This window comes from Rutidosis leptorrhynchoides, chromosome 9, assembly GCF_046630445.1.
Source record: "Rutidosis leptorrhynchoides isolate AG116_Rl617_1_P2 chromosome 9, CSIRO_AGI_Rlap_v1, whole genome shotgun sequence".
Lineage (NCBI taxonomy): Eukaryota > Viridiplantae > Streptophyta > Magnoliopsida > Asterales > Asteraceae > Rutidosis > Rutidosis leptorrhynchoides.
This window is the reverse complement of record NC_092341.1, coordinates 18,269,491-18,341,579: the sequence shown is the minus strand read 5'-3', so window position 1 is coordinate 18,341,579 and position 72,089 is coordinate 18,269,491. Positions and strand designations below refer to the sequence as shown.

The 72,089-nt window shown below is 32.1% G+C and overlaps 6 protein-coding genes across 6 annotated transcripts; 3 read left to right on the top strand and 3 right to left on the bottom strand.

Annotated features, from left to right (window-relative positions):
• Positions 1 to 17,054: 17,054 nt before the first annotated feature.
• LOC139867578 (F-box/FBD/LRR-repeat protein At1g13570-like) lies at positions 17,055 to 19,354 on the bottom strand. The gene is made up of 4 exons (XM_071855944.1): positions 19,216 to 19,354; positions 17,909 to 18,704; positions 17,642 to 17,800; positions 17,055 to 17,528 (listed from the first exon to the last, which is right to left on the bottom strand). The coding sequence occupies exons 2-4, from the start codon at positions 18,698 to 18,700 to the stop codon at positions 17,223 to 17,225; spliced, it is 1,257 nt and encodes a 418-aa protein (XP_071712045.1). The 5' UTR covers positions 18,701 to 18,704; positions 19,216 to 19,354; the 3' UTR covers positions 17,055 to 17,222.
• Positions 19,355 to 23,901: 4,547 nt separating this feature from the next.
• Positions 23,902 to 25,579, top strand: LOC139867279 (mitochondrial arginine transporter BAC2-like). The gene is made up of 2 exons (XM_071855621.1): positions 23,902 to 24,451; positions 24,808 to 25,579. The coding sequence occupies exons 1-2, from the start codon at positions 24,218 to 24,220 to the stop codon at positions 25,486 to 25,488; spliced, it is 915 nt and encodes a 304-aa protein (XP_071711722.1). The 5' UTR covers positions 23,902 to 24,217; the 3' UTR covers positions 25,489 to 25,579.
• A 7,865-nt stretch (positions 25,580 to 33,444) lies between these two features.
• Positions 33,445 to 35,744, bottom strand: LOC139867550 (F-box/FBD/LRR-repeat protein At1g13570-like). The gene is made up of 4 exons (XM_071855915.1): positions 35,606 to 35,744; positions 34,299 to 35,094; positions 34,032 to 34,190; positions 33,445 to 33,918 (listed from the first exon to the last, which is right to left on the bottom strand). The coding sequence occupies exons 2-4, from the start codon at positions 35,088 to 35,090 to the stop codon at positions 33,613 to 33,615; spliced, it is 1,257 nt and encodes a 418-aa protein (XP_071712016.1). The 5' UTR covers positions 35,091 to 35,094; positions 35,606 to 35,744; the 3' UTR covers positions 33,445 to 33,612.
• Positions 35,745 to 40,291: 4,547 nt separating this feature from the next.
• LOC139867272 (mitochondrial arginine transporter BAC2-like) lies at positions 40,292 to 41,969 on the top strand. The gene is made up of 2 exons (XM_071855615.1): positions 40,292 to 40,841; positions 41,198 to 41,969. Exons 1-2 carry the CDS (start codon positions 40,608 to 40,610, stop codon positions 41,876 to 41,878), a joined length of 915 nt encoding a protein of 304 aa, XP_071711716.1. The 5' UTR covers positions 40,292 to 40,607; the 3' UTR covers positions 41,879 to 41,969.
• A 16,599-nt stretch (positions 41,970 to 58,568) lies between these two features.
• LOC139867796 (uncharacterized) lies at positions 58,569 to 59,222 on the top strand. Its single transcript, XM_071856148.1, has one exon. The coding sequence runs from the start codon at positions 58,569 to 58,571 to the stop codon at positions 59,220 to 59,222; it is 654 nt and encodes a 217-aa protein (XP_071712249.1).
• Positions 59,223 to 60,036: 814 nt separating this feature from the next.
• LOC139867795 (uncharacterized) lies at positions 60,037 to 60,600 on the bottom strand. Its single transcript, XM_071856147.1, has one exon. It carries the CDS (start codon positions 60,598 to 60,600, stop codon positions 60,037 to 60,039), a length of 564 nt encoding a protein of 187 aa, XP_071712248.1.
• Positions 60,601 to 72,089: the final 11,489 nt, after the last annotated feature.

Genomic DNA, 72,089 nt, shown 5'->3' with positions numbered 1-72,089 from the left:
TTAAGTATGTAAAATAAGATACAAAATAATTAAGTGTATTTTAAAATAAATCATATATATATATATATATATATATATATATATATATATATATATATATGATTTCCATAGATAATTATTATTATATGTATATTGTAAAAATATATAAAATTTATAAATAATAAATTATTATATGATTATTAAATATTACATAATTAATATATGATAGAAGTTAAAACAGAATTGTCATATAAATATTATTACTCTCATAAATATTATTAATATCAGTATTATTAATATTATATATATGTAATTTAGTACAATTAAATTGTTATATTATTATTATTAATATCATTTTTAGTATTATTTGATAAAACTAATATTATTATTATTAAATCTATTCTTAATATTATTAAAATTTTAATTAATTATAATTAATAAATATTATTTATATAAAAATTATGCGTACAAATTACAGAATCAATATTTGATTTGTATCTCAATAGGACTATAGATAATTTCTGACTTCAGTCTCTTAAATCATTATCCATCTTAATCGATCGTATCAATTAGAGGATAAATCATAAGCATAATTCCAAAATCAGTTGAATATATCTTTCACCTTTATCTTATTTAATTGTATTTATGTCCTTCTGATTTTGCTGTGAGATATTGTCGACTACAATAGCTTTAATATACACGAATTATACAATGCTTTTGATTAAGTCCTTTCCTTATCCATTATCATTATAAAATACAACTGTCATTTAATCATCGCCTTAGTTGCTGTTTTTCAACCACCAAACAAAACACCTTCACCATCTTAAACCGTACCATTTCACCACTCTCTTTCTAATCCTTCTTGAACGTGAACTAAACCAAACAACTATGAACTTTCACCCCACAAGCTGCTACTCATTTCTGTTTGCTACGGGAAGAACCAACAAACCATTAAACAACTATCACCATCCTTGGTTTATTAAAGGAACGAAATCCATCACCTTTCTTATCTGTTCCTTTCTACAGTCTCAAATTACCTCACCAAACCCAACCCGTTTACTCTTGAATCTGCGTATTTTTTTTCCTTCCAAACGTTTACAGGGAAATAAATATAAAGATAATGTTGAAAACATAGTAAAGGCAAGGTGAATGTGTGATGACCCGTCCTAATCCACCTGGACGAATACATCAACATCTGGTCCAATTGCGAGGTTTTTGACCTCTATATGATACGTTTTGTAACATTGCATTCGTTTGAAAAGGTATTTCATAAATGAATATATAAATTCCAGGTTTTTTTACATCTGATGATTCCTACGTATAGACAATCACCATTTAAATGGTTTACAATAATACATCTATTGACAATACAGTCAAAATAAGATACATGGTAATGGTTTGATGAATGCAAGTTTCTTGTATATAGCATGTATGACTCCAAGCACATAACTTGTATCACGTATGAGCAAACAGCGGAAGACTTCTAGAAACCTGAGAATAAACATGCTTCAAGTGTCAACACAAAGGTTGGTGAGTTCATAGTTTTAATATTACACATAATCCGTATATCAATGTGGATTACAAAAGTTCAGTTGTTTTATTCAAAACGTTTATCATTATGTTTTAAATAAAAGGTGGATCACAAGATTTCAGTTGTTTCATCCGAAACGTTTATCAATCGGTTCTACAAAGTTGAGAACCCTGGTAACTAAACTTTAACGTTTATAATAAGTACCCCTCGTTTAACATGCAACCAACATGTACAATACACGCAATCCAACGTGTACTAACTTCAAATAGCATACGTCTGTTTTATAGTTCAGGCTAGAGTTTCTTTCTATACCTGGAACAGACGGGGATGTCAAGCCCTATGGATCCATATACTACTACTCGCGCCCACCAGTTCTTATAACTGGCAGTTACTAGTTACCAAAGCTAAGGGATTTTCGGTTCAAACTCGGTGTAGAATTTAGTATGTACTTGTATCCATTGCGTTTAAAATAAAGTGCATGTATTCTCAGCCCAAAAATATAGATTGCAAAAGCAATTAAAAAGGGAGCAAATGAAACTCACGCATATAAATATTGTATATCGGTTAATAAAGCATTTGCATGTATTCTCAGCCCAAAAATGTAGAGAGTAAAAGGGATCTTATGAAACTCACTCAAATCAGTTTTAGTTTTTGTATTCATTTTATAAAACAGCGCATGTATTCTCAGCCCAAAAATATGTATAAAAAGGGATCAATGAACTCACACAAAATCAGTTTTAGTATTTGTATCCATTTAGTAAAACAGTTTATAAAACTGCGCATGTATTCTTAGCCCAAAAATATATATTGCAAAAGCAATTAAAATGGGAGCAAATGAAACTCACTGTTTAATATTGATATACAATATTGCAGGAAAGCACGTAGACGCATCGGAGATGATAAACACGAGGTTTGATTCACAAAAATATACCCCCGAACATTACCCATAACCTCCTTGGCAATAACCCATAATTTTCTTAGCTCTAGCTTGCTCGAAAACTCATTTTGAAAATTACTTGGACAGCACTCCGTCGTAATATTTGATGTACATTATTATTTTTGTATCGCAAAAATAATAACACTAATAATAAAAAAAAAATAATAAGATTAATAATAATCTTATTAATAATAATAATAATAATAATAATAATAATATAAATAATAAATAAAATAAATACGGAGTAATATGTATGTGTGTATTTTTTTTTTCTTTACTCGGCAGAAAATGTTGCAATTTATAGAACCTGGCCTGAAATCTGGAGTCATGCGACTCGCATGGAAATGGCCTTCTGGCCATGCGACTCGCATGAGGACCAGGGACAGCTCACATTGTTTTGGCTCCTAGCTTGTCGACATAATATAAAATAAATATAAATATATAAATAATTAATATAATTATTTATATATTATATTTTATTCTTGTGCATAGTAGACTAGATATTTTTGGTCCGTTGCGTCGGGCGTTTCTTCTTGACTCGGGTCCCGGTTCCGGATTTTCAGACGTCCTTGCGTACTATTTTATATCATGTACTTTGCGTTCCGCAACTTGTACTCTTGTCATTTTTAGACGTTCTTCATCAATAATTTGAACCTTTTTAATTGTATCTTGTACATTTGAGCATTTTGGACCTTTCCGTCTTCAATTCTTCGTTTTCACCTTTTGTCTTCGCACTTATTAAATATAAACGAATATTACTTGAATATGGAACAATTACAACTAAAATCCTGTCTTTCTTGGGGGATAATGCTATGAAATATATGTTCGTTTTTAGCCTTATCAATAGCCTTAAATTATCCCTTAATTATATCACTCAAAGTGTATCTTAAACTTTCGAGTGTTTTGGTCATTTACTTCTATAAATCATCGTCTCGCTATTTGTTAAAATACATTTTTATAATAGCGTTTTACTGTAGCAAAGTTACTGTAGCAAAGTCAATTTCACTGTAGAAAATAGTGATTTTCGAAAACACTGTAGCATTTTGAGTAATGTGGCAATTTGAAAACACTGTAACAAATTAGTGTTTAACTGGTTCATCTTAAACGCTTTAGTTAACTTATCTAAATATCAATTGAATCAATAAACGAATGTTACTATCGTTTATTATATATATGTATATATCTTTTTAGTATACATAAATCAGTTTTTAAACACACATTGGAAGTTATTTATAAATAAATTTTAATAATAAATATTTCAACTTATCATATACATTCAAATAGATATTTAAACTAATAAGTTTAATGTACGGTATCAAACAATTAATACAATGTTACCTTTTCATGTTATAGTATATATGTATCTATTTACATATTATTGTTCGCAAATCGTCGAAAACAACCGAAGGGTATTTAAATATATAAAAGTAATTCAAAAATTTTGAGATTCAGTTTTACAGACTTTGCTTATCGTGTCGGAAATGTTAATCATACAAAGATTAAGTTTAAATTTAGTCGAAATTTCTGGGTCATCACAGTACCTACCCGTTAAAGAAATTTCGTCCCGAAATTTGAGTGAGGTCGTCATGGCTAACAATAAAAATGTTTTCATGACGAATATGAGTTGATAAATAGAATTTTATTACCGTTGAGTAATATGGATAAAACAATCCAATTACTCAGAGCTTATAAGAGAAGTTATCGTAATAGAGTGAAATGGAGAATAGAGATGCGTCTTATCTCTTGGTGTAGTAACGATTGATTTCCGGAATTTAAGGAATAGAAAATCTTCATTATCTAAATAAGATTTGATTCTTCGGGAATTAAGGAAATTATGATTTCCTTTGATTAAATGCGTAATCTACCTCGATTGCTATGTCTGATATTTCGCTATAAATTGACCTCTTCCGTTTCATTTATTTTCACCACTCCTACTTTCTTTCCCAATTAATACATTCAAAAGATTGTGAAAATGTTTAATCCAGTTCTGGTTCTTGACCTAATATTGACGTTTGCCACACTCATCCTTCTTTTCCAGCTCCCACCAGAAGAATCTGTTTATTTCTATTATGCTCTAGGGATTGTTGTATTTATCATTCTCCCGTGTCTTTATATTGCTATACGCATTGATATACACGGTTTGTAAAATTATTTGTTTTTATAGGCTTTTTATTCTTTGTTCTATTTCAATGTCCCTTCTTCTGTCTTCTATAATCATTGTCATTCACAGTTAATACTCCCTCCTATTTGCTGCGATTTATACTCCAATTTCTATTTCTGAGCTTTGTCCCTTCGTTTCTTCTTCTTGCGATTAGGCATCTCTTGTAATGGTCCAGAATTCGTAGGTATGGAGTTTTGGATGAACATAGTTAATGTTCCGAGAAGGTAATCGTAATGGCACGATCTTGATTTATCAAATTACCAGAATATCCGGAAAAGACCGAATCATCAAGAAATATATTTTCTTGATATATTTAGAGATTATATAGAATGAAAGAGTTATGTAACATGGTTCATTATGAGGGTGGGATCTGTGAACCTTTATCACGTTCCATTAGAAACTCAGCATGACTTACTGTAATATAATCACGTTGATCAAGTGTCATTATATTATACTAACTCATGCTTCAGTTCCCAACACTACTTCAAAAACATCCGTTTTTCAAAATTTTCAGAAATTAGAAACTAAAATAGTTTCTTTTATGATGTAACACAGATAGCGTGAAGAGATAAATAATTTCGGATGATAATAGTTATGAAGATATCTTCAAAAATATCGAAGATATTTATAATGAAAGATATGATAATATCTTAGAATTTCTAATATCGAAGGATGATGAAGAATATTGTCCGAGGGGTTTAGTATCAGGAGCAAGGTATTCGTTAATGACTTCAGCAGATACTGAATCATTTGTATTCTTTGAAGGCAGGTTTAGTCTTTGTGATTTATCCACAACCCTCCTTCATACTTTGCTCAATCCGTTTTCCAGTTTCAAACCTTCTCTTTTTCTCAGCTTTACCACCATATTATTCTTTATCATCAAACTTTTGACTGTTAAGGTCGTTTACAGTTTTTTCTGCTTCATCAGCATTGTTCCAATTTCAGAGAACTAGTTTCATAGTTTGGGGTGTTTTTCAAAAACTTCACATTCGAAGTATGTAATTCGAGGAGGTAGACGTTATATGTACACATATAACTGTTGGCGTAGACGTGCTGCAAGATTTCAAAATACTGATTGCAAATTCCCGATAGTTGGAATGCCAACTATTGTTACAAGATGTGGATGAGTACATGATAGGGTTTCAATGTATATATAGTGATTTCCGGAGAGTTTCAAATAGCAGAGTGACGGAGTCGCTGGTACATTTACTGCTAATATGGTGGAACATAAAAGGTTCCCCAGTAACAAAAATGTATATGCCAAAGTTATAAGTCTGAAAGGTCGTCGTTGACTAGTTGAATGGGTGATAATACTGGATACTTTTAAAAAGGAATTGCAAGGTTACTTTCAGTAATAATAATGCCGAAGGATTTATCACAGATACGTGTTAAAGTTTTACTTAGGTTTCGAGAGCTTTCCAGATATATGATTATAAGTACAAATCTTTCTTCTCGTAGATATCGTGTAGTTGGTTTGTCTTCTCGTTTGTTCATTAGTTGAAGTGTTTCTAAGAATTTCGATGGGTTTGAACGCAAAATATAATCATATGATGTTCTAGTACTGTTCTGAATTCAAAGCATGGGTTTCGAAGCATGGTTTTGAAAGATGTAGGAATCTAAGAGTGATGTTTTTCGTTTAATCTTGACTTGGATTCTGATCTATCGAAATCAGAATATGAAATTGAATGAAAATGGTTATTCTGCGATGAACAGATACGTATATCTATAGGTTTGAGCAGTATAGTTAATGATTGCTGAATCAGAATTGAAGAATGTATAGTGTAACATATTAATGTGGAATTTATATATTTCTAGGGTATTACCTACCCGTTAAAATATTCTCATCATTAACAGTTTGTACAAAAGGATTTTCAATTACAATCTTTATGAAAATATATGTATGTATATTTCCTTCAGATGTAATATAGATTTAATGAGTTATTAAACTCATTTGATTTTCGGTTGGAACTAGAAACGAATAATCTCTTCTATATTAAAGATTACATAATCGTCGCAGGATATTTCTCCAATGAAGTTATGAATTAATACTTCATCGTTTATGGTTATTAGTATTCTTCGGTGCCTACGGTGCGTATGAGGTTGATACTCGTGGGACAGATTATGAGGTTAAGGTTTACGGTGCGGATGTTGTTGTTGGTGGTACTGGTACTGTTGTTGGTTGTGCTGCTGGTTCTGGTGGTGCTACCGGTGCTGCCTGTGATGCCTGCAAATTGTGCATCATATTCTCCAAAGCCACAACTCGAGCGCGAAGCTCGTTAACTTCTTTTACTGTAGCAATTCACTGTAGCAAAGTCAATTTCACTGTAGCAAATAGTGATTTTCGAAAACACTGTAGCATTTTGAGTAATGTGGCAATTTGAAAACACTGTAACAAATTAGTGTTTAACTGGTTCATCTTAAACGCTTTAGTTAACTTATCTAAATATCAATTGAATCAATAAACGAATGTTACTATCGTTTATTATATATATGTATATATCTTTTTAATATACATAAATCAGTTTTTAAACACACATTGGAAGTTATTTATAAATAAATTTTAATAATAAATATTTCAACTTATCATATACATTCAAATAGATATTTAAACCAATAAGTTTAATGTACAGTATCAAACAATTAATACATTGTTACCTTTTCATGTTATAGTATATATGTATCTATTTACATATTATTGTTCGCGAATCGTCGAAAACAACCGAAGGGTATTTAAATATATAAAAGTAATTCAAAAATTTTGAGATTCAGTTTTATAGACTTTGCTTATCGTGTCGGAAATGTTAATCATACAAAGATTAAGTTTAAATTTAGTCGAAATTTCTGGGTCATCACAGAATGCTTTACTCTCTTGTGGCCGATAACTCCACCTCCTCTACTCGAATTTTTTTGTTAAAAGTCTATGTTACGGTGCATTATATAATTCAGTAATATGGGAACCGAAATTCTAGCAATTATGATTGTGGATTATGGGGTACATAATGATGATAATAAAGACAATTAGATAGGGACGGTTCTGCTTTCTGTTTCGAATCCTATGATTCAAATTCGTGAACGATAGTTCAGTTCCTGCTTTGGGCCGTTTGTTTACTACTCGCTGCTAAAAAAATTGTTTTCTGTTACAGCTAATAACCGACATCATAACTGCAACTCCCATCTGTTTGAGTTTCAAGTCGATAATTTTTTTTTTTTAGTTATATTCGAATACGTATAACCACTACCACCATTTTCTTTGTTCCGTTTTATTGTTTTGACAAGACCCAAGTTCCATAAACCCACCTATATTACTCGAGTGTTACTACTTTAGTTATTTTCTGGGCCGACAATTATAGAGTGGACAACCCCACAAATTTGTTAAAGGAAAAAGAAGCCGACTAAAATTCTTCTTGGGTCACCATTTTCCCTTCTCTCCAATTTAATCTGTGATTTGTTAAGCACTGATTTGATGCCTTGATTCATTTTTTTTTTTTTTTTTTGCCGAACACTATATTAATTAGGATAATCAAGTTTGTGATTTTATGATGAAACCAAGATCGTTTATGATAATGGCGAGTAATGAATTCGAAATGTTATGATGATAAACATGATAATGATAATAGACGTTTTGATTAAATTGATAATGATGAGAAGCGTTGATGAGAACAATAAAGATGATCAAAGTGATGATGAGAAGTAAACGAAACCGATAATTGTGATTTTATGTGTTAAAGATAATGGATGATGATAATATTAAAGATTATGATTATGATCATAAAGTGATGATGATTAAGATGGTTTAGGCCTGTGTAAATTTACGAAGAACAAGAAGGATAGAAATAATACGGTTAAACATTTTGGGTCTGGAGTTTAAACATAAAAATCGAATGGTTCAGCTGGTTCGAATGTTTGTTGGGTGAACGAGAGGTCTTGGGTTCGAGCCCGGTCTGTGGCATTTTTTTTTAGAAGCTTTTTAAGGTAGTATTTCATTTCCTATTTTTATTATTATTATTATTATTATTATTATTATTATTATTATTATTATTATTATTATTATTATTATTACTATTACTATTAGTAAAATTAATATTATTATCATTAATATTATTATTATCACAACTATTATTATTATTATTATATAAAACTTTATTTATTTTTATTATCATTATTATTATATATATCATTATTATTACTATTTTTAACATTATTATTAATACTTTTATCAGTATTATTATTATTATATAGGTATTATAATAATTATTTAACTAATAAGAGATATTTATATAAAAATATAACTATTACATGTATATCTAATTTTCCAGGTTAATAAAAAATAACATATAGATATATATAACATTTGACATAATAAATACATTACTGTTTAAAACTAAGTAAGAATATTATATAAGTAGTATATATAAACTTATCTGAATATTATTATATGTTTTAATATATATAACTGATATAGGTTCGTAAATCCGAGATCAACCCTGCGTTGTTCAACATAGTCGTATGTATTTTTACTACAAAATACATTAGGTGAGTTTCATTTGCCTTTTTACCCTTTATATTTTTGGGCTGAGAATACATGCGCAATTTTTATAACTGTTTTACGAAATAGACACGAGTAAATGAAACTACATTCTATGGCTGGATTATTAAATCGAATATGCCCCTTTTTAGTCTGGTAATCTAAGAATTAGGGAACAGACACCCTAATTGACGCGAGTCCTAAAGATAGATCTATAGGGCCCAACAAGCCCCATCCAAAGTACCGGATGATTTAGTACTTCGAAATTTATATCATGTCCGAAGGAGGATCCCGAAATGATGGGGATATTCTTATATGCATATTGTGAATGTCGGTTACCAGGTGTTCAATCCATATGAATGATATTTTTGTCTCTATGTATGAGACGTATATTTATGAGAAATGGAAATATGAAATCTTGTGGTCTATTAAAATGATGGAAATGATTATTTATGTTAAACTAATGAACTCACCAACCTTTTGGTTGACACTTTAAAGCATGTTTATTCTCAGGTATGAAAGAAATCTTCCGCTGTGCATTTGTTCATATTAGAGACATTACTTGGAGTCATTCATGACATATTTCAAAAGACGTTGCATTCGAGTCGTCGAGTTCATCAAGATTATTATTAAGTCAATTATAGATGGATATATTATGAATGGGTATGCATGTCGTCAACTTTCGATGTAAATGAAAGTTTGTCTTTTAAAAACGAATGAAATGTTTGTAAAATGTATCATATAGAGGTCAAGTACCTCGCGATGAAATCAACTAATGTGAATCGTTTATAATCGATGTGGACTTTGTCCGGATGGATTAGGACGGGTCCCTACAATTTCATTACACTGACTTGATAGGCCGTTACAAACTCATAAGTTCAGTCACAGGTACATTTTGTTTTTCTTGTGCAAAATGGTTTGGTCAGACGGGTGGATGAGTAATAGGCTAAAACAACTTGTCATAGCAAGTAATTAAATTTTGTTTGCATGGGGTTAACATGAAACATATTTTGCCTCAGCCATTTTAATTTGTCAAATATGTGTCATCATATCCCGACTATTATTTTAACAAAATGATTTAGGATTTTTATGCATCAAAATCACAACTTATTCAAGTAGTTTCTTCTCTGGTAAATGTTTTCTATTTACTTTTAGAGCTGTTAGTGATCAAGCATAACCCTAATGGACCCATTTTTAAGCAAATTGGTTACACACCCATTCTTTTTTGCTAAATTTTTTAAACTTTCTTGATAATAACCGAATTTTTATTTTTTTAGATATTGTTTGTGCCTGGATCTATCATCAGAAAATACAAATACAAATACAGTTTACAACATCATATAATCAAGAGTACAAAGACCACACAATAACAGTAGTAAAAAAAAAAAATAGCATTCTAAATGGTCTATACCTGCACATTGTATCTTAAACTGACAACAACAAATCCCTACTGAAAAACCTTGATCTTGAACATTGCCCATTACTACCATTTACTACTTGACCCACAAATTTATTACCCGATTTCTGTAAACCACCATTTCCATGGGTCGAAACCACCATCGATTCCAGCTGCTTATTATTATGCCCCGTTTCAAAATGCTGCGACAAAACAGATAATAACCGTTTTTTGAACTATTTAAAATAGGCTCGATCAATACCTGAAGCAGCGAGAGCGAAACTTGCACAAGAAGTATCTAAGGAGCAAAACTCAGCAGCTATAAAGTGAAAAAACACGTTCTCGGGACAAGAAGCGTGCCGGAGAACAGAATGAACGGCTGCGATTGAGCCACGTAAGTATTCCAAGTCAATCGTCATTGCCACGTGAATACTGAAACACAAAATCGGCAATGATAAAATCAACACAACGATAATGACATTCATTATTGATTGACTTCGATTCATTCATCTTCAATTTATGTGTCAGATCGATTTTAAGAAATCGTGAAGTGAATGAGCCGTAAAACAGTGACAGATTTATGTGTTCAGTTTGTTTGTTTGTGAGGATAGACCCTACACTTTTACTGTATTATACTAGTAGTCCTTGTGCTTTTATGATATATAATGTGAGGGGATAACCATTAAATTTTGACGGCAGTTAGGTTGGGGTGCTTTCACGACCCGTCCTAATCCATCTAGACGAATACATTACATTTGGTTACATCGCGAGGTACTTGACCTCTATATGATACATTTTTCAAACATTGCATTCGTTTCTAAAAAAAAAAAAAAAACTTTTATTTCATCGAAAGTTCACGGCATGCATACTATTTCGTAATATATCCAACTATAATTGACTTAATAATAATCTTGATGAACTCAATGACTCGAATGCAACGTCTTTAGAAATATGTCATGAATGACTCCAAGTAATATCTCTAAAATGAGCAAATGCACAGCGGAAGATTTCTTTCATACCTGAGAATAAACATGCTTTTAAGTGTCAACCAAAAGGTTGATGAGTTCATTAGTTTATCATAAACAATCATTTCCATTAATTTAATAGACCACAAGATTTCGGATGTTTTATTGTACACGTAACCCGAGTACAAAATAGTACGCATAACCTGCGAATTAAAAATCATTCATATGGATTGAACACCTGGTAACCGATGTTAACTTTAATGCATAGAATATCCCCAAATAGAACCTCTCGTCTGTATAATAATAATCTCGAAGTACTAAAGCTATCGTACCCCGAATGGGACTTGTCAAGGTCCATAGATCTATCTTTAGGATTCGCGTCAATCAGGGGTCATTTCCCTAAATTCATAGGTTACCAGACTTGAAGGGCGATACTCGATTTAATAATCCAACCATATAATGTAGTTTTCGATTACTTGATCTATTTCGTAAAACATTTATAAAAGCGCATGTATTCTCAGTCCCAAAAATATATATTGCAAAAGCATTTAAAAAGGGAGCAAATGAAATTCACGATACTGTATTTTATAGTAAAAATACATATGACGGCATTGAACAACTGAACAATGCAGGGTTGGCCTCAGATTCACGAACCGATATCATTTGTATATCTATTAAAACATATAATGGAAATCACATAGTATCATTAATATATATTAAGACATATAACAAGTTCATATATTAATAATATTAATCTACTTGTTATATCTAATAATTCATATGTCATGTTTAATAAATAACTTAAATATATTTATTTTATATATCTTGAATAATTAATTAATACTAAAAAAATATAATAGTAGAGTTGGGTTATCCGTTTTAAATATGATTTTATATATCTAATAGTTATTTTAATGGTAATAATGATACTTAGTAACAATAATAAAAATGATAATAATAATGATAATACTAATTATTATTAATGGTTGTTTTAATAATAATATTGATAATAATGATATTAATAATTAATAGCTCACTTAAATCATAATTTTATCTATAGTTTTTAAATCCATAAATTTATATATACACTTAATATTATTTTCATATTCGAAGTTTCAAACAACATTTGTAACAATACTTTTTAAATCATGACTTTTACTTAAGCTTAAATTACATGACTTCAATCACAACTTAATTATAATACTTTTATTGATAATGATAATAATGTTATTAGTAATAATAATATTTATCTTGATAGTAATAATGATATGATAATAATAATAATAACAAAAATAATAATAATGATAATAATGATAATAATACTTATATAAAAATAATAATAATATTGATTCTAATAATATCAATAATAATAACAATAATCATATTAACAACATTAATAATTATAATCATAATAATAACATTAATAACAATAATCATAGTAATAACAATAATAATAATAATAATAATAATAATAATAATAATAATAATAATAATAATAATAATAATAATAATAATAATAATAATAATAATAATATTAATGATAATAATAATAATAATTTTTAGTAAAGAAAACTACCTTCCAAAGCTTTTCTAAAAAGAAATGCCCCAAACAGGGCTCGAACCCGCGACCTCCCGCTCACCCGCAAACACTCCTAAACATCCCTCCATCTCTGCTTTTCTATTTAATTCATCATTTTATCCTTACTAACCCGTAATTATCATAATCATATTCTTACTCCTAATTAATCATAATCATTTATTATTAATGAAACTGTATCTTCACCATATTGTTATTATTAGTAGTCCATAAGCCCAGCTCTCCACGGCCCAACAGAATCAGCAACCCAATATCCTTTCACCCATTATTATTTATAGCAACCCAACATAAATTATCAAGCTTAGTGGGTCTTACAAGCCTAATTATGATAGCCCATTCCACTTACAGTTTAATTGACCCAAGAAGCAATTTATCAAGCCCAGTGGACCTGACTTGAGTAACAGCCTGTTTAAATAAATGAAGAAAAAAAACGCAGCATGTGAGAATCGAACATAAGACCTCTTGTTAAACACCCAAACACTTAGGGCCTGTTTATTTATGGATTAATGGGCTGAGGTGCATGAGGGCCTTTTTCGATCAGCCACAATTGTTGTTTACCTGGGCTTTGAATTAATGAGATTCCTGAATATAAGCATTAATCGGTAATTTCAAAATACACACTTGTCCTCATGTAGACTTTCTTTTCCATCTTTTTGTCTTTACTACCCTTCCCTTATCTTCTTCTTTCAAATTTTAGTGATTATTAAAACCAGTTTTGCACGCCGTACTGTTCACTTCACCATCTCCATTTTTCTAGTATCCATTCATCTATATATTTCCAGGATTCACCATTCCCATTTTTTTAACTAGTAAGCGATATCTACCTTTTTATATGAACGTACATAGATCCCTTTTTATTTGATCGTCGATAGATCCCATTTAATATGATCATACAAGATCTTCAGTTAAAAAAAATGAGGTTTTTAATTTGAATATTTATAGATATAGGAACTATGAAACAGGGGAAGGTAAGGAAAGTAATTAAAATTAGGGTTTGCCTCTACTCACATAAATCATCTAAATACGTACCTACAATTTCGATGTCCAGATTGTAATCTAAATATTATTTGTATATAATCTCATTTTATAAATTATTTCACTTATAAATTAATCACAGCTTTCATTCATAGTAGATTAGTCACGGAGTAGATAATTACAGTGTTGTGTTAGATAAAAATTATTATTACTCCATAATTTAGTTTAAGGGTAAAATCGTCAATATAATTATCAAGACATTTTATTCAGTTAAAAAAGTAAACAACATTATTCATTCAATGATTACTGCATATAGTCATCCATATCCATACTGTCATCTATATCCATATGGAACTTAATGGAAAAAAGGTAAACAGGCCCATCCTTCTGTCTATACATTTCTGTTTTAACTTCCGATTTAATTCCATACATCCCATTTCTCTGTCTCTTTTTCCTTCTTCTTCTAAATTAAAACCCAGAACTATTTATAACCCTCAAAATTATCATCTTAATTATTTCATCTCATCATCTCCGTCATTAAATCATACGTCATTATCAACTTATCATCTCGGCTTCATCATCATTTATCATAATCGCTCATCTTCATCATAATACTTCATCCTACATTTCATCACCTTACACGATTACGTGTATCATCATGATAATCTTAACCATACTGTAAATCATCATCATTAATCCTTCATCATTGTCGTCTTTATAATAGAAAGAGAAACAGAAAAAATGAGAGTAGCAGCGAACTGCAACAGTGTCGAAGTATGAATAGTAAATGTGGCAGTTTGAGTTAGTGATTTATTTTCGTTTGATGTTTGACATAAACGGAAGCCTATAGCATCAGATACAATAATATGACGTGGGTATTGGACTGAAAAACAGGAAGAATAGGTGATGGTTCGTTTAAAAAAAATGAAATTGTAGTTATCTTATTTGAGCATATCTGTTCCGGCACTGTGATGTGGTGGTGGTAACAAGTGGACATGGTTTATAATCAAAATAGAAAGAAGAACTCATAGCAGTAGTTAAAACAGAAGAAACGGAAAAGAAAAAAAAATGAATTGGTGGCGATGGAAGTTGCTCGTGGTGGATGGTGGTGGGTTGTAATGGTTTCACGAGAGAGAGAGAGAGATGTAGAGAGATAGAAACGTGTTGTTTGATGGTGGCCGGTGGAGGATGAGTTAGTGGCGGGGGTGAAGGTGGTAGACGGCCGAAGCAAGATGGTGGCGATGTGGTTGTGGTGAAGCTCAAAAATGGTGTTAAGATGGAAGGTTGTGAACTCTAAAATATAAGTATCCAGTTTGTGAGTTGAGTACATATATAATTGTATAATATTAATAATAATTAATACTAATATTTAATAATAATAATTACTTTAATATCAATCATCAACTTTAATCTCAATCAGTGCACGAGAAACAGAATTTTCAAATAGTATGGCAGCCTACATTTTGATTGTTTCTGACGACAGTTTTTACGAACCGTGTATCGGGCGAAATTAGTGGCGGATAAAAGTGTTCAGAAAAATCTCATATTTTTAAATTAACTATATTTATTTATTTTAGTCATTATGGTATAAAATTTAATCATTAACTATTAAATAAAAATTACATTAATTATTCATTCCCAATCCCAAGTAAAATATAAAAAGTTTTAAAATTTAATAAATAGCTCGTAAATACATTTTTACTAAGCCTATAATTTATAAAACTCATTTTCGGATCACCGTTTATTTTAAAATTACATAAGTTCCTTTTTAACTCGTTTACTATCTATCGAATGACAATTGAGCGTCACCGTCGTTTATTAAATAACTTCGAAATCGCAAAATATATATTCTATATATATATATACTCTTTAAATAATAATTATTATATATTATTATTATTTTTCAACATTGATTATAACAATTACAATATATAATATTTTTTTTATAGTATACTTATATATATATATATATATATATATATATATATATATATATATATATATATATATATATATATATATATATATATATATATATATATATATATATATATATATAATTATATGCATATCTATATATTATATATTAAATTAATAATATTAAATATACTGATATTATTTTATATATTTATTTCCAACAATTAAATCATGTATTATTTCAAATAATATTTCAAATAAAATTATATATATGTATTTACAAATTAGTTGTTCGTGAATCGTTCGGAAGTAGTCAAAGGTCAAATGATATTATGAATATAGTTTACAAACTTTGTTACTCAACATTACAGACTTTGCTCATCGTGTCGAAATCAAATACGAATTAAGTTTAAATTTGGTCGAAAATTTTCGGGTCGTCACAGGTGCCAACCACGATACTTAAGCAAAACTGAGGTACCAACTACGCGAAAAAAAAAGTTTAGTTGTTATGATGCAAATGTGAACAAAGCACAGGTACCAACAGCGTAATTTTTTCTTTTTACTTTTTACCCATTATTCTCTTATTTTATTAAATTTTTCATAATGCATCCCTTTGACATTTTTTTTTTGCTAATTCAGTCCTCTCACTCTCATTCTATTATTTTTAAATTCTTTTTTCAATATAACTTTTCTTATAATTTGTACATGACTTCATTTTTTTTATTTACCACTTTTTTAATATATATATTTTTTAAATCTTTAACTTTACTTCCTTTTTTTCTTTACGATATTCTTTTCTACTCTCACACTTTACTACTCCAATAACAATAATATTCAGATTATGTTGAATTTTACTATTTTAGTTATTTATTTGAAACATACTCTCTCTTTGATTTTTTTATAGTTATTAATATTTAAGTACTTAATTTGAAAAATAGGTTGTTTACAACGAAAAGCTGGCTAATTATTTTAAATAAGGAGTTTGTCGCCGCAACGGGCGCGTACAAAAAACTTGTTACATTCAATAAAACTTGAGAAAAAATTACTCCGTATATGAATTGATAGATAAATAACTTCATATTTTCATACAAGCCAATAATTTCAGTATAATCCTATTCCAAAACAGACTACATAACAAGAGCCATAACCACGTGTCTGACCAATACCAAAAGATGAACCAAATTCACACAAAACAAGATGATATAAGTGCATAATAATACTATCGCCGGCTGATACTAATCAGTAATCAAATTTGGTCCAAATGATATTCACCTCGGCCGCGGAGGAGCCTAGCTGGAGTTTTAACAGCTTTTTAGCATCCATTAACTTTTCATGACTACTAAAAATCGTGCAATCATTGGGATGTATAACAATCTCCTTTAGCAAGGGTGAACACGCAAGTAAATTCTTTATCAAATATATCGCATTCTCTGAACCTCTAAAATAGTAGAATTTCATAAACCGTAGCTGCAATTGCGCCGTTGAGATGCGATTAAACACTGAAGCACAAAGTGCAGGTTGCGAGACGGAGTCAATGTATGCACCCTGCACAATTTTAAAAGCATTTAGATGCCCACCTATGAGATTTAATAATAATAATTATAATTATATTATTATCATGATGTATATGTATATTAAATATTAATTAATTAACATACTATGATCTCAAGTGTCTCCAGTTCTGGTGAACCCCAAATCATATCAATGACAAATGATAACATAGTATCACTGCCAAAATCTATAGGGTTTATTCCTAGAGTCTTGAGGCGGCTAAGAGAGGTGCGAACCCAGTTTTCGGTACCTGAATCTCGTATGAACTATAAGAATAGTGGTACATAAAAAGCCAAGTCAATTAGCAATAGTTCATAAAATCATTTGTTACAATATAATGTGAAGATAATTTAAAATATCCAACTTAAGCATACCTTGCAGTTACAAATATCCAAATAAAGCGTTTGAAGTTTTGAGAGATGGCCCAAAACGTGAAAGACTAATGAACTTGTGAGCTCTGTAGTGTCAAGCATACACAATGGGAAGAAAAAACATTTGAGATTTTTAAGTTTGGCTATCTCAACCGATTTTAATTTTTGAATAGAATCATAATCAAACGAGTGAACATCCAAAAACTCAAATAATGGACATTGAGAGATAAATTCTCCAAAACTTCCATTGACAAATGCTACGTCATAAAAGCTCACGTACAAAAGATACGGGAAACCACAAAAACTGGGTGTGGGGTTAAGAGAACAGTTCGAAAGATTCAAGTGTTCCAAATTCACACAAGAGAAAAAATTGGAAGACAATGTAATAGGTTCTATCCGCCTATTAATGAGGATAAACTCTTTGATTCCCTTTCTGGACAGTAACATCACCCAATGATCAATCTCTGTAACATCCAAAACCGTGCCACGTGGTATATAGAGTTTAAACTTTGTAATGGAACCTTTAAGGTGAAGAAGAATTCTACTTATATTCACTTCGTCACACCAATTTTCACCTTTTAGTTCTAGCAAATTCTTAGTAAAGTTACTGTCAAATACGACATGGCTGAGCAAAGTCCACTTGAACCTCCAATTTCTTGACAAAATAGAAGTCATGACCGCATATTGAATTGGCAAACGATCCAGAATATGACTTATCACATCCTCCGGCATTCGGCTAATAATATCTTCACATGCTGATTTGGATTCATTATGTTTCCCGGGAGCTGGTTCCATAATTCTACAATAAATACAGAATAGGCTATAAACATAAATCGATGGAATGATAAATTAATATAGACTGATGTGACGACGCATTTAAAAGTAAGAAGGATTGGTTCAAATTGCAAAATTGATGTAATTTTGCACTTAGATGGTCAATGTTTTTGACCAATGCATCAGAATCTAAGATATAATGATACATCAGTACATTTTAATAGATGTAATCATCCTTAAGCTTGTTTCATTTAAAAGCCCCTTTCCCAATTAAAACCTAATAAATGTCTCAAACCCTAGTTTCATAACCTAACAGAGTATCATCAGTTCCAAATCAAGTAAAAAAATTTGAATCAAAATAAAAAAAATTCAGTGAAAAATTAGTAATCTAGGCGTAAAAATCTCAGTAGTTTCGTAGCCTACTTGTTACGTAAAAGCAAGACATCGCAAGATTAAATTGCTTCTTATTATCATTGTAATTGTAAAATTGTAAATAAATAAAAAGTAGAATGCTAAAATTTAGAAGAAACCCTAACCTTGATCTTAGGGTGAGTGACTTCAAGCAGTTGATGGATGATTACTTCCCAACATGAAAAAGAAATGAAAGATTTAGCAAGAGCTTTGTGAATTTGAGGTATCCAGCTTATATAGTGTGTAGAGATTTATATCAAGGGCATGTTCGCTGTCCAGCTTATATTTCATCCTTCCTATGTTTATATTGTGAATGTGAATGTGAATTTTATTTTTGAGTTAATTACACCGATGGTCCCTGTGATCTTGGTCAAATTACGTCGCTAGTTCCTAACTCTTAAAAATTATATGTTTCGTCCCTGTGGTTCTAAGTCCGAACGGCGGTGGTCCCTGTGGTCTTGATTAAACTACGTCGCTAGTCCCTAACTCTTAAAAATTATATGTTGCGTCCCTGTCGTTTTAAGTCCAAACGGCGATGGTGCATGTGGTCTTGCTCTAATTTTTTAAATCGTGCATGCTTATTTGCGTTATATATCATTTAGTTTTCTAAATTTTTCTTTCGGTTTGAATCTAGATATATGTGCTAGTGTGTGATAAATAGTGTTGGAAACTTAAAAACAACAATTTTTAGTCTACAATTTTTTTTACCTAGTAATTTCACACATTAAGGATCTATATTGAGAATCTACTGTTTTTTAGTGGTTATACAATTCTTTTGTATATTTATTAGTTATATTACAGTCGTTTTGTTTTTATTATCTTATGATGAAACAAAGCATGAGTGGATCAAGTAAGAGTGGGCATATGGGCTAGTTGAATAATGGTGGAAGCTCTTCGATTGGTTTGAATATTTCCGATGGTAAAGGGAGTTATTTGATATTTAATGTAGGAGATACTTTATATATTACAGAGCTCCATTCAGAAGAAGAAAAGGTAATCTTTATTCCTTTAAGATTGGAATGCTACTTTGATGGGTGATGATTTACTAAAAAATAGTTTGTTTTTCAGGATCCAATAAAATCAGTTAGTTTTGGTAACTCAAACCCTTTCTGTCATGCATTTGATTAGAAAGCCAAAGATTGACATGACCTTCTGATTGGCTTGAACTCGGGAGATGGTAACGTTTTTTTTTTTCAACTTATTAGTTGCAATTGGATTTCATATAGTTGCATATATTAGAAGCATAAATAAAGCTTCTACACTTATTTTGCACTTTTCTTTTGTAGTATACTTGATATCCTTGAGACTAGCGACATAATTTAACCAAGACCACAAGGACTACCGCCGTTTGGACTTAAAACTACAGGGACGAAGCATATAATTTTCAAGAGTTAGGGATTAGCGACGTAATTTAACCAAGACCACAGGGACCACCGCCGTTTAGACTTAAAACCACAGGGACGAAGCATATAATTTTTGAGAGTTAGGGACTAGCGACGTAATTTAATCAAGACCACCGGGACCATCAGCGTAATTAACTCTTTATTTTTTTAAATGTTTTTACTACTATAGATAATAAAAATAATAAATTAGCCTATTTGTATAAACTTACTTTATACATATATATATGACAAAAAATAGATAAAAAATAAGAAGTAAAATTAAAAAGTTAATAAAAAATATATATGACAATCACTTTTTCTAAAATCGTTTGTTTTTTATTTAAGAAGATTTAATATGGGACATAGAGAGTACTAGTTTATAAGCTGCAAATTCACGGGGCTATAAGAATAAAATTTATGTTATACATGATGGATACAAAATGTGTATACTATAAAAGACATTCAATGAACAACTTTCTTTGAGAAATATTTAATTGAATATGTCGAATATGAAATCATTAATAGTTTTAAGTGATTACTTGTAATATTGCCTCGGTAAAAAAATATCGATGATAACTGAAAATTGAATGTAATACTAATATTTATATAAGCAAAAAAATGTCATAATGATTGTAACATTGAAAAAAGGAATAGTTAACGATAAACATATCTTCTTTGACCTAACGTGATATCAATTATGTTGAGGACGAGCTTTCCAATTTTGCGAGTTTATTGAAGTATTTACTGATTGAAACCAACAATTGCGCTGTCTTGTAATTAATACGTTATCAAACATGTCGAAATACACACTTTATCCGCCTGCAAAAAAGAATAAGATAAAGTTAGATGATTATTTATTATACAATGATTGGTAATCATTTGAACGTTATTTATTTCTTTAATAACATATAAGTATTGCAGTAAATAAACATGAGTTTACATCTGACATACTTGATTCATAAGGAAATTCATAAAGCTAAAATTCACGAAAGCCAATGTCATTTGAGTAATCTAATTTGGCAAAGCTGAAGAATCTCCGTTATCAATGAATCATTCACCTTGAAATGTAGCAGCTAAATTCGCTTATAATTTGTCAAGCTTATTCAATATGAAGAATCTCCGTTATCAATGAATCATTCACCTTGAAATGTAGCAGCTAAATTCGCTTATAATTTGTCAAGCTTATTCAATATATCGGTTTATTCTTTTAATATAGAAGTCAATAAAGAATGAAACTTCTTAAAAAAATAAAAAGATTTTAAATGTAGTTGAACAAAGTATTTGTTCACCCACATTTAATATATATTTTTGTCTTTTTAAATTGAATTTGAACTATTAGTATATTAATTTATTTTTAATATACTATACTCATCAGTTGCCATCTATGTATGAATCTTCTATAAATCCACATTAAAAGACAAACTAAATTATTTATTGAGTTAAAATTAAAAATAAGTCATATACTTTCACTTTTATTTCATTGTAGGATATATTCCCTCCTAAAATACTAATGTATGTCATGAACTTTAAAATCGCATGTTAATGTAAACAAACAAAAGCTTTTTAACCGGAACAAAAATATGTGCTCACGTGTCATTGGATGTGTTGTTGACAATGTATTTTTTTGAGATATATAACCTATAGTGAAGTGAAATTACAATAAATGTATATAGCATATTTTTAGATTTAACATTTAATTAATTAACCGAAAGTAGAAGTATAGATGTGAAATGTACTTTAAAAATTGACAAATGTGAAAATGATGATGTGTAGTTCTTAAAGTCGTCTTTACTAGCGTAAAATGAAGAAGGATGTTAGAGAAGTTGTTCTCATTATATCATGATCGGAATGTCCATATATTATGTCCGACATCATTGGTCTAACATCACACACATCGTAATTGTTTCCACTGTAAAATGAAATGCTTATTAACCTATCAATGAATCCTAATTATTTATCTACTCGTATTAATTTATTTTTTCTAAAATACAGTGTTTTGTAACCTATCAAAATGTGTGAAAAAACATTAGCCTCGTGATTCAAAATTCATGGTCCACACGACATAACAGCCAACTTCATTTTTATCATAAATTTTTTTGGTTGCGTTCTAAAAAAAAAAATAAGACACGTATAATATAAGACCACTCACATCGGAGGCGCGGTTGGGCCGCCGTAGCCCCCGCCTTTGAAGGATTCCGATGCTACAAAGCGTGGTAGGGGCGCGGTTGTCTTGGCCGTGGTTCAATATGTCGTGTATCGACATTTTGGACGACGAAGTGGGGCCCGAATTTAAGTAAAAAAAACATTTAATTTCATGTTTTCTAGCCGTTTGAAACATCAACGGATACTTTTTTTTTTCTTTTTTTTTTTAACTTACAAACACTTCTATATATACACACATACAAACACTTCAAACCATACTACACCCACAACAATTTAAACACTTCAAACACTAAAACATTATCCTCATCAAAATGTCTTCATCAAAAAAAACTTCCAAACAAAAATAAAAACAAACCACGGAACAACATCATCGGGTGTCATGAAATATCGAAGCCAGCTCACCAAAAAAGTACTTAGCGGAGTACAAGTCCGACGATGAAGAGTAAATTATGTATTGTTTTTTAATTATGTCTTTTTAATTTTTAGCTTTTAATTTGTATTGTTTTTTATTTTTAATTGTACCTTTTTTAATGTAATGTGTGTTTTTTTTAATGATAATTTCTATTTTATTAAATTTGTTAAAACAAATAATAGTAATAAAATAATACTACATCCGTCCCACTACAAGTGTCCACTTACTTTTTGCACACAGTTTTAGGAAATCCCACTAACTCCATTCTCAACCAATCAGAAATCTTCTCTCTCCGGAATAACCTCTTCTCATTGGTTGAAAAACAAAGTGGACACTTGAAATGGGACATCCCAAAATGGAAATGTGGACACTTGTGGTGGGACGGAGGGAGTAATAAATAAGAATAATAAAATAATTAATATTGTAAGTGGGATCAATGTGATGAGTGAGATGAATGTTAGTGAATGTGGTTGGGAATGTGATTAAAAGAAGCTGCTGAGGTAACGCTAATGTACAATATTGTAGTTTTATGACAAGTGTCATGGATAAGAGTGTTCTAGATAACCAACAAAATAGCTTAGGTGCTAACTAATCTGTATCCACATCCGAAAACACTCGACACCACCACCCTACTTTTACTAATCTTCTCACTTTCTTTCTTTTTAATCCAAAATTAAAATTAAAAATAATTAAATTAAAAGAGTTAAATATAAGCAACTGAAATATATACTTCAAATATAATCATCACTTTCTTCTTTCTATTACTTCAATCACATGAACTCTTGAACAAAAACACGTCATTTTAACTTATTCTTGTTTTCTAATTTTATTTTGAAAACAAATATAGATAACAAATAAAGAAAACAGATTACATATTAGGAATTCCGTGAAGAGTGTAAGTAACATAAAAAAGAATTAAAATTTGTTTCTGATATGGGTATCTTTTTTTTTTAATTCAAAGAAAACAAGCATCCCATTATTATTGAGTTTGTGGCCTATCTGCACCTGAGTGGATATCCTATAAATCCATCTAAAATTCGCTAAAAAGGGTGGGATCTTTCATGATTCCAAAAGGGTGTCCTTGATTTGATTCTTTTTATTCTTTTGTTCATCAAGTTTGAATCTTTATCATATTTACCAAGAAAAAAGAAAGAAAATTCATTAGAAAACATGGATTTCTGGCCAGAGTTTCTTGCAAGCAGTTGGGGTAAAGAATTTGCGGCCGGAGGATTTGGTGGCATAGCCGGAATCATGGCCGGATATCCACTTGATAGTGTTCGAGTCCGGCAACAAAGCTCACAAAGCGGTTCGGCTTTTAGTATACTAAAGAGTGTTGCTACTAAAGAAGGACCACTTGCTCTTTATAGAGGCATGGGTGCACCTCTTGCTTCTGTTACTTTCCAGGTTATCATTCTTGTTTTTGGTTCATATTGTTATAAATTATTGTTTGTTTACAAGTTTTTTATGTATCTCATGTTTAAGGTCTTATTTGGTGTTATTGTAACAAATTTGATATGTATCTCATGTTTAATATTAGTGTGCTAACTCCTTTGTTGCAATGAGTGATAACTGCAAAGTACTAGATGTTCACTTTCAAGATGCACTTTTGAAGCTAACTTTTAACACCCCAACCCCATTTGATCACAAATTGTATGACCCCAGCCAATCAGATCATATATAAATATAAATTTTGTGATATCTATATGAAAAGTGATTGATTAAGAGATCATATAACATAAGTTCACAAATTGTTAGTGCAGAATGCGATGGTTTTTCAAATATACGCAATCTTGTCAAGAGCATTCGATTCATCTTGTTGTTCAAACGAACCACCGTCTTACAAAGGTGTTGCTTTAGGAGGTGTAGGAGCCGGTGCTATACAAAGCTTAATGCTTTCCCCTATTGAACTAATCAAGATTCGACTACAATTACAGACACAACATACAGAAAAAGGTCCCTTAAATGTAGCCAAAAACATACTAAAAATAGAAGGTTGGCGAGGACTCTATAGAGGCTTAACTATCACTGCTTTAAGAGACGCACCTTCACACGGTTTCTATTTTTGGACGTACGAATTCGTGAGAGAAAAACTTCATCCGGGGTGTAGAAAAAGTGGTCAAGAAAGCTTTAACACAATGCTTGTTGCGGGTGGTCTTGCAGGTGTCGCGAGTTGGGTTTGTTGTTACCCTTTAGACGTTGTTAAAACAAGACTTCAAGCGCAAACACCTAATTCTACAATAAAGTATAATGGGATTGTTGATTGTTTATGTAAAAGTGTGAAAAATGATGGATATGGTGTGTTGTTTAGAGGACTGGGGACCGCGGTTTCTAGAGCTTTTGTGGTTAATGGAGCGATTTTTACAGCGTATGAAACTGCGTTACGTGTGTTTTTCAACAATAATGGTAACCATGAAAAGATTCAAACAGACAGTGCGATATAAACGTAGTAAAAGAAACAAATTATTGGAATCCTAAAGTATGAATCTTGAAAAAGTTCATAAATTTAAATTTTCTTGTGTCAATTCATAGTTGTAGTCCTGTAAAAAGTTCAAGGAAGGTTGCTTCAGTTCAATCATCATTGGAATCATATTTTATACATGAATTTACCATTTCAATGTAACTTTTTGTGGTATGTTCGCAACAGAATTCTGTTATCTAACAGAAAACAGATGATATTTGCATCAATCAATGATTATAAATCTTGAAACTGTTTTCTGTTAATTCATAGTTGAAGTCGTGTAAAGAAGTTAAGAAATCATGGAATCACATTTCAAACAATACAACACATTTCTGTTTGCATTTTCGTTTAATATCACAACAAAACAAATTAAATCAATAAAAACAAGTGCATCTGAAATACACATAAGATTTCAAGAGGCGAAACACCATGAAGAGTGTGAGAGAGAGTGAGTGGAGAGAAAAAGAGAGAGATGAGGTAATCATTAGTGATTTTGAAAAAACAACAAAGAAGCGTGTGAGAGAGAGTGAGTGGAGAGAGAAAGGGAGAGATGAGGGAATTGCAGATAACGGTGGCACGGCAAGACGACGGGATAGGTACAACGGTGGCTTCCAAGATCGATTAGCAAAACTTTTCGGAATCCATTTGACATCGTTTATGTTTTTCAACTTCCCCGAATGTTGGAACGTAACCGACTTATGGAGATGCTTCAAACCAGTCGGTGATATTAGGGACATATATGTCGCCGGTAAAAGGTTAAAAAATGGTAGCAGATTCGCATTCGCTAGATTCGCTAACGTAGACAATGAAGATCAATTACTGACCGCACTTGAGAAAATCAGATTCAAAGAGAATCCAATAAGAATTTTCAAGGCTAAGGAAAGGGATGATTCTGCTACTTTTCGAGACAGACAAACACACAGAAGCCGAAACGAGGAAACACAACAGTTCACAAATGCCTTTAGAGATCATCGCAATTTTAGAGAGGTGGTTAAGAATCCAGAAAATGACTTGAGGTTTAAACTAAACAAACTTCATGAAGGAAAAGAAGATCTTAGAGACAAACTTAACTCGTCGAAGATAGAAAAGAATGATAGATCAAACAAGGTTGGGGGTATCGTCACCGAAAGCAGAACCCTAAACCTAAAAGGCATTGAACCTAAAGTAGATCTACTGGGAAGGACTATGTTATGCGAGTTAAAGAGTCTTGAGTTGCTGTATCAGTTTGTTGATCTATGCAAAGCAGAGGGTATGCTAGAAGTATCTATAAAATACTTGGGGGGTTTGAGCATCATGGTTATATGTGGTTCGTCAAGCGAAGCTACATCTATCTTCAATAATAAATACCACGCTATACATAAGTGGTGTGAGTCAGTCCGTATGCTAGATAAGTTACATCGTTTCCCAGGAAGACTAGTGTGGTTAGACATCAAAGGTGTTCCGATTACAAGATGGTATGAAGACACCTTCAGAACCATTGCATGTTGGTGGGGTAGAATATTATAGATGGAGAATTGTTGCATTGAGGAGGGTAACCAAGATCTCACATCTGGAAAGGTGCTTATTCTCACTCGAAACAACACTAATTTAATTAGTGGAGAGGTTAATTTGATCGATGATAGTGAGATGATATATGTAAGTGTCAAAGAGGATACTAGCAGAGCCATAACACTGAATTTTGTTCAAGAAGAAATTCAAGAAGAGAACATGTCGACTAGGTCGAATCATGATGATGATGCAGAGGATGATAGTGAGTTCATTAACGACACCCTAGGAGATTCTGATGATGGGGACAGTTTGTTTGAGTTTGATCCAAAAGATGAGAGACCAGGAATTCATAATTCGCCAAAAAATAATCAAGTTCATAGTCATGGTAATATACCGGAAAAGAATTCCGGTAGAAGCAATCGGAACCCTAGAGTAACACCTGCCGAAGATGAAGAGTCTTGTTGTTGGAATCTAGGTAACCTTTTTCAAAATAATCATGATGACAGCTGTATAGAGACTCCAAACGAGTCTGTTCCCAAGACCAATTTTAACTCGGAGGATAATGTGAATGGTAAAAATAGTGTTCCAGCCCAAGCTAGCCCAATACATAACGAAACTAGTTGGGCCAACTACAGTCCAAATACTTCAAGTCCAAAATCAAGGAAAAATCCTACTGATTGGGCCAAAGCAACTAGTGATGGGATTAATTCAAAAGAGCCCAACTCAAATTCTGAAGATGGAGAATCTATTATACCTGATCGATTGAATATTCAAGAAAAGGCATCCAAAAGGGATAAAATTACAAGTGCAAAGAGAAATGATTGTTGCTGATCAAATATTTGCAGATGGAAGACTTCATCCAGAATGATTCACGTGAAGAATGCTGCTAGAAAAGAAAAAGTTAGCAGTCAGCCTCTTCGATCTAGATGCACTATGTGTGTTGAATCTGAGCAAAAGTCGAAGTCAATTCCGAAAAGCAACCCTAAAAGACAAGAATCGATGAAAGCTGGACCGAATAAAAGCAAAGATAAAGACAAGAATGTTCCAGCTAGCTCTTATGCCTCTATCAACACAGAAGGGGTAAAGGATTTTGGGGGAAGACTAGGTTTGAAGTGGCAGGCGAAACCACCTGCTCTGTAAGTTTATCTTTCTGTATCGCAATTTTAATTGTCATTATGAAGCTTCTGTCATATAATGTTAGAGGATTTGGTGTCGGGAAGGAAAACAAATTTGGTTCAACCAAAAAATTGCTTTTGAGAGTGAAACCTTCTTTCGTTGCAATCCAAGAAACAAAATTGCATTCTGTAAAATTTTCATGGATACAATCTTTGTGGAGATCATCGGAGTGCGATTTCATTCAACAAGAAATGGTAGGTAAATCCGGGGGGCAATTATTAATATGGGATACAAATGTGTTTGATGCTATTGATGTCATTAAGATTGATCGGGTTATTGGAATTCGAGGTAAATGGAAAGCTAATGAAACCATTCTCAACGTTCTTAATGTATATGGACCGCATGAGGATGATAAAAAAACAAAAGTTATGGGATTCAATTGCAAGTTTGATTTCGGGGAGTAATGAGGCTTGGGCAATTTGCGGTGATTTTAATGAAGTTCGTGTAGAAGCGGAAAGATTTAATTGTGAGTTCATAGCATACAGGGCAAAAAGATTCAATGAGTTCATAGAAAACAATGCTCTGCTAGATATTCCTCTCGGAGGTAGGGCGTACACCCGTGTAAGTGATGATGGCATTAAGTTTAGTAAACTTGATCGTTTTTTGTTATCGGAAAATTTCTATACACTGTGGGAAAACATCTCGGCTGTGGTGCTAGATAGGTTGGAATCGGATCATTGCCCGATTGTGTTAATGGATGACGACAAAAATTTCGGGCCAAAACCTTGCAAAGTCTTCGATGTTTGGTTAGAAGGTGCTGAGGCAGAGCAAATCGTAAAAGATGCATGGAATGAAAAAATGGCAGGCTCACGTAAGGATAGATGCTTGATGAAAAAACTAAAAAAGGTGAAACTTGCTCTTAAATCTTGGAGTACACAACAATTTGGACAAATTGATGGGGAAATAGAAATGTATAAGAGCACAGCTAATTCGCTGGAACTTAAGGCAGAATCAATCAAGCTTAATACACAAGAGATGGACCTTTGGAAAAACTCGAGGAAAAAATGGTTAGAAAAAGAAAGAATCAAAATAAGTATGCTCAAACAAAAGGCACGGGTAAAATGGGTTTTGGAGGGTGATGAAAATTCAAGATTTTTTCACTCGATTATTCGTAATAAAAATAATAGGTGCAATATTCGTGGCGTGTTAATCCATGGAATTTGGAATGATAGTCCAGAAGCGATAAAAAATGAAGCTTTCAAACATTTTAGTCGTCAATTCGAAGAGCCTGCCATTGAAAGACCATCTATGGATGATTTGAGCTACCCTAGTATCAACAGCGAAGATTCTATGTTGCTGGAAAATCCTTTTTTAGAAGATGAGATTTTAGAGGCCATTCAAGATTGTGGGAGCACTAAAGCTCCAGGACCGGACGGGTTTAATATGCGATTTTTTAAAAAAATTTGGGGTGTTATCAAAGATGATCTAGTTGATGCAATGTCATGGTTTTGGGAGAATGGTGAAATTTCTAAAGGTTGTAACGCATCCTTCGTCACGCTCATTCCGAAAAAAGTAGATCCGTTGGGGTTTGGTGATTACCGGCCAATAAGTCTTATCGGGAGTTACTACAAGATCGTCTCTAAAATCCTCTCCAACCGTATTCGAAGAGTTCTACCATCCCTTGTTGGCTTGGAGCAAAGCGCGTTCCTAAAGGGGAGATTCATTCTTGACGGTGTGTTGATCGCAAACGAGACGATTGATTATGTTAAGGCTAGCAAGAAAAAAGGTTTCATTTTCAAAGTTGACTTTGAAAAAGCTTTTGATAGTTTGAATTGGAACATTCTTTTAGAGGTCATGAAAAGTATGGGTTTTGGAAATAGATGGGCTGAGGTGCATGAGGGCCTTTTTCGATCAGCCACAATTGTTGTTTACCTGGGCTTTGAATTAATGAGATTCCTGAATATAAGCATTAATCGGTAATTTCAAAATACACACTTGTCCTCATGTAGACTTTCTTTTCCATCTTTTTGTCTTTACTACCCTTCCCTTATCTTCTTCTTTCAAATTTTAGTGATTATTAAAACCAGTTTTGCACGCCGTACTGTTCACTTCACCATCTCCATTTTTCTAGTATCCATTCATCTATATATTTCCAGGATTCACCATTCCCATTTTTTTAACTAGTAAGCGATATCTACCTTTTTATATGAACGTACATAGATCCCTTTTTATTTGATCGTCGATAGATCCCATTTAATATGATCATACAAGATCTTCAGTTAAAAAAAATGAGGTTTTTAATTTGAATATTTATAGATATAGGAACTATGAAACAGGGGAAGGTAAGGAAAGTAATTAAAATTAGGGTTTGCCTCTACTCACATAAATCATCTAAATACGTACCTACAATTTCGATGTCCAGATTGTAATCTAAATATTATTTGTATATAATCTCATTTTATAAATTATTTCACTTATAAATTAATCACAGCTTTCATTCATAGTAGATTAGTCACGGAGTAGATAATTACAGTGTTGTGTTAGATAAAAATTATTATTACTCCATAATTTAGTTTAAGGGTAAAATCGTCAATATAATTATCAAGACATTTTATTCAGTTAAAAAAGTAAACAACATTATTCATTCAATGATTACTGCATATAGTCATCCATATCCATACTGTCATCTATATCCATATGGAACTTAATGGAAAAAAGGTAAACAGGCCCATCCTTCTGTCTATACATTTCTGTTTTAACTTCCGATTTAATTCCATACATCCCATTTCTCTGTCTCTTTTTCCTTCTTCTTCTAAATTAAAACCCAGAACTATTTATAACCCTCAAAATTATCATCTTAATTATTTCATCTCATCATCTCCGTCATTAAATCATACGTCATTATCAACTTATCATCTCGGCTTCATCATCATTTATCATAATCGCTCATCTTCATCATAATACTTCATCCTACATTTCATCACCTTACACGATTACGTGTATCATCATGATAATCTTAACCATACTGTAAATCATCATCATTAATCCTTCATCATTGTCGTCTTTATAATAGAAAGAGAAACAGAAAAAATGAGAGTAGCAGCGAACTGCAACAGTGTCGAAGTATGAATAGTAAATGTGGCAGTTTGAGTTAGTGATTTATTTTCGTTTGATGTTTGACATAAACGGAAGCCTATAGCATCAGATACAATAATATGACGTGGGTATTGGACTGAAAAACAGGAAGAATAGGTGATGGTTCGTTTAAAAAAAATGAAATTGTAGTTATCTTATTTGAGCATATCTGTTCCGGCACTGTGATGTGGTGGTGGTAACAAGTGGACATGGTTTATAATCAAAATAGAAAGAAGAACTCATAGCAGTAGTTAAAACAGAAGAAACGGAAAAGAAAAAAAAATGAATTGGTGGCGATGGAAGTTGCTCGTGGTGGATGGTGGTGGGTTGTAATGGTTTCACGAGAGAGAGAGAGAGATGTAGAGAGATAGAAACGTGTTGTTTGATGGTGGCCGGTGGAGGATGAGTTAGTGGCGGGGGTGAAGGTGGTAGACGGCCGAAGCAAGATGGTGGCGATGTGGTTGTGGTGAAGCTCAAAAATGGTGTTAAGATGGAAGGTTGTGAACTCTAAAATATAAGTATCCAGTTTGTGAGTTGAGTACATATATAATTGTATAATATTAATAATAATTAATACTAATATTTAATAATAATAATTACTTTAATATCAATCATCAACTTTAATCTCAATCAGTGCACGAGAAACAGAATTTTCAAATAGTATGGCAGCCTACATTTTGATTGTTTCTGACGACAGTTTTTACGAACCGTGTATCGGGCGAAATTAGTGGCGGATAAAAGTGTTCAGAAAAATCTCATATTTTTAAATTAACTATATTTATTTATTTTAGTCATTATGGTATAAAATTTAATCATTAACTATTAAATAAAAATTACATTAATTATTCATTCCCAATCCCAAGTAAAATATAAAAAGTTTTAAAATTTAATAAATAGCTCGTAAATACATTTTTACTAAGCCTATAATTTATAAAACTCATTTTCGGATCACCGTTTATTTTAAAATTACATAAGTTCCTTTTTAACTCGTTTACTATCTATCGAATGACAATTGAGCGTCACCGTCGTTTATTAAATAACTTCGAAATCGCAAAATATATATTCTATATATATATATACTCTTTAAATAATAATTATTATATATTATTATTATTTTTCAACATTGATTATAACAATTACAATATATAATATTTTTTTTATAGTATACTTATATATATATATATATATATATATATATATATATATATATATATATATATATATATATATATATATATATATATATATATATATATATATATATATATATAATTATATGCATATCTATATATTATATATTAAATTAATAATATTAAATATACTGATATTATTTTATATATTTATTTCCAACAATTAAATCATGTATTATTTCAAATAATATTTCAAATAAAATTATATATATGTATTTACAAATTAGTTGTTCGTGAATCGTTCGGAAGTAGTCAAAGGTCAAATGATATTATGAATATAGTTTACAAACTTTGTTACTCAACATTACAGACTTTGCTCATCGTGTCGAAATCAAATACGAATTAAGTTTAAATTTGGTCGAAAATTTTCGGGTCGTCACAGGTGCCAACCACGATACTTAAGCAAAACTGAGGTACCAACTACGCGAAAAAAAAAGTTTAGTTGTTATGATGCAAATGTGAACAAAGCACAGGTACCAACAGCGTAATTTTTTCTTTTTACTTTTTACCCATTATTCTCTTATTTTATTAAATTTTTCATAATGCATCCCTTTGACATTTTTTTTTTGCTAATTCAGTCCTCTCACTCTCATTCTATTATTTTTAAATTCTTTTTTCAATATAACTTTTCTTATAATTTGTACATGACTTCATTTTTTTTATTTACCACTTTTTTAATATATATATTTTTTAAATCTTTAACTTTACTTCCTTTTTTTCTTTACGATATTCTTTTCTACTCTCACACTTTACTACTCCAATAACAATAATATTCAGATTATGTTGAATTTTACTATTTTAGTTATTTATTTGAAACATACTCTCTCTTTGATTTTTTTATAGTTATTAATATTTAAGTACTTAATTTGAAAAATAGGTTGTTTACAACGAAAAGCTGGCTAATTATTTTAAATAAGGAGTTTGTCGCCGCAACGGGCGCGTACAAAAAACTTGTTACATTCAATAAAACTTGAGAAAAAATTACTCCGTATATGAATTGATAGATAAATAACTTCATATTTTCATACAAGCCAATAATTTCAGTATAATCCTATTCCAAAACAGACTACATAACAAGAGCCATAACCACGTGTCTGACCAATACCAAAAGATGAACCAAATTCACACAAAACAAGATGATATAAGTGCATAATAATACTATCGCCGGCTGATACTAATCAGTAATCAAATTTGGTCCAAATGATATTCACCTCGGCCGCGGAGGAGCCTAGCTGGAGTTTTAACAGCTTTTTAGCATCCATTAACTTTTCATGACTACTAAAAATCGTGCAATCATTGGGATGTATAACAATCTCCTTTAGCAAGGGTGAACACGCAAGTAAATTCTTTATCAAATATATCGCATTCTCTGAACCTCTAAAATAGTAGAATTTCATAAACCGTAGCTGCAATTGCGCCGTTGAGATGCGATTAAACACTGAAGCACAAAGTGCAGGTTGCGAGACGGAGTCAATGTATGCACCCTGCACAATTTTAAAAGCATTTAGATGCCCACCTATGAGATTTAATAATAATAATTATAATTATATTATTATCATGATGTATATGTATATTAAATATTAATTAATTAACATACTATGATCTCAAGTGTCTCCAGTTCTGGTGAACCCCAAATCATATCAATGACAAATGATAACATAGTATCACTGCCAAAATCTATAGGGTTTATTCCTAGAGTCTTGAGGCGGCTAAGAGAGGTGCGAACCCAGTTTTCGGTACCTGAATCTCGTATGAACTATAAGAATAGTGGTACATAAAAAGCCAAGTCAATTAGCAATAGTTCATAAAATCATTTGTTACAATATAATGTGAAGATAATTTAAAATATCCAACTTAAGCATACCTTGCAGTTACAAATATCCAAATAAAGCGTTTGAAGTTTTGAGAGATGGCCCAAAACGTGAAAGACTAATGAACTTGTGAGCTCTGTAGTGTCAAGCATACACAATGGGAAGAAAAAACATTTGAGATTTTTAAGTTTGGCTATCTCAACCGATTTTAATTTTTGAATAGAATCATAATCAAACGAGTGAACATCCAAAAACTCAAATAATGGACATTGAGAGATAAATTCTCCAAAACTTCCATTGACAAATGCTACGTCATAAAAGCTCACGTACAAAAGATACGGGAAACCACAAAAACTGGGTGTGGGGTTAAGAGAACAGTTCGAAAGATTCAAGTGTTCCAAATTCACACAAGAGAAAAAATTGGAAGACAATGTAATAGGTTCTATCCGCCTATTAATGAGGATAAACTCTTTGATTCCCTTTCTGGACAGTAACATCACCCAATGATCAATCTCTGTAACATCCAAAACCGTGCCACGTGGTATATAGAGTTTAAACTTTGTAATGGAACCTTTAAGGTGAAGAAGAATTCTACTTATATTCACTTCGTCACACCAATTTTCACCTTTTAGTTCTAGCAAATTCTTAGTAAAGTTACTGTCAAATACGACATGGCTGAGCAAAGTCCACTTGAACCTCCAATTTCTTGACAAAATAGAAGTCATGACCGCATATTGAATTGGCAAACGATCCAGAATATGACTTATCACATCCTCCGGCATTCGGCTAATAATATCTTCACATGCTGATTTGGATTCATTATGTTTCCCGGGAGCTGGTTCCATAATTCTACAATAAATACAGAATAGGCTATAAACATAAATCGATGGAATGATAAATTAATATAGACTGATGTGACGACGCATTTAAAAGTAAGAAGGATTGGTTCAAATTGCAAAATTGATGTAATTTTGCACTTAGATGGTCAATGTTTTTGACCAATGCATCAGAATCTAAGATATAATGATACATCAGTACATTTTAATAGATGTAATCATCCTTAAGCTTGTTTCATTTAAAAGCCCCTTTCCCAATTAAAACCTAATAAATGTCTCAAACCCTAGTTTCATAACCTAACAGAGTATCATCAGTTCCAAATCAAGTAAAAAAATTTGAATCAAAATAAAAAAAATTCAGTGAAAAATTAGTAATCTAGGCGTAAAAATCTCAGTAGTTTCGTAGCCTACTTGTTACGTAAAAGCAAGACATCGCAAGATTAAATTGCTTCTTATTATCATTGTAATTGTAAAATTGTAAATAAATAAAAAGTAGAATGCTAAAATTTAGAAGAAACCCTAACCTTGATCTTAGGGTGAGTGACTTCAAGCAGTTGATGGATGATTACTTCCCAACATGAAAAAGAAATGAAAGATTTAGCAAGAGCTTTGTGAATTTGAGGTATCCAGCTTATATAGTGTGTAGAGATTTATATCAAGGGCATGTTCGCTGTCCAGCTTATATTTCATCCTTCCTATGTTTATATTGTGAATGTGAATGTGAATTTTATTTTTGAGTTAATTACACCGATGGTCCCTGTGATCTTGGTCAAATTACGTCGCTAGTTCCTAACTCTTAAAAATTATATGTTTCGTCCCTGTGGTTCTAAGTCCGAACGGCGGTGGTCCCTGTGGTCTTGATTAAACTACGTCGCTAGTCCCTAACTCTTAAAAATTATATGTTGCGTCCCTGTCGTTTTAAGTCCAAACGGCGATGGTGCATGTGGTCTTGCTCTAATTTTTTAAATCGTGCATGCTTATTTGCGTTATATATCATTTAGTTTTCTAAATTTTTCTTTCGGTTTGAATCTAGATATATGTGCTAGTGTGTGATAAATAGTGTTGGAAACTTAAAAACAACAATTTTTAGTCTACAATTTTTTTTACCTAGTAATTTCACACATTAAGGATCTATATTGAGAATCTACTGTTTTTTAGTGGTTATACAATTCTTTTGTATATTTATTAGTTATATTACAGTCGTTTTGTTTTTATTATCTTATGATGAAACAAAGCATGAGTGGATCAAGTAAGAGTGGGCATATGGGCTAGTTGAATAATGGTGGAAGCTCTTCGATTGGTTTGAATATTTCCGATGGTAAAGGGAGTTATTTGATATTTAATGTAGGAGATACTTTATATATTACAGAGCTCCATTCAGAAGAAGAAAAGGTAATCTTTATTCCTTTAAGATTGGAATGCTACTTTGATGGGTGATGATTTACTAAAAAATAGTTTGTTTTTCAGGATCCAATAAAATCAGTTAGTTTTGGTAACTCAAACCCTTTCTGTCATGCATTTGATTAGAAAGCCAAAGATTGACATGACCTTCTGATTGGCTTGAACTCGGGAGATGGTAACGTTTTTTTTTTTCAACTTATTAGTTGCAATTGGATTTCATATAGTTGCATATATTAGAAGCATAAATAAAGCTTCTACACTTATTTTGCACTTTTCTTTTGTAGTATACTTGATATCCTTGAGACTAGCGACATAATTTAACCAAGACCACAAGGACTACCGCCGTTTGGACTTAAAACTACAGGGACGAAGCATATAATTTTCAAGAGTTAGGGATTAGCGACGTAATTTAACCAAGACCACAGGGACCACCGCCGTTTAGACTTAAAACCACAGGGACGAAGCATATAATTTTTGAGAGTTAGGGACTAGCGACGTAATTTAATCAAGACCACCGGGACCATCAGCGTAATTAACTCTTTATTTTTTTAAATGTTTTTACTACTATAGATAATAAAAATAATAAATTAGCCTATTTGTATAAACTTACTTTATACATATATATATGACAAAAAATAGATAAAAAATAAGAAGTAAAATTAAAAAGTTAATAAAAAATATATATGACAATCACTTTTTCTAAAATCGTTTGTTTTTTATTTAAGAAGATTTAATATGGGACATAGAGAGTACTAGTTTATAAGCTGCAAATTCACGGGGCTATAAGAATAAAATTTATGTTATACATGATGGATACAAAATGTGTATACTATAAAAGACATTCAATGAACAACTTTCTTTGAGAAATATTTAATTGAATATGTCGAATATGAAATCATTAATAGTTTTAAGTGATTACTTGTAATATTGCCTCGGTAAAAAAATATCGATGATAACTGAAAATTGAATGTAATACTAATATTTATATAAGCAAAAAAATGTCATAATGATTGTAACATTGAAAAAAGGAATAGTTAACGATAAACATATCTTCTTTGACCTAACGTGATATCAATTATGTTGAGGACGAGCTTTCCAATTTTGCGAGTTTATTGAAGTATTTACTGATTGAAACCAACAATTGCGCTGTCTTGTAATTAATACGTTATCAAACATGTCGAAATACACACTTTATCCGCCTGCAAAAAAGAATAAGATAAAGTTAGATGATTATTTATTATACAATGATTGGTAATCATTTGAACGTTATTTATTTCTTTAATAACATATAAGTATTGCAGTAAATAAACATGAGTTTACATCTGACATACTTGATTCATAAGGAAATTCATAAAGCTAAAATTCACGAAAGCCAATGTCATTTGAGTAATCTAATTTGGCAAAGCTGAAGAATCTCCGTTATCAATGAATCATTCACCTTGAAATGTAGCAGCTAAATTCGCTTATAATTTGTCAAGCTTATTCAATATGAAGAATCTCCGTTATCAATGAATCATTCACCTTGAAATGTAGCAGCTAAATTCGCTTATAATTTGTCAAGCTTATTCAATATATCGGTTTATTCTTTTAATATAGAAGTCAATAAAGAATGAAACTTCTTAAAAAAATAAAAAGATTTTAAATGTAGTTGAACAAAGTATTTGTTCACCCACATTTAATATATATTTTTGTCTTTTTAAATTGAATTTGAACTATTAGTATATTAATTTATTTTTAATATACTATACTCATCAGTTGCCATCTATGTATGAATCTTCTATAAATCCACATTAAAAGACAAACTAAATTATTTATTGAGTTAAAATTAAAAATAAGTCATATACTTTCACTTTTATTTCATTGTAGGATATATTCCCTCCTAAAATACTAATGTATGTCATGAACTTTAAAATCGCATGTTAATGTAAACAAACAAAAGCTTTTTAACCGGAACAAAAATATGTGCTCACGTGTCATTGGATGTGTTGTTGACAATGTATTTTTTTGAGATATATAACCTATAGTGAAGTGAAATTACAATAAATGTATATAGCATATTTTTAGATTTAACATTTAATTAATTAACCGAAAGTAGAAGTATAGATGTGAAATGTACTTTAAAAATTGACAAATGTGAAAATGATGATGTGTAGTTCTTAAAGTCGTCTTTACTAGCGTAAAATGAAGAAGGATGTTAGAGAAGTTGTTCTCATTATATCATGATCGGAATGTCCATATATTATGTCCGACATCATTGGTCTAACATCACACACATCGTAATTGTTTCCACTGTAAAATGAAATGCTTATTAACCTATCAATGAATCCTAATTATTTATCTACTCGTATTAATTTATTTTTTCTAAAATACAGTGTTTTGTAACCTATCAAAATGTGTGAAAAAACATTAGCCTCGTGATTCAAAATTCATGGTCCACACGACATAACAGCCAACTTCATTTTTATCATAAATTTTTTTGGTTGCGTTCTAAAAAAAAAAATAAGACACGTATAATATAAGACCACTCACATCGGAGGCGCGGTTGGGCCGCCGTAGCCCCCGCCTTTGAAGGATTCCGATGCTACAAAGCGTGGTAGGGGCGCGGTTGTCTTGGCCGTGGTTCAATATGTCGTGTATCGACATTTTGGACGACGAAGTGGGGCCCGAATTTAAGTAAAAAAAACATTTAATTTCATGTTTTCTAGCCGTTTGAAACATCAACGGATACTTTTTTTTTTCTTTTTTTTTTTAACTTACAAACACTTCTATATATACACACATACAAACACTTCAAACCATACTACACCCACAACAATTTAAACACTTCAAACACTAAAACATTATCCTCATCAAAATGTCTTCATCAAAAAAAACTTCCAAACAAAAATAAAAACAAACCACGGAACAACATCATCGGGTGTCATGAAATATCGAAGCCAGCTCACCAAAAAAGTACTTAGCGGAGTACAAGTCCGACGATGAAGAGTAAATTATGTATTGTTTTTTAATTATGTCTTTTTAATTTTTAGCTTTTAATTTGTATTGTTTTTTATTTTTAATTGTACCTTTTTTAATGTAATGTGTGTTTTTTTTAATGATAATTTCTATTTTATTAAATTTGTTAAAACAAATAATAGTAATAAAATAATACTACATCCGTCCCACTACAAGTGTCCACTTACTTTTTGCACACAGTTTTAGGAAATCCCACTAACTCCATTCTCAACCAATCAGAAATCTTCTCTCTCCGGAATAACCTCTTCTCATTGGTTGAAAAACAAAGTGGACACTTGAAATGGGACATCCCAAAATGGAAATGTGGACACTTGTGGTGGGACGGAGGGAGTAATAAATAAGAATAATAAAATAATTAATATTGTAAGTGGGATCAATGTGATGAGTGAGATGAATGTTAGTGAATGTGGTTGGGAATGTGATTAAAAGAAGCTGCTGAGGTAACGCTAATGTACAATATTGTAGTTTTATGACAAGTGTCATGGATAAGATTGTTCTAGATAACCAACAAAATAGCTTAGGTGCTAACTAATCTGTATCCACATCCGAAAACACTCGACACCACCACCCTACTTTTACTAATCTTCTCACTTTCTTTCTTTTTAATCCAAAATTAAAATTAAAAATAATTAAATTAAAAGAGTTAAATATAAGCAACTGAAATATATACTTCAAATATAATCATCACTTTCTTCTTTCTATTACTTCAATCACATGAACTCTTGAACAAAAACACGTCATTTTAACTTATTCTTGTTTTCTAATTTTATTTTGAAAACAAATATAGATAACAAATAAAGAAAACAGATTACATATTAGGAATTCCGTGAAGAGTGTAAGTAACATAAAAAAGAATTAAAATTTGTTTCTGATATGGGTATCTTTTTTTTTTAATTCAAAGAAAACAAGCATCCCATTATTATTGAGTTTGTGGCCTATCTGCACCTGAGTGGATATCCTATAAATCCATCTAAAATTCGCTAAAAAGGGTGGGATCTTTCATGATTCCAAAAGGGTGTCCTTGATTTGATTCTTTTTATTCTTTTGTTCATCAAGTTTGAATCTTTATCATATTTACCAAGAAAAAAGAAAGAAAATTCATTAGAAAACATGGATTTCTGGCCAGAGTTTCTTGCAAGCAGTTGGGGTAAAGAATTTGCGGCCGGAGGATTTGGTGGCATAGCCGGAATCATGGCCGGATATCCACTTGATAGTGTTCGAGTCCGGCAACAAAGCTCACAAAGCGGTTCGGCTTTTAGTATACTAAAGAGTGTTGCTACTAAAGAAGGACCACTTGCTCTTTATAGAGGCATGGGTGCACCTCTTGCTTCTGTTACTTTCCAGGTTATCATTCTTGTTTTTGGTTCATATTGTTATAAATTATTGTTTGTTTACAAGTTTTTTATGTATCTCATGTTTAAGGTCTTATTTGGTGTTATTGTAACAAATTTGATATGTATCTCATGTTTAATATTAGTGTGCTAACTCCTTTGTTGCAATGAGTGATAACTGCAAAGTACTAGATGTTCACTTTCAAGATGCACTTTTGAAGCTAACTTTTAACACCCCAACCCCATTTGATCACAAATTGTATGACCCCAGCCAATCAGATCATATATAAATATAAATTTTGTGATATCTATATGAAAAGTGATTGATTAAGAGATCATATAACATAAGTTCACAAATTGTTAGTGCAGAATGCGATGGTTTTTCAAATATACGCAATCTTGTCAAGAGCATTCGATTCATCTTGTTGTTCAAACGAACCACCGTCTTACAAAGGTGTTGCTTTAGGAGGTGTAGGAGCCGGTGCTATACAAAGCTTAATGCTTTCCCCTATTGAACTAATCAAGATTCGACTACAATTACAGACACAACATACAGAAAAAGGTCCCTTAAATGTAGCCAAAAACATACTAAAAATAGAAGGTTGGCGAGGACTCTATAGAGGCTTAACTATCACTGCTTTAAGAGACGCACCTTCACACGGTTTCTATTTTTGGACGTACGAATTCGTGAGAGAAAAACTTCATCCGGGGTGTAGAAAAAGTGGTCAAGAAAGCTTTAACACAATGCTTGTTGCGGGTGGTCTTGCAGGTGTCGCGAGTTGGGTTTGTTGTTACCCTTTAGACGTTGTTAAAACAAGACTTCAAGCGCAAACACCTAATTCTACAATAAAGTATAATGGGATTGTTGATTGTTTATGTAAAAGTGTGAAAAATGATGGATATGGTGTGTTGTTTAGAGGACTGGGGACCGCGGTTTCTAGAGCTTTTGTGGTTAATGGAGCGATTTTTACAGCGTATGAAACTGCGTTACGTGTGTTTTTCAACAATAATGGTAACCATGAAAAGATTCAAACAGACAGTGCGATATAAACGTAGTAAAAGAAACAAATTATTGGAATCCTAAAGTATGAATCTTGAAAAAGTTCATAAATTTAAATTTTCTTGTGTCAATTCATAGTTGTAGTCCTGTAAAAAGTTCAAGGAAGGTTGCTTCAGTTCAATCATCATTGGAATCATATTTTATACATGAATTTACCATTTCAATGTAACTTTTTGTGGTATGTTCGCAACAGAATTCTGTTATCTAACAGAAAACAGATGATATTTGCATCAATCAATGATTATAAATCTTGAAACTGTTTTCTGTTAATTCATAGTTGAAGTCGTGTAAAGAAGTTAAGAAATCATGGAATCACATTTCAAACAATACAACACATTTCTGTTTGCATTTTCGTTTAATATCACAACAAAACAAATTAAATCAATAAAAACAAGTGCATCTGAAATACACATAAGATTTCAAGAGGCGAAACACCATGAAGAGTGTGAGAGAGAGTGAGTGGAGAGAAAAAGAGAGAGATGAGGTAATCATTAGTGATTTTGAAAAAACAACAAAGAAGCGTGTGAGAGAGAGTGAGTGGAGAGAGAAAGGGAGAGATGAGGGAATTGCAGATAACGGTGGCACGGCAAGACGACGGGATAGGTACAACGGTGGCTTCCAAGATCGATTAGCAAAACTTTTCGGAATCCATTTGACATCGTTTATGTTTTTCAACTTCCCCGAATGTTGGAACGTAACCGACTTATGGAGATGCTTCAAACCAGTCGGTGATATTAGGGACATATATGTCGCCGGTAAAAGGTTAAAAAATGGTAGCAGATTCGCATTCGCTAGATTCGCTAACGTAGACAATGAAGATCAATTACTGACCGCACTTGAGAAAATCAGATTCAAAGAGAATCCAATAAGAATTTTCAAGGCTAAGGAAAGGGATGATTCTGCTACTTTTCGAGACAGACAAACACACAGAAGCCGAAACGAGGAAACACAACAGTTCACAAATGCCTTTAGAGATCATCGCAATTTTAGAGAGGTGGTTAAGAATCCAGAAAATGACTTGAGGTTTAAACTAAACAAACTTCATGAAGGAAAAGAAGATCTTAGAGACAAACTTAACTCGTCGAAGATAGAAAAGAATGATAGATCAAACAAGGTTGGGGGTATCGTCACCGAAAGCAGAACCCTAAACCTAAAAGGCATTGAACCTAAAGTAGATCTACTGGGAAGGACTATGTTATGCGAGTTAAAGAGTCTTGAGTTGCTGTATCAGTTTGTTGATCTATGCAAAGCAGAGGGTATGCTAGAAGTATCTATAAAATACTTGGGGGGTTTGAGCATCATGGTTATATGTGGTTCGTCAAGCGAAGCTACATCTATCTTCAATAATAAATACCACGCTATACATAAGTGGTGTGAGTCAGTCCGTATGCTAGATAAGTTACATCGTTTCCCAGGAAGACTAGTGTGGTTAGACATCAAAGGTGTTCCGATTACAAGATGGTATGAAGACACCTTCAGAACCATTGCATGTTGGTGGGGTAGAATATTATAGATGGAGAATTGTTGCATTGAGGAGGGTAACCAAGATCTCACATCTGGAAAGGTGCTTATTCTCACTCGAAACAACACTAATTTAATTAGTGGAGAGGTTAATTTGATCGATGATAGTGAGATGATATATGTAAGTGTCAAAGAGGATACTAGCAGAGCCATAACACTGAATTTTGTTCAAGAAGAAATTCAAGAAGAGAACATGTCGACTAGGTCGAATCATGATGATGATGCAGAGGATGATAGTGAGTTCATTAACGACACCCTAGGAGATTCTGATGATGGGGACAGTTTGTTTGAGTTTGATCCAAAAGATGAGAGACCAGGAATTCATAATTCGCCAAAAAATAATCAAGTTCATAGTCATGGTAATATACCGGAAAAGAATTCCGGTAGAAGCAATCGGAACCCTAGAGTAACACCTGCCGAAGATGAAGAGTCTTGTTGTTGGAATCTAGGTAACCTTTTTCAAAATAATCATGATGACAGCTGTATAGAGACTCCAAACGAGTCTGTTCCCAAGACCAATTTTAACTCGGAGGATAATGTGAATGGTAAAAATAGTGTTCCAGCCCAAGCTAGCCCAATACATAACGAAACTAGTTGGGCCAACTACAGTCCAAATACTTCAAGTCCAAAATCAAGGAAAAATCCTACTGATTGGGCCAAAGCAACTAGTGATGGGATTAATTCAAAAGAGCCCAACTCAAATTCTGAAGATGGAGAATCTATTATACCTGATCGATTGAATATTCAAGAAAAGGCATCCAAAAGGGATAAAATTACAAGTGCAAAGAGAAATGATTGTTGCTGATCAAATATTTGCAGATGGAAGACTTCATCCAGAATGATTCACGTGAAGAATGCTGCTAGAAAAGAAAAAGTTAGCAGTCAGCCTCTTCGATCTAGATGCACTATGTGTGTTGAATCTGAGCAAAAGTCGAAGTCAATTCCGAAAAGCAACCCTAAAAGACAAGAATCGATGAAAGCTGGACCGAATAAAAGCAAAGATAAAGACAAGAATGTTCCAGCTAGCTCTTATGCCTCTATCAACACAGAAGGGGTAAAGGATTTTGGGGGAAGACTAGGTTTGAAGTGGCAGGCGAAACCACCTGCTCTGTAAGTTTATCTTTCTGTATCGCAATTTTAATTGTCATTATGAAGCTTCTGTCATATAATGTTAGAGGATTTGGTGTCGGGAAGGAAAACAAATTTGGTTCAACCAAAAAATTGCTTTTGAGAGTGAAACCTTCTTTCGTTGCAATCCAAGAAACAAAATTGCATTCTGTAAAATTTTCATGGATACAATCTTTGTGGAGATCATCGGAGTGCGATTTCATTCAACAAGAAATGGTAGGTAAATCCTGGGGGCAATTATTAATATGGGATACAAATGTGTTTGATGCTATTGATGTCATTAAGATTGATCGGGTTATTGGAATTCGAGGTAAATGGAAAGCTAATGAAACCATTCTCAACGTTCTTAATGTATATGGACCGCATGAGGATGATAAAAAAACAAAAGTTATGGGATTCAATTGCAAGTTTGATTTCGGGGAGTAATGAGGCTTGGGCAATTTGCGGTGATTTTAATGAAGTTCGTGTAGAAGCGGAAAGATTTAATTGTGAGTTCATAGCATACAGGGCAAAAAGATTCAATGAGTTCATAGAAAACAATGCTCTGCTAGATATTCCTCTCGGAGGTAGGGCGTACACCCGTGTAAGTGATGATGGCATTAAGTTTAGTAAACTTGATCGTTTTTTGTTATCGGAAAATTTCTATACACTGTGGGAAAACATCTCGGCTGTGGTGCTAGATAGGTTGGAATCGGATCATTGCCCGATTGTGTTAATGGATGACGACAAAAATTTCGGGCCAAAACCTTGCAAAGTCTTCGATGTTTGGTTAGAAGGTGCTGAGGCAGAGCAAATCGTAAAAGATGCATGGAATGAAAAAATGGCAGGCTCACGTAAGGATAGATGCTTGATGAAAAAACTAAAAAAGGTGAAACTTGCTCTTAAATCTTGGAGTACACAACAATTTGGACAAATTGATGGGGAAATAGAAATGTATAAGAGCACAGCTAATTCGCTGGAACTTAAGGCAGAATCAATCAAGCTTAATACACAAGAGATGGACCTTTGGAAAAACTCGAGGAAAAAATGGTTAGAAAAAGAAAGAATCAAAATAAGTATGCTCAAACAAAAGGCACGGGTAAAATGGGTTTTGGAGGGTGATGAAAATTCAAGATTTTTTCACTCGATTATTCGTAATAAAAATAATAGGTGCAATATTCGTGGCGTGTTAATCCATGGAATTTGGAATGATAGTCCAGAAGCGATAAAAAATGAAGCTTTCAAACATTTTAGTCGTCAATTCGAAGAGCCTGCCATTGAAAGACCATCTATGGATGATTTGAGCTACCCTAGTATCAACAGCGAAGATTCTATGTTGCTGGAAAATCCTTTTTTAGAAGATGAGATTTTAGAGGCCATTCAAGATTGTGGGAGCACTAAAGCTCCAGGACCGGACGGGTTTAATATGCGATTTTTTAAAAAAATTTGGGGTGTTATCAAAGATGATCTAGTTGATGCAATGTCATGGTTTTGGGAGAATGGTGAAATTTCTAAAGGTTGTAACGCATCCTTCGTCACGCTCATTCCGAAAAAAGTAGATCCGTTGGGGTTTGGTGATTACCGGCCAATAAGTCTTATCGGGAGTTACTACAAGATCGTCTCTAAAATCCTCTCCAACCGTATTCGAAGAGTTCTACCATCCCTTGTTGGCTTGGAGCAAAGCGCGTTCCTAAAGGGGAGATTCATTCTTGACGGTGTGTTGATCGCAAACGAGACGATTGATTATGTTAAGGCTAGCAAGAAAAAAGGTTTCATTTTCAAAGTTGACTTTGAAAAAGCTTTTGATAGTTTGAATTGGAACATTCTTTTAGAGGTCATGAAAAGTATGGGTTTTGGAAATAGATGGAGGAAATGGATCTTAGCGTGTCTCAAATCGGCCTCAATCTCAATACTAATCAACGGATCTCCAACGAATGAATTCTCACTTGGTAGAGGAGTAAGACAAGGAGACCCGTTATCACCTTTTCTCTTCATCATCGCGGCGGAAGGTTTAAATATTCTCACAAAGGCGGCTTTGGATAAAGGATTATTCAAAGGGATTGAGGTCGGGAAAGATAAAGTTTTAATCTCACATTTACAATATGCGGACGATACTATTTTCTTTGGTGAGTGGAGTCGAGCTAATGCGTATAACCTTATGAAGTTACTCAAATGCTTTGAATTATCTTCGGGTTTAAAAGTAAACTTTCTAAAGAGTTGTGTTTATGGCGTTGGAACAAATGAAAGTGATATTGTTGATTTAGCTCATCTTATGGGGTGTCAAGTTGGTAACTTTCCCTTCACTTACCTCGGGCTACCAATCGGTACAAAAATGAAAAAACTTAAAGATTGGAAAGTGGTAATTGACAAATTTAATAGTAGACTCTCAAGTTGGAAAATGAAATCGATGTCATATGGTGGAAGATTGGTTCTTATTAAATCGGTACTTTCGAGCCTCCCGTTATACTACTTCTCACTCTTCCGTGCCCCGTCGTGTGTACTAAAATTACTTGAGAGTGTAAGGCGTAACTTCTTTTGGGGTGGGCAGGGTTCGGACGCCAAAATGTCTTGGGTAAAATGGGACAACACGTTAAATACTTTCGGGAATGGGGGGTTAAATATTGGGTCCTTAAAAAGCAAAAACCTTGCTTTGTTGGGAAAGTGGTGGTGGAGGTTTAAAACCGAAACCGACGCACTTTGGGTTAAAGTGGTTCATAGTATTTACGGCTCTAACGGGGGCCTAATGCCGGGAAGTGACCACACTCATTTTTCGGCATTAGGTGTGTGGTACAATATTGTTTTAGCAGGAAAAGATATTGAAGACTTGCAGGTTTCTTTCTACAATTCTTTCATCAAGACAATTGGTAACGGTGGGTCTACTTCATTTTGGCATGATCATTGGATCGGGGACGACAAGCTTTGCACGTTATTCCCGAGACTTTATAGATTGGAGCAGTGTGACGACCCGGAAATTTTCGACCAAATTTAAACTTTAATCTTTATATGGTTCCGACACGATAAGCAAAGTCTGTAATATTGAGTCTCAAAATTTTTGAACTATTTTATAAAATCATTTGACCTTTGACTATTCCCGACGATTCACGAACTATTGTGTGTAAATAAATATGTAAATGAATATACATATAAATAAATAAATATATGTATAAATTCTATACATAAGAAATATTAAATATAAATAGTAAATAAATACTATTATTATCGATAAAATTAATGTTATTATAACTAATAATACTATTAGTACCATTAAAAAAAACATTTTATGTTAGATATATTATTAATATCAATAAATAATACATAAATATGAAATTTGATATATATAAATATTATTATTATTACTATTAATCTAATTAGTATAATTATTATAATTGTCATTAATAATATATTAATTTCTTTTATTTTTATTATTATTACTATGAATTTTGATAAATTTATTAATACAATTATTATTATTATTAAAATTCTATTATTATTAGTATTCTTATTCTTATTAAAATTAATAATATTAATGGATGTTATTATTAAAGCCATGCCAGTAATTTATGATATTGAAGTTAATTTAACATATACAGACATACTCTGTATAAATACGAAGATACAAATATATTCCGTATATAAATACATATATTCATGTATTCTGTTTGATGTCACGATCTTCCTATGCAATCTGTCCAACTAATTGATATGGCTGTCGATTTCATTTCACAATTGGGATCCAAATATTGTCACAAGTTAATTTTCGATTTTAATTGTATCTGATTCTGTTATGAGTCTCATTCTCCTTTTATTTTTTTTATTTTTTTTTTGTACTCTTCTTCCTGGATGGTATCTTCTTGTCGAGAGTTACAATTTATATTCTGATTCGATTAAGCTTGTGTTGATAAGAAACGATTCATCCAACTCTCTATCATTTTCACACTTCACCACCAAAATCTTTATGTTCTTTTGTTCCTGTTTCCTTCTCTTAATCAACACAATCACACCTGCACCACAGATTTGTAAATATATATATTACTAATACATACACATATTTATGTACCGATATACTTATTACTTCATCACTAGCTTCTTGTTTTGTATCAATATAAACCCAAGAAAAAGCCACCATGATCACCTTATTTATATTTTTTTTATTCTCTTCTTTATGTTTGATGATTTCGTTTACAATTCCATCGACCACCAAGTAACCTTTAAACCACCTCCCCCGAACCACCTTGACAGTCATGTAAATCACCTTATATTTTATGTTGTTGCTGTAACATCAAACACCCACGAAACCACCGGATTCAACTTACATCATCACCCTTTTCCCAAACCTCAAAACACCACCTTAAACCAATATGTTTGACACTCGCTATTTTCTATTTTCCCGTCTTTATTATAGTCTACAAGCATCACACACACATATAGTTATATGATACATATAGATAAAACAATTAATCAACCCTCACCTTTTTCCACCCAAGTTTCATAGCCACCATGAACACCCTTTTAAATGCTATGCTCGACTTAATACTGCATCCTGATACTCATATGCAGTCTACTTCTATTATTGCTTCGGTCAGATCCAAATTGTAACCTAATACAACACCAAGATCCATCACCATGCTCGATTTATTTTTTTTCTGTTTCATTATCGAATCACCTCTCAATCTCTCTTCCCTTCTCATACGGCCACCACCTAAACTTACTTGCAGTTCAATATTTCTGTTTTGAACCATATTCTCTTTCACCCTTTAAATACCTGCAATTGATGATGAAATAGAACAATGAAGAAAAGTGAGGTTGATGCTACAATTGTGTATCGTTGTATTTAAACCGAGAGCTAACCCACCAATCCAACTAACTCCACTACAACAATGATTATGTTTTAAAGACAAGCATAAAAGTAATCTAGGTGCTGTTGTGGGTCTCACAAAAGAGCAGGAGGTCGATGTGTAAATCCAATAGGTGACAATTTTTAAATCATATGAAACCCTACCTAAAGGTGTTTATACGTACCACTATTATATGTAATAATATGGAGTTTGATTATGTTTGAATAAAAAAAATTCGAGATAGATAGATAAGTTGATGACTATATTATTTAAATTTAGGCCATTTGTATATTAAATAGAAATCGTGGGGCTGGATCAAGGATGCTAACGATATGTAGGACCATATGAATTCAATAAAGAAGAAGAGATGGTGACTAAAAGATAAGTGGGCATGATAGTTGATAGAATATATAATTGATATATATTTAGACAGTGTACGAAGATATAATTGGGGAGTAGGTTGTATATCAATTTTTTTTCGCTGTTCTTAGAAGTTGACAACAGCATCCAATATGATTTCGATTATGAAATGATGGTGATGCGAAATGGTGAAATGAAACGCGAATAATGCTCGATGATGATGGAATGAAAATGATGATCATGAAGACAATGATGATCACGATGTTAAAACGATGTTGATGATGGCATGTTGTATGATGATGATGGATATGATGAAAGAATGATGATGATGATGTGCGGTTACTGCCTCCAGACGAAAATCCACAAAACATCAATTTAATTGAAACATGCTAGTGGGCTTTTGGATCCATATCATCATATAAATGAGCTATTGAATTGGACTTGGTTTGGTTATCAGACGAGCCAACAAATTTGACCATGTTATTGGGTTAGTTAGTTGGGCTAAGACAAAGGCAAATGGGTTAGTAAAACTATTATCGGGTTAGCGGGACGTCGCGGGTTCGAGCCCGTGCATGGACATTTATTTTTTAAGGGCTACTCCTATGAGGTAGTTTACTTACTACTCATTATTATTATTATTATTATTATTATTATTATTATTATTATTATTATTATTATTATTATTATTATTATTATTAACATTATTTTACCAAATAAATATTAGATACATAAAAAAAAAATATTTGATACATAATATAACTATATTAGTATTACATAAGATTATAGAATGAAAATAGTGACATTAATTATATAAATGTTACCTATAACAAATTACTGATTTTTGATATAATACTAACTACTTGTATACATATGTTAATATAACTATAAATATTAATTATTTTACAAAATAAATATATGTAACACATAATTGGAGATATAACATATATATCTTAAATAGAATTGAGTATGATTATTATATAATTAAAATACTTAAATAAATAGCACTTAATTAATAAATGGAATTATGTGATTATATATTTAATACATATATTACTGATATAGGTTCGTGAATCCGAGGCCAACCTTGCATTGTTCAGTTCAGTCGTATGCATATTTTTACTACAAAATATCGTATTGTGAGTTTCATCTGCTCCCTTTTTAATTGCTTTTGCAATATATATTTTTGGGCTGAGAATACATGCGCTGCTTTTATAAATGTTTACGAAATAGACACAAGTACTTAAAATACATTCTACATTGAGTTGTACCACTGGCATATTTCCCTGTAGCTTGGTAACTACTATTTACATGGGTATTGTAAACGCGAATCCTGTTGATAGATCTATCGGGCCTGACAACCCCAACCGGACTGGACGACCAGCATTCAACGGTTGCACAGTACTTCGTTTCGGTGACTACACTTGGTACGGTGTAGTGAGATTTCATAATAAAGGGAATATGCGACGTGATTAAATGTTAAGTATGGTTACCAAGTGCTCAACCACCTAGAATGCTTTACATACACTTGTGAGTGTATTATGTTTATGATTATGAAATCTTATGGTCAATTAATATATTGAAATAATTGATACGATAAACCTATGAACTCACCAACCTTTTGGTTGACACTTTTAAGCATGTTTATTCTCAGGTACGAATTAAGTCTTCCGCTGTGCATTTGCTCATTTTAAGGACATTACTTGGAGTCGATCATCGCAATGGGACCAAATGTTGATGACTTCGTCCAGATGGATTAGGACGGGTCATTTCAGTTGGTATCAGAGCGGTGGTCTTAGCGAACCAGGTCTTGCATTAGTGTGTCTAACTGATAGTTGTTTAGATGCATTAGTGAGTCTGGACTTCGATCGTGTCAGCATATCAAAAGTTTTGCTTATCATTTCGTGTCAAAAATTACCTGCTTATCATTCTTAGGAAATCACTTGCTTATCATCCTTAGTCTAGACACATCTTATTGCATTGATTGCATGATTAGTGTATAGACAAAATTCATATCTTAGCATATCTGCTAATTCACATCTTAGCGTAGCTGTTACTGTAGACTTTGCTTGACAGCTTCTGTAGATTTCTCCTTAATTTATGAGATTTTAGTATTATATATGCATATGTAAATTATGTATTGCAGGATACTAATCTGCATCCTATTCTATTTCTTATCGAAAATCCTTCATCTGATCGTACGAGATGAATCCCTCAACCAGTTCGAATTCCTCGGATTCCAACAGCTATTCCGATATGGAGTTCAATATCAGCGTCACCAGAATGAATCAACCAATCAGTCATCCCCAATTCATCTAATGGGTTAGTAGTCGACTTAATCAATGGAGACGCGAAGAAGACGATCCCTTCCACCAACTGAATTTACTTCTTGGCGATGAACCTGAAGCACTTACCGGCGAACCTGTTCGTAATACTATTTTCACCCTCATTTCCCGAATATGTCATCATGATTATATACTATCTCAAATTCTAAACCTTATCCATCCACTAGTTCCAACCGCCAATCATTCCAGAGTAATAGAAGAAGTCAATGAGCTTCGCGCTCGAGTAGTGACTTTGGAAATTATGGTGCAAAAATTACCAGCTTCAGCAACATTACCGACATCAACAGCACCACCAGCATCAGCACCAACAACACAAGCCTCAACATCCGCATCATAAGCTTCAATCACACAATCTGTACCTCAAGCACAATCTTATTCTACATGACGTTCTACACCATTTATCTTCGTTCTACATATTCGTTCTACATATTCGTTCTACATCGAATATCTTCGTTCTATATATCGTTCTACATCATTTATCCCCGTTCGACATGGCGATTATGTAATCTCTAATGATTTAGAGATTATGTACTCTAAATTCTAGCCATAAATCAAATGAGATTAATATCATAATAACTCATTAAATCCATGATTACATCTGAAGAAAATATATATGTATATATATTTTCATAAAGATTGTAATTAAAAATTCTTATGTACAAACTGTTAATGGTGAAAATATTTTAACCGGTAGGTAATACCGAGGAATATTTAGATTTCACATTAACATGTTACACTGTACACCCTTCAAATCCGATTCAACAGCCATTTACTATCCTACACACAACCACAGATATACGTATCCGTTCACTAAAGAATAACCATTTTCATTCAAATTTAATTTCATATTCGGATTTTGACTGATCAAAATCCAAGTCAAGATTTAACAGAAGACATCACTTTTAGATTCCTACATCTTTCAAAGCCATACTTTGAATCCAAAACTGTGCCAGATCCATTGGCGTGTTATTACCGAGAATAACTTTACAATACCTTTCCAAAATTAGCCAATTTTGTCACAGCTCCAGCAAGTCAACTTCGACTTTTCATTCGAAACAACCTTATTATAACTTTGATATATATGCGTGCTCTTTTATTGTTATCGAAAAATCTTTTATATTCCACAACATCATCCGCAGACGTACCAGCAACTTCGTTGCTCCTTGGATTAAATCTCTCCGGTAAATCGCTATATTTATCTATTGAAGTCTTATCATGAACTCACCTGCAACTTGTAACGAGAATTGCCATACCAATTACCAGAAATCAGCGTTTAATCATCTAAAAACACAATTCTCCTAAAACCACCTCGGTTTGATAACCGATGACCCAGATCCATTAAACTTTGAAAATGCTGACGAAGCAGCATGTTGTAGATGGTCTTAATAGCCAAAAGTTGATGATAAAGAAGGAAGTGTTAGGAACGCACGATAGAAAATTGGTACTGAAAATCGGATTGAGCACACCATGAAAGAGACCAAGGACAAATACAAGGACCAAACCCTATATTCAAAGAATCCAGGTAAATCTGAATCCGCCGAAATCTTTAGAGAATATCTTGCTCCTAAGTCATGTTAAAATCTTGCGGAAAATTTTTCTTCATCAACCTTCGAACCTAGAAATTCCAAAATATCATCCTAAATATCTTCGATATTTTTGAGGATATTTTCATAAAAGAATTCTTGTCCGAAATTATCTACCTCTTCGTGTTTTCTGTATTTCATTATATTGGAAACTTCTGTAAAATCTAAGTATAAATTATGAATGAATTATGGAGAAGTGTTGGGAATTGAAGCATGAGTTAGTATAATATAATGGCGCTTGGCCAACGTGATTATATTACAGTAAGTCATGCTGAGTTTCTAATGGAACGTGATGATGGTTCACAGATCTTAGTCTCATCATGTGTCATGTTACATAACTCTTTCATTATGCTTAACTTCTAAACATATCAAGAAAATATATTCTTGATAGTTCTATTCTCAGTGATTATGGTAATTTGACAAATCAAATCACGCTATTACGTTCTTTCTTGTTTAGAACATTAAGCTCATTCGAAACTCCATACCTACAAATTCTGGACCATTATTCGCTTAATTTTGAAGTCGGGAAGAGAAAACAATATCACCAAGCTTTGAAATATGAGTATAAATCACAGCAAATAGAAGAGATCTTAATTTCCATAAATTCTGAAGAATCAGATCTTATAGATTTTCAAGATTTTCTTTTAAATCCCTTGAATTCGGGATTTCAAACGCGACTACGTCAAAAACTAAGGCGAATCCTTATTTTCTTATTCACTCTTTTGTGATAGCTTCACTTATACCTTTCGAGTAAATTAATTGTTTTATCCATATTATTTAATAGTGATAAAACTTTAATTATCAACTCATATTCGTTCTGAAAACATTTTTATTGTTAACCATGACGACCTCACTCAAATTTCGGGACGAAATTTCTTTAACGGGTAGGTACTGTGACGACCCGGAAATTTTCGACCAAATTTAAACTTTAATCTTTATATGGTTCCGACACGATAAGCAAAGTCTGTAATATTGTGTCTCAAAATTTTTGAACTATTTTATGAAATCATTTGACCTTTGACTATTCCCGACGATTCACGAACTATTGTGTGTAAATAAATATGTAAATGAATATACATATAAATAAATAAATATATGTATAAATTCTATACATAAGAAATATTAAATATAAATAGTAAATAAATACTATTATTATCGATAAAATTAATGTTATTATAACTAATAATACTATTAGTACCATTAAAAAAAACATTTTATGTTAGATATATTATTAATATCAATAAATAATACATAAATATGAAATTTGATATATATAAATATTATTATTATTACTATTAATCTAATTAGTATAATTATTATAATTGTCATTAATAATATATTAATTTCTTTTATTTTTATTATTATTACAATGAATTTTGATAAATTTATTAATACAATTATTATTATTATTAAAATTCTATTATTATTAGTATTCTTATTCTTATTAAAATTAATAATATTAATGGATGTTATTATTAAAGCCATGCCAGTAATTTATGATATTGAAGTTAATTTAACATATACAGACATACTCTGTATAAATACGAAGATACAAATATATTCCGTATATAAATACATATATTCATGTATTCTGTTTGATGTCACGATCTTCCTATGCAATCTGTCCAACTAATTGATATGGCTGTCGATTTCATTTCACAATTGGGATCCAAATATTGTCACAAGTTAATTTCCGATTTTAATTGTATCTGATTCTGTTATGAGTCTCATTCTCCTTTTATTTTTTTTATTTTTATTTTTTGTACTCTTCTTCCTGGATGGTATCTTCTTGTCGAGAGTTACAATTTATATTCTGATTCGATTAAGCTTGTGTTGATAAGAAACGATTCATCCAACTCTCTATCATTTTCACACTTCACCACCAAAATCTTTATGTTCTTTTGTTCCTGTTTCCTTCTCTTAATCAACACAATCACACCTGCACCACAGATTTGTAAATATATATATTACTAATACATACACATATTTATGTACCGATATACTTATTACTTCATCACTAGCTTCTTGTTTTGTATCAATATAAACCCAAGAAAAAGCCACCATGATCACCTTCTTTATATTTTTTTTCTTCTCTTCTTTATGTTTGATGATTTCGTTTACAATTCCATCGACCACCAAGTAACCTTTAAACCACCTCCCCCAAACCACCTTGACACTCATGTAAATCACCTTATATTTTCTGTTGTTGCTGTAACATCAAACACCCACGAAACCACCGGATTCAACTTACATCATCACCCTTTTCCCAAACCTCAAAACACCACCTTAAACCAATATGTTTGACACTCGCTATTTTCTGTTTTCCCGTCTTTATTATAGTCTGCAAGCATCACACACACATATAGTTATATGATACATATAGATAAAACAATTAATCAACCCTCACCTTTTTCCACCCAAGTTTCATAGCCACCATGAACACCCTTTTAAATGCTATGCTCGACTTAATACTGCATCCTGATACTCATATGCAGTCTACTTCTATTATTGCTTCGGTCAGATCTAAATTGCAACCTAATACAACACCAAGATCCATCACCATGCTCGATTTATTTTTTTTCTGTTTCATTATCGAATCACCTCTCAATCTCTCTTCCCTTCTCATACGGCCACCACCTAAACTTACTTGCAGTTCAATATTTCTGTTTTGAACCATATTCTCTTTCACCCTTTAAATACCTGCAATTGATGATGAAATAGAACAATGAAGAAAAGTGAGGTTGATGCTACAATTGTGTATCGTTGTATTTAAACCGAGAGCTAACCCACCAATCCAACTAACTCCACTACAACAATGATTATGTTTCAAAGACAAACATAAAAGTAATCTAGGTGCTGTTGTGGGTCTCACAAAAGAGCAGGAGGTCGATGTGTAAATCCAATAGGTGACAATTTTTAAATCATATGAAACCCTACCTAAAGGTGTTTATACGTACCACTATTATATGTAATAATATGGAGTTTGATTATGTTTGAATAAAAAAAATTCGAGATAGATAGATAAGTTGATGACTATATTATTTAAATTTAGGCCATTTGTATATTAAATAGAAATCGTGGGGCTGGATCAAGGATGCTAACGATATGTAGGACCATATGAATTCAATAAAGAAGAAGAGATGGTGACTAAAAGATAAGTGGGCATGATAGTTGATAGAATATATAATTGATATATATTTAGACAGTGTACGAAGATATAATTGGGGAGTAGGTTGTATATCAATTTTTTTTTTCGCTGTTCTTAGAAGTTGACAACAGCATCCAATATGATTTCGATTATGAAATGATGGTGATGCGAAATGGTGAAATGAAACGCGAATAATGCTCGATGATGATGGAATGAAAATGATGATCATGAAGACAATGATGATCACGATGTTAAAACGATGTTGATGATGGCATGTTGTATGTTGATGATGGATATGATGAAAGAATGATGATGATGATGTGCGGTTACTGCCTCCAGACGAAAATCCACAAAACATCAATTTAATTGAAACATGCTAGTGGGCTTTTGGATCCATATCATCATATAAATGGGCTATTGAATTGGACTTGGTTTGGTTATCAGACGAGCCAACAAATTTGACCATGTTATTGGGTTAGTTAGTTGGGCTAAGACAAAGGCAAATGGGTTAGTAAAACTGTTATCGGGTTAGCGGGACGTCGCGGGTTCGAGCCCGTGCATGGACATTTATTTTTTAAGGGCTACTCCTATGAGGTAGTTCACTTACTACTCATTATTATTATTATTATTATTATTATTATTATTATTATTATTATTATTATTATTATTATTATTATTAACATTATTTTACCAAATAAATATTAGATACATAAAAAAAATATATTTGATACATAATATAACTATATTAGTATTACATAAGATTATAGAATGAAAATAGTGACATTAATTATATAAATGTTACCTATAACAAATTACTGATTTTTGATATAATACTAACTACTTGTATACATATGTTAATATAACTATAAATATTAATTATTTTACAAAATAAATAGATGTAACACATAATTGGAGATATAACATATATATCTTAAATAGAATTGAGTATGATTATTATATAATTAAAATACTTAAATAAATAGCACTTAATTAATAAATTGAATTATGTGATTATATATTTAATACATATATTACTGATATAGGTTCGTGAATCCGAGGCCAACCTTGCATTGTTCAGTTCAGTCGTATGCATATTTTTACTACAAAATATCGTATTGTGAGTTTCATCTGCTCCCTTTTTAATTGCTTTTGCAATATATATTTTTGGGCTGAGAATACATGCGCTGCTTTTATAAATGTTTACGAAATAGACACAAGTACTTAAAATACATTCTACATTGAGTTGTACCACTGGCATATTTCTCTGTAGCTTGGTAACTACTATTTACATGGGTATTGTAAACGTGAATCCTGTTGATAGATCTATCGGGCCTGACAACCCCAACCGGACTGGACGACCAGTATTCAACGGTTGCACAGTACTTCGTTTCGGTGACTACACTTGGTACGGTGTAGTGAGATTTCATAATAAAGGGAACATGCGACGTGATTAAATGTTAAGTATGGTTACCAAGTGCTCAACCACCTAGAATGCTTTACATACACTTGTGAGTGTATTATGTTTATGATTATGAAATCTTGTGGTCTATTAATATATTGAAATAATTGATACGATAAACCTATGAACTCACCAACCTTTTGGTTGACACTTTTAAACATGTTTATTCTCATGTACGAATTAAGTCTTCCGCTGTGCATTTGCTCATTTTAAGGACATTACTTGGAGTCGATCATCGCAATGGGACCAAATGTTGATGACTTCGTCCAGATGGATTAGGACGGGTCATTTCAAGCAGGCCCCGGACGTTACTGTCAAAGACCGAATGGCTGAGCACGGTTTCAGTTGGAATTGGAGGCGTATGCCGTCTGGAAGAGCAGCAGGCGAGTTAGAGTTTCTTTGCAACATTCTGTCTTCGTGTTCGATTAATCACAGGAGTGTAGATAAATGGAAGTGGTCCAAGACATCTAATGGGATTTTTAAAGTCAGTGTCCTTGCCTCAGAAATTGATGAACATATTCTTACTTCAAATCCTTCGACCCAATGTACGCTTCGGAATAATCTAGTCCCAAAGAAAGTCGAGATTTTTGTGTGGCGTGCATTAAGGAAAAGGTTACCGGTAAGAATAGAACTTGACAAACGGGGCTTGGATCTTAATAGTGTACGGTGCCCGCTGTGTGACGATGGAATGGAAACGGTTGAGCACACTTTCATCTTTTGTAAACAAACTTTAGATATTTGGGATAGAGTATTTAAATGGTGGAATATTGGCCCCTTCTCAAGCTTCTCGCTCCAAGAAATTTTCGAAGGTAAGGGTCCAACAACTTCATCGAGTCTCGGCTTGAAAATATGGCAAGCCGTGGAATGGACCTGCGCTTACTTGATTTGGGAAAACCGAAACCATATGGCGTTTCAAGGAAAAGGTTGGAAGGTCCTATGGCGCTTAACGAGATTCAACTCAAATCGTTCGAGTGGATAGCAAATAGATCGAAAGGAAAAATGTTCGAGTGGCACAAGTGGTTGCACAATCCAAGCGACTATTTTCATACAATCTAGGTTCTTCTCGTATTGCGGATGCATCCTTTGCATCTCTAGTTCATAGCAATCTCCTGTTATAAGTATAGTTCGTGCTTTTTAGTCTAGGTTTCCTTCGTGTTTTTGTTCCTCTCCTTGTTGCTGCATAGATGCTGCTATGTAAAATGTATCTTGGTTTGGTTCTTTAATAAAAGCTTGTTTTTCAAACAAAAAAAAACAAGTGCATCTTTCACTATTATATGATATATCACAACAAAATTAATCAAATTACAAAAGTTACGATCTTTAAAGTACTTACCTTATGTATTTCGACCATTAAGCCCTGTCAGTATATCAACATCATTATACTTGATAACAGCCTACAAAATGGCTCTAACATCTTCACACAGCTTATTTTTTATTTTTATTTTTTTGGGCAAATAGATCTCATAAATAATTAGTGTGTCAATATGAAACAGTTTAAATTATAATGTGTGGCCAAATATGTTTTGGACAAATATTGCCACCTCAAGTTTGTACTATAAAGTGCATATGAAAAGTCAAGTTAGCAGTAGCATATTGTTTATAAAACACTCAAAACAAACCTCACTGTATGTAAATATGTAGTTACATGATAAACAACAATCCATATCAATTAATGATTCAATGGGAAATTTTAAAAAAAAAAAAAAAAAACACACAAATCAAATCTTCCAACAAAAGTACTCACGTTATACATCATTGTAAGAATGGTGATCACACAAGTAACATAGAATCATCTAGATGTTCAAAGGGCCTAGTCTCCGTATCGAACTATTACTTCTTATCGGTGGTTGTGGAAGATTGAATTCAGAGTACGTATCTGCGAAAAATTTATCAACAAGATCTTGATAAATCGGACTTTTAAGCAGAGAATAATAATGTAAAACTTCTTCAATATCTAACACGTGTTCTTCATCCTTCATATCCATCATCTCCAGTTCTCTCATTTTTTGTTCCAAAACATTTCTTTGGCTCCCACCATTAACATATTTAGAGCACCCCACATCTTCGTCTTCTTGAAAACGGCTGATTTGTAAAGATTTGTGATCTTGTATGTCGATTGTGCTTTCGTTTGATGAAGCTTTGATATTTTGGTTGCTGTTTTCATTGGAATCCATCTGGTTACAAAACTCTTGGTAGAAATTTTCTAACTGTTGCATCTTCGGGTTATTGATGTTAAAAAGATTCAAAGAAGGAGCTCTTGTTAGTTTTTTGTACCCTCCAAAGATGAAGGACTTGAAATTTTGAATGGTTTTTGTGAAAAAGTTTTTGGTTTTGTGTATGGTTTTTTTGAACAACATATCTACTGTCTGTTGTGGTCTCTCCTCAATGACTCATTTACTACTTAAAAAAGAACAAGATTTGTCTGATTGTAGATTGAAAGGACTGAGATATCAAGCTATAAAGAACCATGATAGTACTTTACTATAATACAATTGATGCTAAAAAGGACTGAAATTTAATTTGGATATTGAAACTTCAAATTAAAAATCAGAATCTTTAATTGGGACAACAGGAATTTATAACTTACCTATTATCTTTCTGTTTGCACACTAATAAAAGTAGTGTAAGGATATGAAATGGAATATAGTTTTAAGGAGAAAAAGGGGTGTGTAATCATAATGGACACTTTAATATTTGACCATATGTTGTCCAAAGTGCATTGCCATTGATTAAGGAGCAAAGTAAAAGGTGATGAGTATGTCAAAATCCAAATTTTACTCCATTGTACCAGTAAGAGTACTCCCTATGGTGCACCGTCTTGCACCATCTTATTTAGTCTTAAGACTAGACCATATACACGGTCTAGTCATGAAGAACTTCTGGAGGGGTTTGTCTATAATTCTATATCAAGATGATGTGCTAAGTGTATGTTTATGTGTGTTTCTGTGGGGTCAATACGTCTCAGTTATGTTGTCACGATAAACAGAATATAGTTATAGCTCATTATTGTAGTCTTAGTACCGTAATGATGTGACACTAATATAACAGTAAAAAGTTTAGCCTTGGATGTCATGAGAACAAGGGGTTTAACTATCCATAGTTTAGAACTAATGTTGCATAAACTCAAAATATAATTTTCTTCATTTTGGTCAATGCAATGTATAAAGAAAAGTTTCCATTTTAATAATATTGTGTTTCCTATGCACGGAGTGTTGCTTAAAGAAAAGGATTAATCTTGATAGAAAAAGAAATAAATAAATGGTGCTTTCTACTCATTGTATTTATTAGCAGCTTAGCTGTATGGACCCTATGACAATCTTCAAATAAAGTTGTAGTGGTACCATTTGTGTTGTTAAAAATAAAATAAAAAAATGAATACATGAGAAAAGGCATTGAAAGCAAGGCATATAACATATGGGGTTTTGATATCAAGTCATTTTCCACCGGCTCATTCAAGTCTTAAACATGCAAACAAGTTTTGGTTAAAGGGAACATGCTTTAAAAGGAATAAAATACGTGTCACATGAAATGATATTCACTTATTGAGCCTGTAGGATTAATTAATGTGCAAGGTACAACATATTATATGGTCAACTTCATTTGAGCCTTCGGGATCACACACATATACACCGAGACGTCAAATAAAATATATATATGGTGTATATATATTACTCAAGTAACAAAATAGTAAATCGAAATTAATTCATTTACTATTCATATGAATAGTAAATGAAACGAAATTAATTAATTTACTATTTACATGAAAGCGACATGGTAGAAATTATTAATTATAAGTTACATAACATACCCCTAAAGTATTTGAGAAATACGACTTTTTAAAACCAAATCAAACGAAATATGATTTTATTGAATAATGAAAAGCTATTTTGTTTTGAACTCCCGTGACATGTGAAACTCAACAACTACAACTCAACTCTATTATTACAAACCTTTTTCTTTATATTGATTTGATGGTCACAATGATAAAAACACACATACAACAAAGAGTTGGAGAGAGTTTCATAAGTACGTACATCTTATATCTCAAAACTAGCTTTGAGAGCATAACAAAAAGTAAAAGAAAATGCAAAGTGAAATCGTATGAGGAGTATTACTTTTTAATTGTTTCACACAATTAATCAAGAGTTGATTAATTTGTTACTTGGGTTTGGACTAGCATCCATCGACGGTCGTTTGAAGTGTAGTGTGGACTATCTAAAGAGACGGTCATACTTTTGATCGTAAGTTTCTCTCCGTCTCATCAATTTCTCCAAGAAAGGTATATCGTTTACTCACTGTGTGAATTACATATTTTGACAATTATTAGTGGTGTAACTGGATCTTTGGGATCGTTAATCATGTGCATGTTTATTAAATTTAAATATAAGATTATTTAATCTTGTAAATGTTTTATGAAATAATAAAAGATTATTATTTTAACTATCCGCTGCGTTAATCTGTTTTAAAAGTACATACGATTTTCCAACAGTGGTATCAGAGCCGCTTTTACACCATCTTAATTGTCGTGTGACTATTCTTTAGATTTACCTTTCTGGTATATTTGTGAAAGTCGAAACGTTTTTGATTTTTAAAGTCAACTCGGTTGATCTAGACTTAACCTCATGACGCACAAATATGATTGAAAGAATATCACTATTTTAAATTGTAGATTTAATTGTTATGGCTTGAATATTTATTATAATTGTTGATTGTTTTATTCCATGGTTATACACATGCATTATAACCATGGACAAGCCATATTTAAGTTTTAATAATGTTGTTTTTAAAATTATGATTGCATACATAGCCCATAATACCCCGACATATGTATGATTGTTGTGATTGTTGATTACGGCAATATTATGTCATGTTGATTATTTATTTTATTAAAAAGGCCATTTTGAAGCCAAAGTTGTATTATATTTATTTTTCATTTTCATAGTATTGTATTTAAGTTTATTCTAAATTGTAAAAGTATTAGATTAGTTGTATTTTTTTAATTTTAAATAAATGTAATAAGATGAAGATTAGAGATAAAGATGCAATGTGGAGTTTGACTTAGAAGATGACGAACAGGTCAATTTGACAACGATGTCGTTTTTCAAGTTTTCACTTGATTCTTAAATTAAGTTGGAGCTACGATATTACCCTTAGTTTGACCTCTTGATCCCATGTCGGCTCATGGGATCAAGCATAGGATTTTTGGGCTAGGCTATGTGTGTGTGATGCATGATTGTGTTTTAAATTACGCATTTATATATAATTGTTGATTAGAATATATATGCTAAATGTTTTTTATGAAAACATTAAATAAAACCGGTCACGAGTTTCAAATATTAAAATTGATGATTTTAAAAGGTTAAACTCTAACGAGTTTAAAGTTAAATAATTTTGAGACTCAAGTTATATATGTTTTTGATGAAAACATTAAATAAAACTCTAAACGAGTTTCAAAGATTAAAATTGATGATTTTAAAATAAGTTAAATTCTAACGAGTTTAATGTTAAATGTTTTTTTTTTTTTGAAACTCAAATAATATATATGGACGACATCTTTTAAAGCTGTTTTAAAACGATACACGTTTGTGTATTTGTTATTTTTATGCTAGAAATTAAATAACAAACTAGACATAGAAACACGATCGACATATATAATTGGTTAAAATGATTTTTAACAAATAGTGTAGCGAATCTTGTGTGCATGCATTATTCGTTGACACAAACGTTTTCAAATACCCGTCAAATTTAAGTCATGCCATCCAATGGGCTTGCAAACACTCCTCGTTATTTTTCTAACCTAGTAAGACTAGCATGAATTATAACCACGGGGTGAAATTTCTAATCTAGTGAGACTAGCGTGAATTTCCACTGTTTCCAAATTGGACAACTTAATCGTATTCACGGTGAGACCTGAGTTCGAGGCAATGATGGGACAAACATGCCATCCAATGAGCTTGCAAACACTCTTCGTTATTTTTCTAACCTAGTAAGACTAGCATGAATTATAACCACGAGGTGGAATTTCTAATCTAGTGAGACTAGCGTGAAATTTCACTGTTTCCAAATTGGACGACTTAATCGTATTCACGGTGAGACCTGAGTTCGAGGCAATGACGGGACAAACATGCCAGTAGATAATAGTAGTCTGTTGGACTACACATATCTCTAGGTCCCATAAAGAACTAAGAGTTGCACTTGTGATGCAATTGGTATTCGCTACCTACCAATAGACTCCATAACTGCTAGCTGATCAACAGATGTGGCTATGGAACCTCTATGTGGATCTTAGACTTTCATAAATTAATTGTTTTTAAAAAATATTATAAAAACTTGGGTAGTTAATTTATTAAAGCTCAATATCGAAAATACTAAATTGAATCTTATATCTATTGTAGATGTCAAATAATCAAAACGTAAACCAAAACACACTTCCTTCTTTGTTGGAGAATGATAAACTCAATGTTCAAACTTTCTAGACTGGCACTGCAACTTGAGAATTGTTCTCAAGAATAATTGGAAGTTGAATAAAGTTTAGAACCCATATCCTTTCTTCCTGTTGTGGCAGTTGCTGCTGCTCAGCAAAATGATTATCGAATGTTGTTCGATGATCAGGAAGAAATAGGATTGAAGGGTGAAAAAGAATAAGCCGAATACTTTGTGGAAGGAAAATGACAAATCATTTGCTAAGAAAAATATTCCACCTTCCAAGAAGGAAAGCCCAACAAAAGACGCCGAATGTTTCCATTGTGGAAAGGTTGGCAATTGGAGGAGGAAGTTGTCCTATCTTCCAATCTGAGCTGAGAAAAGGCAACGCTAGTGAGACTAGCAAATCAGGTATATTCCATATATAGTTATATACTTCTTCTAATGATTCCTAGATCTTTGTTAACTGGTTGTGGCCTTCACACCTGTAACAATATGAAGGGAATGAGAAGAAGTAATAGACTGAAGAAAGACACACTGGATTTTCAAGTAGGCAGGGGGGATCAAGATTTTGTTAAAGCTATTGGTACCTCTGAACTTACTTCTCTAAGTGGTCTTATTGTTTTGTTGGAACAATAGCATTATGCTCTCAATACTGCGAGTGACATAGTTTGAAAGATGCTAGTTTTGAACTTGCATTTACACACTTAGGTATTTCAGTTTCTAAGGATAATATATTTATCTTAATACCTATACACGTGATGGTATTTTTGAAATTGATATGCATAGTGTAATTTCAAATGAGAATTCTGTGTATACCTACATCGCCAAAGTCTTCAAGCAAGACTTGAATAAGACTTATCTATGACATTGTCATATTGGTCATATAAACAAACAATGCATTTCAAAACTCCAATCTAATGGACTTTTGAAATCAATTGACTATGAGTCATTTGATGTATGCGAGTCATGTTTATGTGAAAAGATGACAAATGCTTCTTTCTCCGATTTAGGTAAAAGAGCTAAAGATCTTTTAGGACTAATACATACTGTTGTATGTAGCCCTTTAAAAACAATGTATAGATTTAGTTAATTTACTTCATTAGGTTTATTGATGAGTACAGTAGCTATGATTATATTCACTTACTGAAACATAAAGCTATTTTAACATTCAAAAGTATTCCAAAATGAAGTAGATAATCAGCTTGGAAAGACCATTAAAGCACTTCGCTCTGATGGAGTAAGTAAGTTTATGAGTCAAAAGTTTTTTGGACCACCTAAAGAATTGTAGGATTGTCTCATAGTTCACTCTACCTTACACAGCACAACACGATGGTGTGTCTGGATAAGAGGAATCGAACTTTACTTGATATAGTTTGATTTATGATGAGTCTGATTTCTCTACTACTGTCTTTTAGGGATATGCATGAGAGTCTGCTGTAGGCATACTTAACGTGATTCCAACTATGAAGGTAGAAAAGACACCATATGAGTTATGGCATGGGAAGAATCCCAAGTTGTCTTATCTGAAAGTCTGGGGTTGTAAAGCGTACGTGAAGCATGACACTTCAAACAAATTAGAACCCAGAACTATCTAATGTTACGTTGTACGATACATAAAGGAAACAATGGGTTACTACTTTTACTACCAAACTGAAGACAACGTGTTTTTTGCTCGGTCTGCTGAATTCCTGGAAAGAGATCTTCTCTTACAAGAAGTCAGTGGGAGTAAAGTAGATCTTGAAGAAATTCAAGTACTTTAAAGTAACATACCTTCAGTAAGCACTAGCAATTCACACGTTGGAACTGAGCGCACTGTTGGTGAGTCAGAACGTGTGTGCACTTTATAGATCTAGTAGAACTCATCGGCTTATGAGGTTTAATTATCTGATTAATTCAGATAAACCTCAACTAAGGGACTATGATGAACCCTCTAGCTGCGTGAGGCCATATCAGATCCTGAATCTGAAAATGACTAGATTCTATGAATACAGATATGCAGTCCATGAAGGATAATCACGTATGAGACTTGATTGATCTTCTACCCAATTGTAAGACAATGAGGTAAAAATGGGTCTTCAAAGGAAGACTGATATGGACGGTAATGTAAACACTTTTAAAGCTCGATTGGTGACAAAAGGTTATGATGAAAGTTTTTCACCAGTCGCGAGCCTTAAAATAACTAGGATACTTATTGCCATGTTTACTTTTCATGATAATAAAATATGGCTAATGGATGTCAAAACCGCTTTCCTAAATGGCGACCTAAGCGAGGACGTATATATAGTTCAGCCGGAAGGGTTTATGAATCCTAAGCATCCTAATAAAGTATGCAAGCTTCTAAAATCCATTTATGGATTAAAGCAAGCATCCAGGAGCTAGAATCTTAAGTTTAATGAGAAAATTAAAGTGTTTAATTTTTCTCAAAACCAAGATAAGCCCTGAGTTTACATTAGAGCTAGTGGGAGTAGAGTAGTCTTCTTGATCTTATATGTTGATGACATAATACTTATTAGAAATAACATTTCAACTTGCAAGATGTCAAGTCTTGGCTTGGAAATTGTATTTCCATAAAGGATCTTGATGAAGCTACTTATATTATTGGAATGAGGATCTATACAATAGATCCAATTGACTTATTGGTTTGAATCAAAGTACATACATTATCTAGCAGAGATTTAGCATGCAAAACTCCAAGCATGGAGCTTTGCCAATGCAAAAGGGCATAACCGTAAGAAAGTCTCAAAAGTCCTATCACATCAGATGAGATGAGACAAATGAAATGTATCACATATTCTTCAGCTATATGATCCATTATGTATGCCATGATATGTACTATACTCGATATTTCATTAGTTTTGAGTTTGACGAGTCATTGTCAACATAATCCATGTGAAGTATATTGGATTGCTGTTAAGAATATTCTTTAGTATTTGCAGAGTACTAATGATATGTTCTTGGTTTACGGTGGTTTGGAAGAAGAGTTAAGTATTAAGTTTTATACTGATTCTAGTTTCCAAACTGATCAAGATGATTCTCGATCCAGTCACGTTGTTTCGTTGTCATGATGGGCAAGACAGTTGATTGGAAGAGCTCTAGGCAGAGCACTATTGAACAATCTACAACAAAAGCAGAATACATTGTTGACTGAGAAGCTTCTCAGAAAGCTGTTTGGATAAGGAAGTTTGTTGTCATACTCAGAGTAGTACACAATTAATCAAGAGTTGATTAATTTGTTACTTGGGTTTGGACTAGCATCCATTGACGGTCGTTTGAAGTGTAGTGTGGACTATCCAAAGAGAAGGTCACACTTTTGATCGTAAGTTTCTCTCCGTCTCATCAATTTCTCCAAGAAAGGTATATCGTTTACTCACTGTGTGAATTACATATTTTGACAATTATTAGTGGTGTAACTGGATCTTTGGGATCGTTAATAATGTGCATGTTTTATTAAATTTAAATATAAGAATATTTAATCTTGTAAATGTTTTATGAAATAATAAAAAATTATTATTTTAACTATCCGCTGCGTTAATATGTTTTAAAAGTACACACGATTTTCTAACACAGCCGATGTAAGAATGACACGTCATATATTTTGATTAATAATTCTAGTGAATTTAGTGTAAACCAATTATGAGTAAGAGATGTACACACTTCATATAAAAGGACATTTTTATTAGGAAATGAGATGTGAGATGGGAATAAAAATGGTTAAAAAGTAATTTTTACATTATCATTAGATAATCAATTTTGTTGCTGTAAGAACTCTAATAAACAGATAATCAGAAGCAAAACTTGTTTATCCAACTAATACATATGTGTGAGCAATCAAAATAATTTACTTTGAATCGCATTACTTGTAATTTGTGGTCAACCATGAAGTGGGAAGTCAACGGCTGCTTTTTTTCTGGCGAAAAAGACGAATATTCATATAGAACCAAGACCGTTTTCTAAAGGAAAACGCCCTCAACAGGAAATACAAAAGGACAAGGGAAAACATGGAGTCTTGCACCTAGAAAGCATCATCTAAACAAAAATTATCTATAAACGAGCTTCTCTAATGGAAATAGAATCTAAACTTAATGACAAAATTCTGCAAACCAAGAATGACCCAGAGTATTAGGCCCAAATAACACCCCTACTAGGAATGGGCCATTTGGCCCAAACCCCTACTAGGGAAAGATTACATTTAAGGTGAATCTGGCCACATTATGGGGATTTAGAAAAAGGATAAAAAAGTAAATGATTCTTGGTATCCACCAGCTGCCCAAAGGAGTCAAATTTATACCCAAATTAATCGTTAGATTTAACAACCCGTCCTAATCCACCTGAACGAAGTCATCAACATCTGGTCCCATTGCGAGGTACTGACCTATATATGCCATGAATGACTCCAACTAATATCTTTAAAATGAGCAAATGCACAGCGGAAGATTTCTTTCATACCTGAGAATAAACATGCTTAAAAGTGTCAACCAAAAGGTTGGTGAGTTCATAGGTTTATCATATCAATCATTTCAATATTTTAATAGACCACAAGATTTCAGTTTATAAATATATGTACACTCGCAAGTGTATAAAAGTATTCTATAAGTTGTTGAGCGCTTCGATAACCATACTTAACAATTAATGTGGCATATTCCCTTTATTATGAAATCTCCCTACACTGTACCAAGTGTAGTAAAAACGAAGTACTATGCAACCGTTTACGATACTAGAGCGACTAGCCCGGTTGGGGTGGTCAAACCCGATAGATCGATCAATAGGATTCGCGCTTACATGTTCTTCCAACATGAAAATATTAGTTACCAAGCTATTAGGGAAGATATGCAAGGTGGTACAACTCAACGTAGAATATATTTTAAGTACTTGTGTCTATTTCATCAAACATAAAAGCAGCGCATGTATTCTCAGCCCAAAAATATATATTGCAAAAGCAATTAAAAAGGGAGCAAATGAAACTCACGATACAATATTTTGTAGTAAAAATATTCATTCGACTGAACTGAACAATGCAGGGTTGACCTCGGATTCATGAACCTATATCATTTATATATGTATTAACACATATAATCACAATCAACAATCTTTCATAGTTATTAGTTATATAATATATTACTTAGTTATTTTAATAATATATTTATTATTTCAAATGTTTTATATATAGATATATGTTATAATGTATAGAATTTAATTAATGTTATATCAATAACATTAATAATAACAATAATAGTAATAATAATAATAATAATGATACTAATAATAATAATAATTCTAATAATAATATTAATAATTCTAATAATAATGATAATAATATTAATAGTAATAATGATAACAATAGTAACAATATTAACAATAATAATAGTCATATTATTTGTAATAATAATACAATAATTATAATAATAATAATTTAAATTATTATAATATTACTAATAATAATATTAATGATAATACTGATAATAATAAAAATAATAATAATAATAATAGTATAAGTAGTTATGTATACCTCTTAAGAAATGTTGGCCCCATCAATAAGCCCACATTGATTAAGCCCAAGAAATAAAATGATTAAGCCCAAAATTTAAAGTCTGGTACTATGCCTGATGGGCCACAGCAGCCCAATTCGGTTTTTAAGTAGTAGTCCAATTCAATTTTTAATTTCAGCCCAACACACTTGGCCCAACTTGTGCAGCTATTTATTGATAAAAAAAAATAAACTGCAGCAGCCTAGTTTCGAACCCGTGAGCTCTCGTCTAACAAGCACGCACCCAAACCATTGAACCGTTCATTACTTTCTTGTTATAATTCGCATATTTATTTATTTAACACTACTCCCCTTGATATTTTTCTTTGATTATTGTTTAATCATTTAATCATCACCATCGAACTAACTAATCATCGTATCATAAACATCATCTTTCTTCTTTAATTTCATCAACACAAGATCATCTAGTATCATCATCATACTAACATCTTTTTAACCATAAAATTACCATCATACACCGTCTTCAACAATCAACATCATTTACGGTTTTCACCCTCACCACCATTCATCATTCATTCACAACATCACCAACATCATCTTATCATCACAACCACTCAACATCATTCATGATCTTGACTGTTCAATAGAAAAATGCAGTAGGAAACAATAACAATGACCCTACCCATCGTACATCATCATTCATCCTTATTCCTTGTTTCGTCAACACGTCATTATAGAATTCGAGCAGCAGCAACAATAACTATAACAATAGTAGTAACAGCGTAATTAATGTTGGTGTTAGAAGATGGCGGTTTGATTGTGTTTTGAGGTGGTGACTAAAAATCAACAAACGGGGACAACATCAGTAGCGAATAGCGAATGAAAGGTGGTGGTTTAGTTCGAATGAGAATAAGGGTGATAAAAGAATCAGATCAAAAGTAGCTGCAGTTTGGTGATCCTCATCATTCTATCGTGGAATCCTCATCATCATTTATTATCACGGTAACATCATCATCATCCAAATATATCATCAACTTTGTATCATCATTATCATTAACACTGGACAGGAACAAAAATAAACACGCAGCAGCAGTAGCTACAAATCAAGCAAGTTTAACAACGATCTTGGCTGTTTACGATGGAACAAAAACAGAAGCATGCAGTTCAGAAGTAAACAGAAACATTGGGCAGGTTTGGTGGGTTTTAAAGTGATTATAGTGTGGTGATCAAGGTGATATTCAAATATGGTAATTGTTTGATTTAGAAGACCGAAGGTGTGAAGTTGAGGGTTGTCTTCGATGGGAATATATATAATATAAGTGGAATAGAAGAAGATAAGAGAAAAGGTAGGGGAGCATGAACATAAACGAATATGTTGGTGAGTGAGAGTGTGACATTCAACAAGAAAGTAAGAAACAAAAGTTAGTGGGTTTCCTTTTTTGACTTTCATAATGCATACAATATGTATATATTTACAAATTCGGTTATTGATCATATCAATATCAATAAATAGAATAATATAATAATAATTAGTAATCATATGAAAAAGAAGAAATAGGATAGCAGCCGGATCAGTTGGATGGACATGATAATTTCGGACTCCGTTGTTAATTAGTGGCGGATAAAAGTCTTCGAAAAAATATCATATTTTTAAATTAACTATATTTATTTATTTTGGTCATTATGGTATAAAATTCGATCCTTAATTTGTTAAATAAAAATTACATCAACTGTCCCTCTCAATTCTGGGTAAAATATAAAAAGTGTTAAAACTTAACAAATAGTTCCTAAATACATTTTTAATAAGTCTAAAATTTATAGAACTCATTTTCGTATCACCGTTTATTTTAAAATTACATAAGTTTGAATTTAACTTGCTTAATATCAATCGAAACATTAAACGAGTATTACAATCATTTAATATTTATTTTTAAT

Excerpts from the sequence above, each read along its gene's own strand:
- LOC139867578 (XM_071855944.1), bottom strand. The coding sequence starts at position 18,700 with ATGGAACCAGCTCCCGGGAAACATAATGAATCCAAATCAGCATGTGAA. Across the intron at positions 17,801-17,908 it reads TGGATATTTGTAACTGCAAG|TTCATACGAGATTCAGGTAC; the intron begins GTATGCTTAAGT and ends CTATTCTTATAG. Across the intron at positions 17,529-17,641 it reads TGGAGACACTTGAGATCATA|GGTGCATACATTGACTCCGT; the intron begins GTATGTTAATTA and ends AAAATTGTGCAG.
- LOC139867279 (XM_071855621.1), top strand. The coding sequence starts at position 24,218 with ATGGATTTCTGGCCAGAGTTTCTTGCAAGCAGTTGGGGTAAAGAATTT. Across the intron at positions 24,452-24,807 it reads TTGCTTCTGTTACTTTCCAG|AATGCGATGGTTTTTCAAAT; the intron begins GTTATCATTCTT and ends TTGTTAGTGCAG.
- LOC139867550 (XM_071855915.1), bottom strand. The coding sequence starts at position 35,090 with ATGGAACCAGCTCCCGGGAAACATAATGAATCCAAATCAGCATGTGAA. Across the intron at positions 34,191-34,298 it reads TGGATATTTGTAACTGCAAG|TTCATACGAGATTCAGGTAC; the intron begins GTATGCTTAAGT and ends CTATTCTTATAG. Across the intron at positions 33,919-34,031 it reads TGGAGACACTTGAGATCATA|GGTGCATACATTGACTCCGT; the intron begins GTATGTTAATTA and ends AAAATTGTGCAG.
- LOC139867272 (XM_071855615.1), top strand. The coding sequence starts at position 40,608 with ATGGATTTCTGGCCAGAGTTTCTTGCAAGCAGTTGGGGTAAAGAATTT. Across the intron at positions 40,842-41,197 it reads TTGCTTCTGTTACTTTCCAG|AATGCGATGGTTTTTCAAAT; the intron begins GTTATCATTCTT and ends TTGTTAGTGCAG.
- LOC139867796 (XM_071856148.1), top strand. The coding sequence starts at position 58,569 with ATGGCTGAGCACGGTTTCAGTTGGAATTGGAGGCGTATGCCGTCTGGA.
- LOC139867795 (XM_071856147.1), bottom strand. The coding sequence starts at position 60,600 with ATGTTGTTCAAAAAAACCATACACAAAACCAAAAACTTTTTCACAAAA.